This window comes from Leiobunum rupestre, chromosome 1 (genome assembly GCF_980474605.1).
Source record: "Leiobunum rupestre chromosome 1, qqLeiRupe1.1.hap1, whole genome shotgun sequence".
In the NCBI taxonomy this organism is placed as follows: Eukaryota; Metazoa; Arthropoda; class Arachnida; order Opiliones; family Sclerosomatidae; genus Leiobunum; species Leiobunum rupestre.
This window is the reverse complement of record NC_143384.1, coordinates 48,713,955-48,772,056: the sequence shown is the minus strand read 5'-3', so window position 1 is coordinate 48,772,056 and position 58,102 is coordinate 48,713,955. Positions and strand designations below refer to the sequence as shown.

Below are 58,102 nucleotides of genomic sequence, written 5' to 3'. Positions count from 1 at the left end.
ACGTCGCTTTAGAAACCAAAAGCTTGCCATTTGAACAAGCATCAATTAATTTAATCTAGTACTTGAAATTAAACCAATTGTTTTTGAAAAAATTATCAGTTTATATTTAACTATGTATGTATGTGCATTTTATCTCTGCATGGACCTTTTTCCTAGATAGGTAGAGCATTATGAGACGCTAATGTTTGGAAGCCAGAAACATTAAGGACTTATATTTATCAATTACGCATATTAGTGGGTTATAATGGATGAAATACACGCTATAAATTGTTAATATTAAATTTTCTTTATAATTTTACAATGTTTTGTATTTTTCTACATGGTAACACTGAGCAATTACAATGCCAGATTAAGTCATTATTCTCTAATTTGACAATGGCAGATACTAGATCATAGGCACTATCTCATAACTTTGGAAGAACAGCACCACTTAAGACTCATTTCAGTCACGAATAGGATAAATAGAGAAATAAGATCACAATGAGAAAATATTGCTCAGAGTAAACTATGAAAACTGTTTCAACTTCAAAGAATAATGACAGATAGTTTACACTTACTGTTCCTCTGTTGTTCTTTAACTCCCCTTGACAAAGAATAGTTTTTGCTTGGTAAAGAAATGGTTCCCTCTGAATAATAAATATATATGTATAAGGTGAAAAACATTTAGTATTGTTTCACAATTACTTAATTATCAAACGTGAAGTAAGCTAATTCATAACCTGGCTAATGATCATATTATAATACTATTAATGGATAAACTATGAATAAACAGCTTAAATAGATGTACTTTACGTTAACACTGAATGAATATTTAAAGTTTATGCTTAGTATTTACAAAATCTTACAAAAACAATGATTATAATTATGATATTTTACACGGTCTATGGTTCCCATTGACTTAGAAGTAAAAAAAAGAACCCTTTTGGGGAACAACACAGTACTATGAATTATAGGCCTTTCTAACAAATGTAAAAATTCACACCAGAAAAGCATTTTAGTCATGGTATTGCGTTTGTTACCCTAATAAATATTGATTTTTTTTAAACGTGTATTTTTTATACTTCATTGTGATTTTACATGGAATTTGATGTGCTTTAAGAAAAATGTTTTATTTGTGATTTGATCCAAAAAACAAATTTAGTTGACAACAGTGAAGAGATACTTTTGTAGCACATGACATTTCCTTACCTGCCTTTCTTCAGTAAACTGCAATTTTTGTAGCAAGTATTGGCAATTTGCTTCACCGGTTCTCTTATCCACAATTTTTATAACCTCCTCAATCTTAGATATCTGCCAGGAAAATAACAAGTACTATGCATAAAAACATGCGATAAAATAGTTTAATAATATAGTATTAGTGCAACAAAATGTGTAGCTATTTGATTGCTTGCCTAGCTGCATACAACACGGAGAGGAAACATATTCATTGATTCAACCACCAACGCAACGCCTACAATGCATCTTTAAAATTACCACCAACCCAGTCTGGGAATTCTAAAAATGCCCCTTCTGTAATACTGGGAAACATACGTTTAAGATTGGAATTGTCTAAGGAAGACGATAGCCTTGAAGATTTTCATAGAAACAGGCATAGTTTACAGCTTTAAGCTTGTGATGTGATAAGCTAGACTCGTCTCATATTATTATTATTATTGTTGTTGAATAGAGGGGAAGGCCGGCTAAGCCCAGCGAAGCACTTTGACCAGAAGTCCATTGTGCTACCCCTATCCTAAAACTCAAAAGTCCTATTTCAGAAGAGAACCAAAGTAAATGCTTAACCAAGACCTAAGAAACCTCATAGGTTTTTCGGTGATGCATACCAAGATGCTCAAACCTCTGAGCCGAGTAGTTGATACATCTACACCACACATGAGAGGCAGTTTCCTACGCGACACTACAGGCCGATAGTCGACAGTCTTATCTTGAATAGAAGTTCATTCATCTCCTTTGCTCTTTTTAACTATCTAAATGCGTGCTTTTATGAGGAGCTAGAAAAGTTTTTCTGAAGAAATTGACAAATTTCCAAGATCTTCAGTGAGAACTAAGTGTTCCTAAAATGTCACTTTTTTCGAATATAGGCCATGTCACTGGTAAATAGTGACAAATAATCGCAAATTTGACAAATAATGGCATATAGTGACAAATAATGGCATTTAATGACAAATAGGAAAAAAAAATTTACTCTTAGAACACTTTATTTGCTATAACTTTTAGCAATGAACAAAATAAAAGGTTTAATTTTTTTTAAATGTTTCAATCATCTCATTAATCATCTGCCAAACATTTTATATATTTATGCGAAAAATATACAAAATAGCCCAATTATTGGCAACCCCGCATACTATAATTACAAAAATAGCCTAAAAATGTTTTTATGGTATTTCATATGCAAATCTATTATTTGCCAGTATATGTCAATTTGTCACTAAAAATCATTATTTGCCATGACACATTTTGCCACAATAAATGTCAGGTGGTATTTACCACCCCGGAACACTGGAACTAATCATGGTTTTTTATATCAGTTTTTTGTTAAGTCTTATTTTCTTCATTTTGCCATTTTCTTCCCACACCACGGCTTCTTAGCGATGACATCTGGCTACATTCGATGTAGTTTAAGCTTCACCCATTTTGCAAGCTACTTTTGAAGCACAATTCCATTGGATACTTTGACACTCCAAGTATATAGTTTCCTAGTAATACTAAGATACAAGTCCAGAGTTGAACTAAGGCATTCATGCAGTGCTTTAAGTTAAAAAGCTGACCCCTTCAAGACGCTACTAGCAAGAATTTACTACTGCATAAATTTTAGAAGAAATTCATTTAAAAATTTGTGAATGGGAAAAAATATTTACCACTTGAGGTAGGAAGTCTTTGTCATCATGTCCTTCAGGAGTCTAGAAAAAAATTACTCTGAAGTTTTACAGAAATAAGAATTTTTAAGTATTCACTCACATGTTTTAGAATACTTTTTAAAAGTAACGGGTACTTCATTAATTTGGATCGAGGAACATCTGAATAATTAAATGAAGTTAATTTATTAATTAATATTGAAGTATTTAAACAATACAGGGTGACCACAGGCAAGCTCAAAAAACCTTAATAGGAGAAATAGTGTAATTATAGACATTGAAATTTGAAAATACAGGAAAAACTAAAATACAGAAGGTGTGGTCACCCTGAAATTACACAATTTTTGGTACTGAAAATAAAAAGTAGAACCACATTTTTAAGGATATATTTTCAGCAACTTTAAGAATTTTGAACAACCGCATAACTTAACTATACACTTTCCTAGTGTATATAAGAATTTTTAGTTTATTTATTTTAAATTTGACATGTACTAAAATACATACACCAAGGAGATAACTCTAAAAAATTCAGCTTTTCGTTGAAAAATCCATGTAAAAGTTTTTTCAAATTTTAAATGGTCTCATTTCTTTTAAAATATTTACCCTACTTTTGCTCTGTAAATATATTTTGTTGTGGAGCATATATCCACTTAAAATTGGGTATTTTTTGTGCAGATAGCCGTTCTACCCAATTATTTGGAAAACTTAATTGCCAAGGCTTTTAACACTTAATAATGGTAAAAAACTACCAGCTATTTCTCAAATCTAAATTAAATATATTACTACCTAAAAAGTTCCAAAGGTCCAGCCTCCTGCTAAATTCAGACTGTATGCAAAGATCGAGAAATTGTTCCAAGTTTTTGCAACTTGCTCTTTTGGAATCTAGCAGTTGTTTGGCTTGCGTTTGATTCGATAAGTAAGGAATGTAAACAGATTCCAACTGGCCAACCCAATTATTTAGAATTTCACCCACAGATGCCACAGTTTTTGTCTCAGAGTCCTTTGCTTCCTTCAATGAAAAAAAACATAATATATATATATTTAATTATTTATTTTAGTAATTTATCGTATGTAAACAAATTTTATTTCAATATTTCCCTTAATTTTAAAATTTCTTCTATATTTTATTCAAAATTTTGGTTTAAAGGGAAATAGAGAATATAAATAAGAACTTACATAGAAAATAATTAACAGCTTAGTTGTAACTTACCTTAATTTTACTTTTTAATTCTTTATGTAATGGTAATAAAGCATCAATGGGACCAAATATATTTTCAGCTTCAGAACTTTTCAATATTTTTAGACAGATGAGACTGTTTTTATAGGCTTGAACAACCATTTCAAGATCTTTTACCAAATACTTCTCTCCTTTATACAGTTCATAAATTGCCTACAGAGAAATTAAATGTTAACAATACAAATTCAAAAAAAAAGTGTAAAATAAGCCCAGTTGTTCACGTCAAATAATTCAGTGAATACCAATTCATAATTGCTATGTGGTTTTGTACAATTTACAAAAAATTTGTTTGGACATATCAATGAAAACTGGAAAAAATTGCAAACAAAAACTTTCCTGTATTGAGTTCTAAGCAAATCCATATTATTAGCATTATTTTAAAATAAAAAAAGCAAAGTATAGTAGTCCTTAAAGGCCTAGGATTTCTTCTGCCTGTTTGCCTTGAAATTTTCTTACCCTCAATGCTTCCCCTTGCATTTATGCTTACCACAAAACAACCGAGACATTTTCTAGCTGCCTGTTGGCGCCCCGCTGAGTTTAGAAGGAAGATGCTCGCCCACCTATTCTTTAGATCTCTCTTTCTTCCCCGGACAGTTGACGCATATACTACTACTACCTTCGTCTTTTTCACACTAACATTTGACTATAATGTAAATTCTATTTAGAATTGCATATAGAATTTGGATGTAGCAAACTTCATTTCATTATTAATTATACCAAAAACTGATTTTTGTACAAAATTGTAACTATTGGGTATCAATACACATCAGCTTTGATCATTTTGTAAACAGATGTAGTAAAAATACTTCAGGGGCTATTTCTCCAAATTTAATAAAAATAGGATACTTTAGGAAATCTATTTAGTATAGATTAGGGGCCTTGATGAAAAATACAGACTTTTCGGTATTAAACTACATTCAAGGGCTTCACTAGACAGAGAAATGAGTCATAATTGTGTAGTCCGAAGCAAGCTCCTTCATTGGTGGGAATTATCAGAGCAAATGACCAGATTGGCTGAGTGGGATGCATGTTTCTTTCCTGTGGTGGAACCCGTTAATCCATATAATAGACCAATGAGTTATAAATAAATATTTTGACAATATTTTTGCACTATCTCTTCTAAAAAATATAAGGGAACTTTATTATAAACTATCAAAAACCAGTTTTCAGCTATACATAAACTTAAAAAATAAGGGATCTTGATTGCAAACAATCATTAACCAGTTTTAGCCAAATATAAGAATTTTTTGTTATTATGATATTTTCTATAATGAGAAAAAAAAATTTAAATTCCCTACAGACATGTCAAAATCTTGGGGCTAAATATGCCACAAAATCTGACAGTACCGTATGAAATCTCTCCATGTAAAATATTAAGATAAATTACTTATGTTTATGCACACAGTACATTATAAACCTGTACCTAGCTAGCAATGTCAATGAACGTTTTCAATTAGTAAAAAGTAAGACGCGTAGGTCCAGTCTTGACTTTGTTAACAACCCATTCTCTTTTCCCGAGAAAAGTATTAAGAATAAAGGCATTTCATTGTTGAACAGCCTTCTTATTAGATTAAAGGAAATCGAATCAACGGTTTCAATTAGCAACAAATTAAAAATGCATTTTAATGATTAGATCTTGCTTTTAACTTACGTAATTTACTAATTAATTAATCTTATGGACTCTATTGAAAACCACTATTCACTGAATGGATGTTCCACTAAAAGCAATTTTTATTATTAAGTATGAATTACTAGTACCTCTTGTCGTTCACGTTCCCAATAGCTCATTTCAGCAGCGATAAATGGTCTTTTATCCTCACTAAATTTTTCAATCCACGGCCGACCTCTTTTAAAGCTTTCGTGAGATGTTTTCTTTCGTGAGCTTCCTGGACGATTTCTACTCAGCCGACTAGCATTACTTCCATCAGACAAGTCTTCTCTCATTCGCAGGGAATAATGATCATCGTCTTTTTGACGATAGCTACTTCTTAAGCTATTACTTCTTATAGTTGGTGAGGCAAAATCAACTGCATTAAAAGGAGACTCTGACAGATTTGCAGCACTTTTGGCTCTCTATAATTATATTAATAATTACTAAATTAATTGATAATTAGTGTACATTTGAAACAAATATAAATGAATGTAATTTAAATCCTAAATTGTAATTTAGTTTCTATGAATTGGCAGAGATTTGGTTAAGATAGCAATTTTTAAATAGCTAATTTCAAATCAAACACCACTGGTTCAATCCATATAGAGTAGTATCAGTTCTACATCACGCAACGTCACCCATGCTTTTTCCGATAGAGAAAAAAAAGCACATAAAATGGCGGCCATGGCCAAAGCTACGAGATGATACTACTCTATAATAGCGCGTTCCACTGGTAAGACCTCAGAGAGCTCTAAAATTGGTATCCGCGTGATAGATCTGCCTCCATTTCTGTTGGAGCGCCACTGATATATTTTTCTGTGGAACACGCATGGAAATTTTAATCAACCTTCCTCTGAAGTTAAAATGGCGGTAGTACAAAGACAAGGCTTAACTATTTCCCTTGTTATCATCATTATTCATAACCACATCATTTACATAATTAATAATTTTGTGTCTAGTTATGTTCGGTGCATAATATTATAATGCTATAGCTTCCCATTCTTCATCAGAGCTGTCAGAAGATGACTCCAATAACATGTAAGCTATCCGAAATCGAGAATTTGTCTCTAACAGCCAACATTTCATACATAAAAAATGCTCTCAATTTGTTAATCTGCCAAAATTTTCAGATGAACTAAGAGCGCTTGCTGCTAGATCACGATCGCCAGTGGAAAACACCAATGTCGGCAAGACCTGCTCTCAATTTCCCAGTGGAACTTAAAATCAGAAAATCGAGCAATCTCTGAATGCCCGATATCACCCAGTGGAACGCGTTATAAGTCTACAATATTTCATAGCTACATGAATTGGCTTTAAACAAAAATATTAATCAAATTATAGGAAGTTATAGAAGTTAATTGAAAATAGAAAAAATATAACACATAGGTGTGGTCTCACATACTGTTTCAATAAAATAACACATTAATTACTTACTGTAAGCATGATGTTACCAACTTTTCTCATTTGCTTTGCAGGTGACAAGAAAACAGAGAGAGAGTTCATACGACTCAAACGACGTTTCTTAACTGGCTTGCTGTCATTTTCTCCAGAAAAACTTAAGACACTCAATGTATCATCACAGACAGACTTCTTTCGCTATAAAATAAACGTGTGTTCTTACATTTATTTTAAAGAAAGACCAATTTAGAACAGCCCGTAATACTCTAGTAATGAGTTATCAATTTGTCATACATATAGAGAAAAAAATGTATTCTGAAAATGGTTTCCAGTAATTTCATTTACTTTCAATTGTCAAATACTAATTTTTACCTTATTTTAAAAGTATTGATTTAAAAATAAACCATTTGATTTAAATTAAATTTTACTACTCTGTTCTAACAGTACATGCCAATACACATTTTGTAGTACATTTAACCAGATAAATGACTCTTACGGATAGCGTTCCTTTCATGTGAGGCTCCACAAACTCAAAAGTATTTTTGTCTTTAAATCTGAAAATTTAAAACATGACAATGACATTTACAAGTACAAGTAATGCAGTAGAAATATAGCAAATTCAGTCGCACACATTTTTGTGAAAATAGATTTCTAGGAAAGATCAAAAGCATTGATTAAATTCGATTTTACCAAGTAAGTTTCATTAAAAAATGATGTTCCAAATTCTTTTCAGGAAAATAGTGCTCATGATAAGCTAGTTACGGCACAGTTTACATTAATTTTTATTGACACCCATATCTACAATGACCACCCAATTTTAGTGGACTTCGAACTTAAGTTACTTATGACCTAGGCATAGGATACGCACATGATCATTTGTTTTTAAATCGAGGCACACATACAGATATTCCTCCCTTTTATTCCTCCATGGGTATAAGTGTTACAATTGTCTGGTCTGCAGTGCCATTCACTGTTAGTGAGAAATATCACAAATATCCAAACCAGCTTATAGGAGACATGGGGTTTCATTTCTCACCCAAACCTCTTGACCTCAAAGGGACTTTAATATCATTCAGAAAAAATTTATGTACAAAAATTGCATTGTATACTGGCCAAATACAAGAGTGCTATTAATGCTACAGCTACGACTTCACAAACAACACATCAGTCCTCAATGAGCAACATTTAATAAAGTGATGAATTGATAAAGGCTTTAATTTACTTTAGAAGCTACAGCGTTGATCACTCATTTTGGAAAACCGTGGATACCTCTTAATCTCTGTAAATATGGTACCCCACGCAAAGGAACAAATTTCATGTGGGCATAGAGATTAAGAAAAGGGTCAGGTGCTCTTTAAATAACTCATCACTTCCATGCAACCCAATAATTGAATCATTGAGTTTAATGACACTTCTAAGCCATAAGCCTGATTTCACAGCATAAGCGCAAAATTACTGATTAGGGAGTCAAGACTGATATACCTTTTAGGGGTTTCTTTAGTTAAATCCGCATGCGAATGCCTATATCGTCTAGTAAGTTGAGGTGTAAAACTGATAGCATTCATCTTCTTATTAAAAGTTTGAAAATAGTCTTAAAAACATATGTTGAAAACTCCACTTGACTGCACAATAACTTAAATATCATATAACATGTAACAAATTATAATAGAATTTATCAATTAATAATTTAAAACTATAAACACGATTGATTACATTTGATGACCGAATTTTATGATAACGATCTTCTTCGCTCCCTTGTCTGATATTACCACCCTTAATTCGAAAAATTTCAAGAACTTACCATGAAATTTCATTGGTACATAAAAGGATTAAACTGTGACGCGACAATACCACTTAACCAATGAAAAAGAAGCAGAAAATCAAGTCTGTAACATAGACTAAAGAGGAATTTACCGAGGTTACCAGTTCGATTCCATTGTGGTTTAGCAGCAATGGTGCAGCAGTACCCATCATAGAAATCACAAATATATGAGATATATCTAAAGGTGGTTCTTTTCAACTGTTCTCGGACTAAAAGTGTACACTTTTTAAACTTAAAAGTTTAATTAGCCTGTTTTGGGGATGAGAATTACTCTGCCCCATAAACTATTATCTTGTACCGGAGTAATATGGTAATATGGCTACTCTTCTTACTCCTTCTAAAAAGCTAGGATGAAAGTGGACTTCTGGGGTGGAAATCGGGGTGCAGCATAAATGCCAACCTTAAAGTCTTGGACATAAGTTAAAAACTGACATCTAGCGTAGAAAATTTGCAACTTTTTAAAACTTTTCTGCTTCGCTTCTTTTCATAGAAATCGGATAACAAACTAGAACGATTTTTTAAATTTTTTCGCTTGGTCCGATTAAAACTTTTAAAAACCCTGCCTTTGGCCCATGCTTTTCGTTTGGCTGGCAACGAAAGTTACGCCATCGGTGCCACACTGGTGAACTAACACTCTATTTCGCCCAAAGATTAAATGGCCGACTCTAGCTCGACGCTAACGCGGTTTTTTTTTGACATCTTTAAAGCGACTTATGTTTAATTAAAGTTGAAGAATGGCTAAAATCTATATGGTTCTATTTGTTGCATCGCTAAAATGTAAAATTAAATCACTCGAAATTTAGGACTACCGACCACAAGGTTTAAATTGCCGCTTACGGGCTTATACTCTTTACAGACGAGGCTTATAAACCCGGGTTCAGATCCCGTTTTTGAAACCAGAGCTTATTTAGCTATACTGAAATGTGCTATAAAAATGTAACTTTGGTTTACTGAACCCAGTTTTATTAGCCTCGTCTGAATAGAGTATTAGGCAGTTTCCAACCTGTGACGTCGGCCTTAATTAAAACATGTGACCGCCATGTGACCGCTAGCGTTTTCCCGTTTTGGAGTGAATCGCGTCGTCTGCTTAAATATCCACTTTCAAATGCGAATTAAAATTATTTACGGTCACAAAATAATATGTGAACTGTTTTTAGGATATATTATACTGTAAGCTTCACGAAAAAATAGGTTTTTATTTTTATTAAATGTAACCTTTAAGAAAAAACGATATTAAGACTTTTTAATTTGACTGTAAGTAGCAGATGCTAGATCCAAGACGAAATCACGTTTAGCGTAGTGTTATATAGTCTTTGCTCACTGCCGGGCTGCCAGTAGCGGCGCTAAGGTTTTTTCACGGGTGGGCTAAATATTTTGTGGCCCTTACCATTTTAGTTACCCCTTATAATTGACGGATTTTGAAATGACGTTTTAGCGCGCGACACTACAGGTACATGTCTTGGGCACACAGCCTTCTTTGCGTGCTTTTTTGACCATAACATGTAGAGGTATTTTCACGCGCAAAATGAATTTTAAAAGCCGTCAATTTGGTGGCAGCTGTGGCTTGCCCTCCAATATGTCTCTTATAGCTTCTACATATTTAAAAATTTGAAAATTTAACTCAAAGTATAAATTGCACTCTTCTCTTTTTTTTACTAAACTCGTCAACAACCAACAAAGGATTGTCTCTTAACCTATTAGATAAATCTCTATTTATAGAGAGCAAGGCTAAATTTGTTAATCGATTTTCAGACATTGTTGTTCTTAAAAATGATTCGAGTCTATTAAGTGTACTAAAACTACGCTCTGAAATAGTATTAGCAACAGATATGCATAATACAATTTGGAAATATTTTACGAGATCTGGGAATGCCTGCTCGTATGCCAATAAATATTTATAGCAATCGGAAACATTTTGCAAATTTTGAGGTTTAAGATATTCATTGGTTTCAAGCTGCGTTTGCAAACTTTCTGTGTTTATGTTTTCACCGCCTTTGGTACTAAATAACATTTTAGCAACGTTGACCTGATTTTTCAGAGACTCAATTTCAAAATTAAATCTTTTGTAGTTTTGACAAAACGCAGTAATTTTTTCAACGTTCAAAAACTCGCTCGAATTTGGGTCTGATGCGCAAAGTTCTTCATAAATAGAACAATTTTCTAACAATCTTTTTTTCATTTCTAATACGAATCTATCTAAAATTTCAAAATAAGTTGCAAATATTCAGACAACACATTTGTTACGCCTAAAATCTCATCTAATGCTACGACTTTCAATTAAGTTTTCTAAAGCTAAAACTACAGCATTATATCTAGTTCTAAAAAAATGTATACATTTTTTTTACTGGACCATCTAGTGTCACAACTCTGGGGTAATTTTAATATTACATCGTATTCAAGCTCTTTTTGGGCCTCTTGAAAATACTCACTTCGAAGTGACGAATTACTTTGAAATGTATAAATTGCCTGTAACAAACCAAGTGTTTCACGAATTATTGGTACATTCTTACAGGTATCCACCAAAACTAAATTTAGGCGATGGGCGTAACAGTGCACATATGGACACATCCCACCCACAGCATCCTTAATCTTAATGTTCACTCCCGACTTACTTCCACTCATTACACTCGCTCCGTCATATGTTTGCGCTACACAGTTTGATATTTTTAACCCATTTGACAAAAGAATATTAATAATCGCGGAAGATAAAGATTCAGCGTCAAATTTATGTAAATCAACAAAAGACAAAAACCTTTCAAGAACCTCTCCCTTAGTGGTGGTAAATCGAACACAAACACTTAGTTGTTCTACACCGCCTTTGTCCCTAGTTTCGTCAGCAATTATTGCGTAAAAACCACCCGAATCATTAATATCCTGAATAATCATTCTTTGAACAAGTGCACCACTAGTGTTAATAAGCTCGTTTTGTATTGATCCGTGGGTATATTTTGCTACATTTGGCATGCTATCTACTTTTTTCTTTAAGTCAGGTGAAATGCGCTTTATCAATTCTAGGATTTCAATGAAATTTCCACGATTTTGCTGATCGTCGTTCTCTCGATGCCCTCTTAACGCGATATCCTGTTGAGCGCATGTTAAAACAATTTGCACATGGGCGGATAAAACTTCTCTGTTTCGAATAGTATCTAAACGGTGTTGCTTATTTATCTGTGAAGTTATAGCTCCTCGTTTCTTAGACTGTAAAAAATTTATGTACTTCGTTTCCGCTAATTGGTGGGTCGATTTCTCGGAAGTAAAATGTTCGTGAAATTTCTCATTCATATTTTTCCAATTTTTAAAACCAGTTGTGAAATATGTTTTTTTACCACTGCTTGGAAAATGACGGCAGCAAAAACAGTATACCATGTCATTTTCTACAGAATATTCCAAAAAGGGATATTTTACATAATAAATACTATTGAAACTTCGTTTTTGACCCCTAATAATCGTTTGGGGAAATGATAAGAGCCTTGGTTGAGCGAGTGGAGAATCCATGTCGATACTAATGTCAGGAATAATTTGAGTTGCATTTAAATCAGATAGAGCAGGAGTTAAATGGTGAACGATACTGCTATTCTCATGGAGTTCTCGGGAATTCCTGGAAGCGACAAATGAAAGTGCAATGTCATTTGAATTGTTTGATTCACTTTCACTAGGAGCTCCTATTAAGATATTATCAATAACTGATTCTTCAATGCCTTCTACAACTTTATCGAAAACATTTTGACTCGTTTGCAACATAGAATGTTTATTTATAACATCGTTCGATTTATTAGTTGAAAGATTACTTTCAACATGAACCCCTATAGCGTCCTTCAATAAGCTTATTTTATTGTCAGTACTATTTTGTTTTGGTTCGGATTCTAGCGATTTGTTTTCGTTGTGGGAAAGTTGATTTTTTAAAGATTCAGTAGTGGTTGGTAAGTCAAGTTTGTTCGCAATTGCATTTAATTGAGTTTGTTCTAAGACTGGAATTGATGTTTTGAAGTACTTATTTAGAGCCCCTTTTGAGAATTTAAAAATTCTTGACTGGCTTTTCGCGACTTTGGCTTCCGGACGGAAATTTTCTCCCACTCATTTCTACAATTTTTTTTTAATTTGTCAATACTTAAATAGTTAAATTTACCGGATATAATTATCTAAAATGTATCTCTAAAATCCTTCTAATTCTCGAGGAATATTTATCTTAGTAAATAATAAGACTAAGTTTCTAAGATATTAGAAAAATAACTAATAATAGTAATTTGCCTTGACAAAGGCGGTTTGGAAAATATATATCTACTAATAGTTAGCTAGCCCAGAAAAATGCTTTTTGGAAAAATTCACTATTAATAGTTAATTAGCCTTTAAAAGGCTGTTGAAATAATTTGAAATAAAATCAAACTATCAACTAGTCATTTAGCTAAGTGTTTATATTTTAAACAAGCGCATTAGGGCTTCTTTAAACCTCGAGGAGGTAGAAGTCCGCTCTTGCTAAAATATTAGAACAGAAAAGACTAAACTACTTATAATTCGAGAAAGACTTTCAAAATATATATCTACTAATAGTTAGCTAGCCTTGAAAAAGGCTGTTTGGAAAAATTAATTATTAATAGTTAATTAGCCTTTAAAAGGCTGTTGAAATAATTTGAAATAAAATTAAACTATCAACTAGTCATTTAGCTAAGTGTTTATATTTTAAACAAGCACATTAGGGCTTCTTTAAACCTCGAGGAGGTAGAAGTCCGCTCTTGCCAAAATAATAGAACAGAAAGACTAAAGACTTAAAATTTGAGGAAGACTTTCAAAATAGACCTGACTCGTTCTGGAGCTCAAGACGAAATGGAAAGAAATGTTTAAAAAAAAAGCAGCTTAGCGGTCGAGCAAAGACTATATATACGCTTCGCTTACTAGACAGGCGTGTTCTATGGCTCAACTTGCATACCGATTGTGGCTCCATCTCGACGCTGGTCAAAATTTTCCCCTAGCTTTAGCTGTGTTACTAGTGGCGCCTCTATCCGCGGGTCAAAATATTACCCCAGCTTTTACAGTGCTACAGAGGTGTTAACAGGTTATTCCTAGGAACACGCCTGTCTAGTGAGCGAATCGTCTTTGCGGTCGAGCCTGGCATTGACCATATTTCGCAAAAGTGGTGAAATCGAAAACCCGCAGAATTTTCCAGGAAGCGAGAAGAGCAAGGTCGTTTTCTTGTTGTGGCTATCGTCGCGTTTACTGGAACCCCTTCTGAGCTTGTATCCGAGCGTCGGATTCCGAGCATTGACGTGCATGCCCGCTGGGGTATTTCCCGAAATTCCCTCAAGCCCCTTTCTTTTCTTTCAATTGTTCATTAAACTTTCTCTCCATTTCCGCTCCCTTCGCCTCCCGAATCTATCTGTTTATGGTCTACTATCTTTTTGAGTAAACGAATTTATTTTTATTGATTTTTCCCCCCGAAAAACTTTACTTGGCAATAAAAACATAAAGAAATTTCAAATATGTGGCCTCTTAAATATAAATATGTGGCCCCTCCCAGAAATGCAGGGGGGCTAAAGCCCACTTCAGCCCACCCTTAGCGCCGCTACTGCGGGCTGCCCACTTAAAAAAAAACACACACTCCCGGGAAAAGTGTGAGTGGGACCATAGATTTAGAAATGAGACTGAGGGAGCTGGGGACTCGCAATAGGCGCTTAAATAAATCACCCTCCCAGGAAATCGCCAAGAACTTCTTTTCAAACATAATGATGATGGAAAACTAATAGCGTCTGCTTTACCCACCACCTATTTTGGTTTGAATGGCAATCCAAAGGGCGTAGCGATAGTTTTCGGTGGCGAATAGTAGCTTAACTTGTGGAGTTTCCAGTCCTTAGACACATTATGATTTATATTGTCATTATAAGCTTCTCGCTTTGACCGGTACGTGGCTCAAGGAAACTGATGAATTTACTCGATTTTTATGCATGAAAAGTAAAAATTTGGATAGATTAGTCTTAAATCGAAGAAAACTGGCATCCTTGTTAGGAATGCATTTTAAGAGAAGCATCCCTTCGAAAACTAAAATTTAAATTTGGTTAAAGCACGGCCAACTTATATCCACTTTTACTTGCAGTCTCGCACTAGAAGGCCCCCCAGCTTTATTTTCCTATGTTAACCAAGGTTGGTAAAATACTGCGTATAATGCATGTTAACGACCGTATGAGGAAAAGCCGATTTACGCGGGAAAATTCCGCTTGGTGCGCTGAAAGCCGGGACAACCCTTCTAATCATTAGAGTGGGAGGAAATTTTAGACATCAAATGTGGAAGCCCTGAAGCCCTGATCAAAGGCCTGATTGTTAGTTAAAGAATTTCAATGTTTTGAATGGTGAATATATAATTGTTTTCTTCCTAAGGTATGATATTTTTATCATTTATCATTTGTTATTTTTTAAGTACTAGAAATCTTAAAACATTCGGCGTATGGTTTGAAACGTTTGATCTAACAATTGGGATGATTAAAAAATGTATTGAAAGGTGATGAAATTTTGGCCGGAATACTAATAATGATAAAAATTGTCAGGCCTATAATAAAGCATTGAAGTGCTTCATGTCACTCTTACTATTACCTTTACCTCTTGCAAGATTTTATGGTAAGGGGAAACCCTTTAACCAGTGGAGAGCAAATTTGCAGACAAATGCAGGAGTTATATTAATTTTCACCCAGTTTAAAAAACTGGGATTGAAACCAGTTCCTCTAGCTGATAGTGCTAATCACTCACCACCCCACAATAAATATTGAACATTAGTTTTCTTTATCTTATTTCCATGTGTTAATGCCATGTAACTATAACTAGTCAAAGCCCCGTACTACTGTCAGAAACAATGAATTATAAAGAAATTAAATGAATAGAAATTCTAACTTTGGATACGTAAGGGATACACATTTCGATTAATGTTATGACATAAGCCTCATGTTTGAAATATTTTTTAAAACAAGTTCAGCAACACTCATTAAGAGTTGCTTGACAAAAATACTTCTCTTTATAGGCCAAGTTGAGTCTTGATCCTCTCGAACAACAATGCTTGAGCCTCAGAATCTTTTAATTGACCTTGAAAAAATCAGTATTTTAGAAACTGCGATTAACTGCACGCTTGAACCATTCGATGATCTGGAAATTGAAAAAATCACCGATCTCGAACACAACAAATTCATTATCATCATCACCAGAAAGAACCACATCTATTATCCTAGAAATCCAGAACGAGCTAGAGAAGATAATATCTCTAATAATGAATGGAGCGAGTTGAACTGCGTCTTGAAACCCATCAGAGTTGTTATTTCGGGCACTAATCTTAAAGCGAGTTTACAAGTGTTCGGCGTAGAAATTGACTACGTTAACCCAGTCTTGAAATTTGTTGAAACTGATATTAAAACTGAACCTGGTGAAGATCATAGCGCAGTTCTTACTGGAGTATGGCAGGTGTCAGCAGATTTGATAAATAATTTGCTGAAGAAATTAACGAAGTATGGTCAGTTTCGCATTTGTGATGGTTTCACGGAGGATGAACTGATGATAAATGAAAATAGCGTAGACTGCGAAAACATTTTGCCATCAGCTCTTGTTATAATCAGTTGCCCGTTTTTTCGTCTAGAATCCCCAAAATGCACGAAACTCATTCCCCATACAAAGTGTAAAAATACTAATATTTGTTTACACTGCAAGAACTTTTTAAAATCCCACCTTCACGTAAAGAAAAGAACTAAGAAAATGAGTGCTTTAAGTGATTTAGACTTGGATGATATTTCAGACAATGAAGAAAAGCCTAAACGCTTAAAGAAAAGTGTTACTCAAAATGATTCAGATAAGAATTCTAGCAAAAAACTAGCTAGTATGGTGAAATTAGAAAGGCTTATTGAAAATGCTTTGGCTGATGATGATTAACTTTATATATTGTACAAAAGCTCTGTGTGAGAGATTTTCTTAATTAATAAAAGTTATTGTTCATTTAACACCAGTAATGACAATAAGCTAAATTTTTCTATTAAATGAATAATCACTACCTGAGTTGCAAAACCAAGTAAATTGACTTCTGCTTCTTCCCTTTATCTGGAGTACACCGACTTCTGCATCTTCCCTTTATCTGGAGTAAATTGACTTGTGCATCTTCCCTTTATTTGGAGTAAATTGACTTGTGCATCTTCCCTTTATTTGGAGTAAATTTATTTCTGAATCTTCCCTTTATCTCGAGTTTTTTCGAAAAAGACCATCGCAACTTTCATTTATACCAAAAATATAATGCCAATATAGTTTAAAAGTTAGTTTTTTTTTCCCCAGTTATTGCTTAATAATAATAATAAAAATACTATTTTTTCAGCTGAAAGGGAGTTTAAATGTGTTTTGAAAATTGGGGGTGTATAGTAACTGTGGGGGCTAGGCACCAACAATAAAGTCCAGCTCTATTGGGTTCCTGGTCATCGGGTTTCTATGGTAATGAGAAGGCCGATGTCTTAGTCAAGAAGGGAGCAGAGGCTGGGTTCTTTGGTCCTGAACCTGCCGTTCCTATCCCCTCTAGCATAGTGGGTGGCCTTATCTCTAATTCTATGACTGACCGTCAATTCAAGCTTTGGCTTGAGATGGATGGCCAAAGGCAGGCTAAAAGAGTTTATCTCGGGTCCCTCTAGGCAGAGAGCTAAGGAATTGCTCCTGCTCTTCAAATCTAATATTAGGTTGGTTGTTGGCCTACTAACCGGTCACTGCCTTCTTAACAGACATCTTTACTTGATTGGAATCAATGATGATCCAATCTGTAGGGCTTGTCAGGTTGAGGAGGAAACCTCCTCTCATGTGCTTTGTAGGTGTGATTATTACGCGGCCCAAAGATTAGAGCCTCTTGGTATGCATCAGCTGGAAACCTCTGTTTTCCATAACATGCCGGCCAAGAGGATTCTCCGTTTTGTGTTGGATATCGGCCTTTTTGGGTCATAAGGTTTCGGGTTGCACAATGGACCACTGGTCGAAGTGCACGAATGGGCATGTCTTTAGCCCTTCTCCCCTTTCATTAATAATAATTACTGTGGGGGCATTTATTAAATTCCTATTTCACACTCACGTCGTCAGTCCAATCTGCAATAATATGAAATTATTTGATCCACCATTGAACATCCAATATTGTATTCCCTTTAAGTAATTTATTCCTGGATTTAAACTGAAGTAGGAAAATGTAAATCGCTAATAGTAGCTTCGTTTAACTTAACAGCAGAGATTAAATACAGAGTGCAACAATAATGAACTGATAAAAATCCAAATTGAATGGTCTAAAATTCAAAAAAAGATTTCTTTGAAAATCTTATGCGTCTGCTATTTCTGTTGTGTAATGTGAAACTATTTGCTTTGCAGATTCTGTTGTAAATTAAAGAATTTTAGTATGCCAGATGTGTTCTGCTATTTAAACTTGTTACGCATAGTTTAAGTATGTAGCTTAGTTAAATTATGAATGAGTAGACATTATGCCCCACTGCTCTGTATCGCCATTGTATTGTCTAAGATGAATCCATAATAGCTAGTTCATTACCAGATTTTGCACCTTCAATTGTGTATCTCCAGGAAATTTATGGTTTTTCAAGTGGTAATTCAGAATTTCACAATTTGTTTAAAGAAGATGTAATATCTGTCCTTAAAGTATATATAATTATTTAATTTGCTATAGCTTTCTAATTTAAGGAATATTGCAGGGTTCAAGTATGTGACAGTCCTTGTTTTAAAATTTAATTCCCTTAGTCAATCCTATCACTGTTGTCCAAGCTAGAACTGCAAGGCTATAATTATTTCTTTTAATGCAATTAGCGAGTTCCAATAATATAATCCTACTAAACTTTTGTGACTCCGGTTCTTAAAATAAAAGTAGAGGGTTTGAAAACCTTTAAAGTAATAACTAAAAAATTACTATTTGAGAAATAGAAAAAATCTAGCAATATTGATATAAATATTTAAAAAAATTAAAGTTGGAATATGAAATGAATGACGTTAGTGTTATTTAATATAAGCCTAATTTCTTGGCCAAGTGTCTTAACTTCACTTCATTTTAAACCAAGTTAATTTTATTTTCAGACAAAGTTAATTTGCTCCAACAAAGATGACTGAAATAAATCAAGCTCCTGCTTCAAAAAAGTTGGAAGTTTTAAATTCCAACGATGAGACTTGCATGACATATTGTATGAACGGAGAAGATCATACTTTAGGCAATGCGTTGCGTTATATGATAATGAAAAACCCTAAAGTGAAATTTTGTGGTTATGCAATTCCCCATCCATCTGAAAATAAAATTAACTTAAGGATTCAGACATCTAGAGAGCCAGCTCTCTGCGTTTTACAGGACGGACTAGAGACACTACATGACGCATGTTCACATATTTTAGATACTTTTAAAGTGGCAGTTATTAAATATAATAAAATGGATAAAACTAATGTTGATGAAGAAATGGATACCTAATGGTCTGTTTTGTGTACTTGTTTTCACAAATAAACTTTACTAAAGTCAGTCATTGTCTTAATAAAATTGAACCTCAGTAAATAATTTATTCAGTGGGACATTCTCACATTTGGGTAATAATTACTTGTTACTTGATTGACAGTTATAGTGACAGAGTAGACTATGGCTTACCTTGAAATTTGAGAAGTCCAAAACTCCCCCAAGAATTTATTTAAATGAGGAAAGCTCTCATTGCATCAACTTCTATGGAAAGAATGCTGTACATGCGTCCGTGGATGCTCATGAAGCGGGGGTCTTCAATTGAAGTAGTATGCGGGTGGGGACTCCAAGAAAGGAAGAGTGGGTACGGAGATGTAAGAGCCGAGCGTGAACAAAAAAGTATTGACAAAAAAATCTGTTAATAACTGTTCCCAAGGTTTGACAATAGAGAAAGCAGTTGCAGACATTGGGCCTAACGAATGACGTACGTTGCCGTTTCGCGCGTTAAAACTTTGGAGGAAATAAATTTAACCCGGGTTTTAATGTTGCGCGCCTTTTAAAAATAAAAAAAAGCGGGTTAGCTGCCAAAAAACAACAACTTGTGAAACTTAAATTCCTTTGGGACGCTACAACATAAACCAAGTTTCGTGTTAAAAGATTTACAACAAACGCAATACAAAAATAATTTCCATATCTATTGTATTCTTTATATTTTTTTACGTAATAAATAAGCCACGAATTATTTTCACCACTTTCATTCCTCTCATTGCATATGCCTCTAATTTACATAAACCAGTGCATTTGCCGCTCGCTCCGCTCAAGTTTTTGTTGAAAATACCGTTTTTGGTTTTTGCAACGTCCTAGTTATACTTAAGAAGAATGTTGAGGCCAGTTTTAGCTACCAATCTTCCTCGACCCCTAACAGTAAACTCCTTACCCCAATAAAACCCAACTTGGCCATGTATTTCATTATTTCCCTAAAACGTACATCTCCCAACTTGATTGAAGCACACAGGCAGGGAAAAGTTAGACCATGATGTCCTTGTGTGAAACCAACATAGTCATTTCCCTTAAGTATAAATAAATCCATTCTTAATACCACTAAGCAAATCAAAGAATTTAAAATTAGCAAATTCATTTGGTAGCAAAAATTTCTGAGACATGGCCTCAGGCAGCTTCAAAGATTCAAAGACTATTCGCGACCGAGACAAGTCTAGGTGGTGTATTGGCACTAGCTTTTCCGAGGTAGCCCCTATGATCTATCATCTGCTACAAACAAATTAAAAAATCATAACTTTTTCCTAAATGAACTAGCAAATAATGCAAAAATTATATTAAAATGCCAGTATCATTATTTATAAAGTCAAATTTACGAATAACGATGAGGAAAAACTATTAGCGTCTGCTTTAGCTGCTACCTATCTTGGTTTGAATGGCGATCCAAAGAGGGTGTAGCGATAGTTTTCGGTCGCGAATAGTAGCATAATTTGTGGAGTTGTCATTGTTTGAAAAATAATAAACAAAACTATAAATATTGGCTTTTGTTACTGTGTTGACAGCAAAAAAATTACCGTGGGAAATAATTTATTTGTGAGGGTAAGATATAAAAACAAACTGGATCTTAGAAAAGAAAAATCAGTCTATCAGCACTCGAAATACTGAATGACTCTTTTCTGTGCTCCACTATAATATTATTATAGTTTAAATACTTTGTTGATACCCCAATGTTTATTTTTAATAAGTTTATGTCTAAATGTGTATTTCTAACAGACCATGAATTCCCTGGAATCAGTTGAACAATTTCTTAACCTATCAATTCAAGATAATGAAAATGATATAGAGTACATCCTGACCATAATCACCAGTCTGTGTCATTTGGTATTTGAGAGATATAGAAGAATATTACAACTTCAACGAAGACTTTTGTGCAATTTAAGCTTGTATTTATACGAGAAAAGGAGAAATGAGAGAACTGCAGTACCTTTTTCACTACCGGTAACTAACTTTCATTTCTAATTTGTTGTTCACTGATAAGTGTTACTAGAAGTGTATAATTTACCTCTTACAAAGAGAAGTTTTCATTTACTTACCCTACTAATGTAATTTCCTCTCAACCCCTTCACCAGTGGGGAGAGAACTTGCAACCCCTACGCAGAAGGAGTAGTTCCGAGTTTTCACCCAGTGCCACAAGCTGGGATCGAACCCGGCTCCTCTTGCTGCGAGGCGAAAGTGCTACCACTCCGCCACCCCACCTTATCTTTATCCTCTCTCCTGTGCTCTCTTTTTACTTCGCCGCAAGCTCTCATTGAATAATATGGGGTTCTTGCACACTTTTGGGTCTTATGTTGCTTTAGATAATATCTAATTAATTTTGTTTATATTACATTTTTTGTGAATTCAGTTATTTTAGTTCCTTTAATTGGTATTTCATTCTGACTTTATTCTACTGTCCCGTTACACTCTTTGATATTAATTTTTCTGTTCATTGAACCAATTTAATATTATGGGCAGACATTTTTTCATTTTTACTTTGCACATTAAAATACCACCTCATTGGAACATGTGGTATTATTTTAATGTTTTAAATATAACTAAATTTTTTACCCTTTTATTATATTTATATTTCTAATTATCTAGATTCTACCAAATTCAAGGAAACTGTCTGTACTTACAAATATTTTAAATTCCGATGAAGAAGTACAAAAACATTTACGGATTTCCCGAAATGTTTTTGAAAAACTTCAGGTGCACTTAATTTGTGTTAATGCAAAATTAAATGAAGAAGAACTAATGGTATTCCTACTATGGTTATCTAAAGCTTGTAATGACCAAGAAACACTCATTGTATGCCAACTTGAGGAAAGTGTACTTGTTACCATTGTGGAAAAAGCTTTGAAATCTTTTTTAAGATTAGTGCCGAAAATAATAAAATTACCAGCTGATAAATTATATCTACAAGATATTGGAACCAACTTTGCTGCAGCAGCTGGACATACAGCATTTGCATCTGTAGTTGGTTCGATTGACTCTTGGTGCATAAATTTAAATAACGATTATCAAGTAATGAATGAATGTACTGTAACTCAAGCTGCAAATTCAGATGAAATTGTGTTACAGTTAGTGAGTAGCGATTTGTACCTTCAAGCTGTGTGCGATCATCAGGGTTTGTTTTTAGACATTTATGTCAGCCGCTCTCGAAACTCGAGAAGTCTTGATATATTCAGATCAAGCCCAATATATCGTAATCATTTGTATCCTCCTAAAGGCTATAGTCTTATTGCACCATCAAGTTTCCCTTGTTTATTGTACCCAATCACTTTATTAACACCTTACCCAGTTCCGATGAATTTTGCTTCAGAAGCTCAATATAACTGTTATCATTCACGTCTTCAAAATATTTCATCGAAAACATTTAATAGACTTTGTAAACGTTGGGTAGAAACATTTTCTAGACCTCTTAATCTATCGGAACTTATGGCATCAAATGTGGTAAAAGCATGTGCAGTTATACATAACTTATGTTTATTAGAAAATGATGGTGGTTTAGATAATGAAAATATACCTGCTCAATTAACATACGACAATGGTACGCCAGAGTATGAAGAAAATGAAGTGGACAGTGAAGATCTGAGAAACTCAATAGCTACACAATTGCCAGCTCCACTAATTGTTCCAATAACATTGTAATACTTATCATTTTCTGTATATTATGCATTCTATTTCCTGGGTTTAAAAATGTAATTTGAAAAATCAAGTTTTGAGAAAATAGGAATTAAATGTTAAACATTTTTCATACATTTTTATCTTTTGTATTTTTGATGAAATACATTACAAAATGTTAATAAGAGTTGCAATAATATTATAGTCATAATTTTTTAATTCAGATAACAATAAACACTCAATTTTATTAATTAATTGTAGACGATAAAGACTAGTCTCCTTTCCACACAATCATTAGTAATTACTGGCAGCATCAACAGTGCTTTTAAAGCAATGTGTATGTTGGGGTTTATTGGAATTAAATGGTTTTTAAGTATATATTTTAAAACACGTTTGGGTCGTCTGCTGGTGAAAGTAAATTGCTTATAAATACCAACTCTTCAGACAGCTGTATACCATCATCATGATCTTCAAAATATTTCAAAACGTCTTCTTTCTTCCAAGTTTTTAGTTTGAATATTGAAATTCAAAATTTTTCGTTATAGTTTGATAACTGATCAAAAAAAATTATAGATTTTTTATAGCAATATCCAACAAAGAACAATAAACATCTACTTAAGTTTTTAATTTTCCATCTTCAACAGTTGTCATTTCCTTCATACTGGAAATGTGGCTCATGTTTTCTAATTCTTTCTTCTTCAAATTTTAGCTCTAAACTAATTCACAAGCGATAATAAAAAGGTAATTGTTATATTCTTTTTAACTTCTGAGTTTTTTCAATTGAATGAGCATAGACTTAATTGTTACTGCTGCTATAGTTTTGGAAATTTTCAGACTTTGCATATTAAGAGACTAATGCAGAAAAGAAATATACATTGCCTGAACTGTACAAAAAAATTAATCATATCTATAATTTATAACTAGATTTAATGAATGGCAAGAACAGGAAACGAAAATAGCCTTCGCGTTTATGTTCAAAATTTGCTTCTGAAGTCCATTATCTTTGCCTTTATATTGGCACCATTCTCGTACACCCGGCCTATACAGCTCTTGAAGTCTGTTCCTAATTTGTATATTTCTTCCAAATATTTTTTGCCAAGCCCAGATCCAGTTGAAGAATTTCAATAAATGTTCTTCTACCAGATGGGCATTTTGTGAATCGTTGTTTACAAATCTAAAAACTAATATCAGCTGCTTGAGGGTGGTATCCATTATAATCGAAAATAATTCTGCTTTTTGGCAATATTGATTATTTTGTTTGTGTTTTTTTAAAGCTATTAAAAGAACACCTTTGTTGGATAAAATCCAAGGAAATCAATATATTAACTAATAAAAGTTAATATATTGATTTCCTTGGATTTTATCCAACAAAGGTGTTCTTATATAACAGTCATATAAGCTTAACATTTGGCAAATTTCAAGAAAACTCCAATGTTCCTTTGTTATAAAACACTTGGAAATTCTTCTTGAATTAATTTTTCAAGAATGTCATGCCAATATTTTTATTTTTTTTTGAAAGGCATTCATAATCTACATCAGTGGTTTGATTGTTTTGTTTCTATTCCAAACCTTTTACAACATAAGATGAGACATTTTTCTCGTGAGTATTGATAGTCTGCCTTGTATTTTTCTAATCATGATATCCTCTCACAAACTTTCTATTTAACGTAGAATATAATTTACAACAAAAACGAAATAATTTATCACTTGAAATAGAGTAGAAAAACAATATCCTTTTGAAATGTTCTCCGTTTGATAATATTAATTCAACATATATTTGATTGAAAATTGTCTGTCAACGCTAGTGTTGTCTACAGGAAATAAAAAGTCATTTGGAATTTCTATTGGCCCTTTTTCAATAATAAGTTGCTTTATTTTATCAGTCGAAACATTTCGCCATTTCGCTGGATAAAAATCTATTCACAAAACGTCTAATTTGATGCCAGTCTAAGTTTCATATGTTGAATTTTGAGATATGTTATTACCATTAATAGTGCCAACCTCAGTTTGACATTTGACTTCATCAGTTTGGTAAAGTTCGTCATAAGAATTTTAGTGGTTTCTTATTTTTACTTCTTTTAGGTATCAAAAATGTTGATAGTGAATTTTTAAAGAATTTGTTTTTATTCTCTTATTTTTTATATTGCGCTCCAGATCTAGTTTTTTACCTAGACAGTCACTCATATTGGTACAAAATGATTTATTCAAAACATAAGTTTTTTTTGGACTGACCTTTATTCAAAGTCTTAAAGAAACTAACCCTTGTCTACGTGTTCCTTGCATTACCATATAGAGATTTCTCAAGGTATCTATATGATTTCTAAGTGCCTCAATAGACAAATATATTACTATTCTAATGTATAAAAGATGATAAGGCGCCCTAGTAATAATCAGGAATGTAAATGAATGAAATTAAAATAAAAATTTGTAAAAAAAAATAATCATCATTTTGTGTACTCAAAATTCCGGTCTAAAAATATTTTTAAAAAGCAGATCTTAGATATAAATCTGTCAGAATAATTTCATTTACTGTAATAGGTATCCAAAAAGTGTAGATGCATTTTTTAAAGAAGGGTATACTATATTCAATTCAAAACTTAAGACTAGATTAAATCTACCCATGAGCATCATGAATTTATTAATTTTAACCACAAATGTAGAACTTTAGGTTATCTGACTGGCATGATCCTGGTACTACAAGAGGCTGAACTTACTAAAATGTGATGTTACTGCTTAAGAAACCACCATTGGTAAATGCCATCATTGATTTCACATCTTCTCATGTAACAAAAGGTGTCATAATTTGACTAGTTGGTAACTTTAACCTTAAAGAGATAGTGCCAACTCAGATTAATTTAAAATTTTGTTCTTTGGCTTACACGTTATGATAGATTTTTAAGTCCTGAATCAGAATATATATACAAATTAGCACTTTCAATTAGTAATTAGTTTTATATTTTAATGTAAAATAATGGTATTTCAATAGCCGCACAAAACTTCACAGATTGTTGACGTCATGAGGTTGGCCGATTTCGGCGCGCTCGAGCGGCGGGGAATTTAAAGTAGTCTTTTTCTACTATCGCGTAGAGGATTTGTAAGCGCGATTTTTTACTTTCTTCTCGCGGACCACGCAGTTCGAGATTCTCGAATCACGACTTCACGAGCTGGCTACGTGTAAAAATATTATTTTCAAAGTAGAAATTGAAGAAAAAATCGATAACAAGTTATTGTTTATAAATTATACCATTATTTCTTATACGTAGTCATTATAACAATATTTATATTCTACGGAAAGATGCCACCGAAAGCACCGAAGACCGTGGGCGCCTCAGTGTATTGTGCAGTTCCTTCCTGCAGTAATAATAACAACAAAAGTGGCTTATCTTTCCATTACTTTCCATCGAATGAGGGTCTTAAAGCGTGCGAAAGCGGGAAACTCGGATCAAAAGAAAGCGATGGGAGTAAAATTTCCTCCTGTAATCCCCTAAAAATTCTATTTCCAGCTCGCTCTAGTAGCAACCAATAAACATCAACCTATCTATGACGTAGACAATATGTGATAAAAAAAGTTACGCTATCTTTCTATTTTAAAATTTGGAATTAATCGTGAATATTTATATTTATACCAAATGTTTTATAGCTATATTTTTCTTTACTATATTTTTAAATAATTGATGAAAAAACTTCATATACGTAGAAAATTCTGACACTATCTCTTTAAAATAATTAACTATATTGAGACGACTTTTAGCAGTGCTCCCAATTCCTCACATGCCAAAGAGTAAGCCCCTTCCCTTCTCATTGGTTCCTTAAAACTGGTGACATGTTTGCTTCCCCCTATCGTGCAAAGTGAAAATTCAATCATGTTGCCTGCAGATAGTTTCAACATAGTCATCTTACGAACTATAAATAAATACATTCTTGATGAAATAATTCAAATTCCCACCAATTTTTTCATTTTATCAGTAATTGGCTTTTTTGAAAGACTCAAGTCGGGATTCTTGGCTCCACGGGCTCGGAGCCTCACAAATATAAAATAAACCATTATTCTACATATGTTACTACCAAAATTACCAGTGACTGTATGTACATTGACCAGGATCAAACATTAAAATACTTAAGCTATTTTTTTCTTATGGTCGAACTATCAAGAGTACTTAAAATATTAAATGGACCGAAGGTTTAGATCGAAATATAAGTTCTGACGGTTTACATGTTCAAGCCCTCCCTTGCACATTGATTTGCCTGTACTAAGTTTTCACCCATCCTCAATGATCCCCGAGCTTTACATAGTCTGACCCCTGTTGATGAGTTTCTGGCTGTACAAAGTGGTGTAGCAAGCTGGGGTGGTTGCGGCATGGGTGAAACTATACATTTCTGTACTGTGAGGGATGGGATAAATGTATTTATAAAGGAGTCCCCCATGTGATCAATATTATTATTTATTTTAATATTTATTTATTTATTTCACAACTTTGATATTAAAAACTATAAAAAATTTATTAACAATATTTACATTATTCTTATTTTTTACATCGTATCTTTTTCACATTTATCACTCGATTGTAGATGAATTATTCCTGAACTTGAAAGTGTAGCTACATGGTTTTGTTCCATTACAGCTTTATTTTCCACAACAGTAACTAACCGATCTAAGATGGACAGAACATTGTTACTAAACTGAACAAATGTATCTTCATGTTGTTGCAAAGCTTCAGTTTGCTGTTTGATTAAAGCTAGTAAAGGGTCAGTCATTTCCGCTTTTCTTTTCTTTGTAGGGATAATAATATCATCTTCGTCATCTTCAGGTAAAGGTGATGATGATGCACTAGCTTGTTGGGTAAGTGAAGGGTTTAAGTTTGAAGAGTTAACAATATTGTCCGGTTGAATCACACAGGCATCCAACATCTCAAAATACGGCCAATCAATTGTAACTTCTTTATTATTCTCCAAAGACTGAACTCGTTTGCATTCCTTAAATAAAACTTTTTTTTTAGTTATAGTTGACAAAAATTTAAATCCTAGTAACTCAAATTATGAGATACTCGTTGTACCGAGGGTCTAACATAAAATCTTTCCCCGACTTACACCATCAAGCATGTTTGCCAGAATTTTATCAACAGCTCCCAGCAATGTAAATTAAAACTACTTGCATAACACAAAATATATTTGACTTTGACAGTGATTTTATGGAAGCAATTATTCCGACATATTTTGAAAATGATAAAGTGATTTTGTTCAATTTGAGATTTTCAGAACCTTGTGCTATTTTTCATTTATTAAAAACCTGGTAAAAATCCATGTCTTTTCAATCTAGAGGTAGCCAATATGATTGATGAGAAGTGATGATAGCAGGAGAAAATACGGGAAGTAGCTATTTGTAACTTTGGCGCAGGAGGATGAAATCACCAAAGAAACCAGACTTTCATAGCGTTTTCCATTGGGAACCTCCGAGTGTGATCCGGATTTGTTGAATGACGTCACTGCTCTCTGTAGGAGGCGCTCAGAGGATTCGCCCTGGTAGCTCTAAATGCAATACGAAACGTTTTCAGAGCACTCTTTTGTTTCCCTCCGACTCTTGAGTTGGGGCAGCTGGAGCACTCCGGGAGGGGGTACCTTGGTCAATGGAAGACGATCCTCCCTCTCGGAGTTGCCCCTTTTTTCCTAATGGAATACGATTTTGATTTTGGAGCACTCCGGGAGTGCTCGGAGGTTCCCAATGGAAAACGCTATCAGTTAAGACAATATTATGCAACTTTGAAATAGATCGATTATCAGAAAAAGGCCAACAGTTGGTTACTGAGGTAACTGAAATGTATCAGGAAATATTAGTTATAAAGTATACCTTGTATTTTTGTAACAAGTTATTCCATTTTTTTCTTGCTTGATCTGTTGTAATCTCTACAGTCAATCCCAACTCCTCAATAATTTCTCTGTAAATTATCATATAATGAACTATTTAGTGTATGGCAGGGAGATGAAGAAAAGCTTAAAGCTGCTGAATTTTGTTAAATCTCTCCAGGAGCCACCAAATGTAAGGAACTTCTCACCATGCCATAATGCTCAAAATGGCCAAACAAATATGCTCATGGGTTCAATCCCCATACGTTCCACAAAATTTAATGAAACTTTTACTATGTATATTGGTCGATACCAAAAGTGACATAATTCCCAAAAATGTATCAATCGGACCTATTTCTTAATGAATGTTACTAGCGAAATACAAGCTGGGAGGGGAGAAGGGAAAGTATGCCTTGGGGAGAGAAGGAAGTTAAAACCAATAAATACCACCTCGTAGTGAGGAACTAAGTAGCACTGGTCAAAGTTAGTGTATTTTTTTATTTTTTCGTCGTTCTGTGGAGATGCTATCGCAATCTACCTACGATATAATACCATAGACTAAAAAATGATACAGAAAAGCGACAATAAATAATAATAATAAGCTTTATTTCAGGATATTCCTATCAGTTAGATACTGGTTTACATAGGAGTCCATGTTATTAATTTAAATTAAATCTAAAATCCAAAACCAAAGAATGGATAAATAAAATACTACAATTTTGTCACCAATTTTCAATTATATATTTTTTGAGGTCTTTTATAAAAATATTAAAAAAGTTCTGACTTTTTAGCACTGCTTCTAGTGAGTTCCATAACCTTATACCATTTACTCTTATGCTAAAATGGTCCTTTATGTGGTCGATCTCGAGTCGAGCATTCATTAAACCTTTAGTATACGAAAGTACAGGGATTGTCACACTTTTGGTAATTATGTCACTTTTGCCGATACTGTATTAGAAAAATATTTTCAGAAAAACATTTAAAAATAAGAAAATTCTCGCTTAACTAACTAATGATATTTTATTTAATTTGCCGCGCCACCTACGCCAGATTTCAGAAGCTAGATCATACCTTTTTTTAGACTGGGGGTTACGAGTGTAAACAAATAAAAAACTAACGATATTCGATTTGTTATCGAAAATATGTATCAAGAAAAATGAAAAGAAGCATTCGCATATGCTCTTGCAATCTCTTTTTCATGAAAAATTAGGATTAAGTGGTATAACAGTGTGCTGAACCATCTTTTACAATAATTTTATCATATACACTACTGTTATGATAGATAACTTTGTTAATATCGGTGCATCCCTAAATATAGCTAAATAATCTTGAACTACTTGTTAGTGATTCATTACATTGTGGAGCATTGCTCTGCCTGCGACCAACTAACATTTACTCTTAAATGACCACATTAACCACCTTGTTTCAGGGGGCCATGTTGGAATCTCAGCCTATTTCACAAGAAACAGCTCACTAGAAAAACCTATATTTCTTGCTACTGTAGCGTGCGCTCGTAGAGTTGTAAAAGTAAGAGACAGTGACGCAAAAGCCACATTTAAAAGAACTTGTCAAAACAGATCAAGGAGTCTCAGGTTCTAATTATCACAAAATTTCAACCACATTGGCCTCTATCGTAGGAATGATCCGATACTTCTGATAAAAAAAACTACGCCACTAAAAACTTACTGATATGCTTTTTTGCTGGAACATCGCTTTGACATTCCGAATCTGTGACTTTTTGCACATCTAAGGGCGATGAATCGTTTGGTTAGATCTTCAGACCCTACACCAATGGAAACAAAACATTTTAGTGACAGCGCTTTAGTCATGTTTCTAGAATCTTACGCTAGATAACACAACATCTCAGTTAGGGTAGCACCTAGATAGAGGTTGGGTGTACAAGCTTATTTAGTGTAGGGAGCTGTTGGCTCAAGTGGCATTAATAGCCTCCTCTATATTTGTAACCTGGCCTCAGTGGTGTGGCTAATGTCTTCCCCTGCTCTTGAGGGAAATATTACGAAGTTTGGTGTCGAGTTCTTCTACATAGCAATTAAGCAGACTACCTCTGGTTTTATGATGATTAATTGTATTTGGTTTGTGAAAGAGTTCAGAAATATAGTCTGGAACCAAATTATTAAATATTAAGTACATAAAGACCGTAAGATGTAGATATCGCTGGTGATCGAGAGAAAGAATTGATAATTGGTTACGGGCCGTAGTAGCGGAAGATCGTTGAGACTGACCCCCTCGGGTGAGGAATTTAACACAATGTTTTTTTCTACCAGAGGTGTATTGAAAACCTAACCACTGACGACCGCAACAACCACCTCAAGCTTGATCCGCCCCTTCCCCAACATGCCATGAACGATCTTGTCCAAGTTTGGAACATTTGGTCAGGCAAATTGGCCATCAACCCCTTGACCCTATTTCAGTTTGACTCTCTACGCCATACCCAGGGTCATTATGCAAAAATAACCAAACCCCGCATCATAATGAAACTTGGACAGTGCCACTTTTAATTCAACTTCATCTCTAACTGGAATTATCTCCCTAGAAAAACATTAGTGTACTACGCGCTAGACGTTTCTGCAACCTCTATTATCAACCCTTTATCAATTCTAAATTTTTTATTCTATGTATTAATTTTTCCTGCATTTTATTACCATTTTTCAACATTTTTTCTATCCTGTATGACTGCCTACAAGTTTATTTAGCTTAGCAGTCCTTCCATGTAATTAAATAAATGACATACTTCTCTCAAAAGAAATCTTTTATACGTTTCTGATAAGACCAAGCAAGTCAAATGGCAAGTATTGAAGTACTGTTATTAGCATCACCCTAGCCAGCTACAATTGTATTATTTTAATTAGGGATTACAATTTGGAAAGACATTGGTTTAAAAAACTGGATTAGATTATTTGAAGTGCACAACCATTGAAATTCTCACATTTAAATTCCATGCTGAATTCCATATCCAAGTTTCCAATTTTAAATTAATTCTGTCGACTTACTAGGCGTCTAAGAATCGTCTTGCGTAGTTGCCTTCAAAAACCACGGCCAACTTCGATCACGCGCTATAGCGGCCGGCCCAATGGTTTCAAATCCCATCAAGAATGTATTGAAGTTACTAAGAATATTGGACTACAGGATTTAGATTCCCATCCTCGCAGCCTTTGTAGCTTAAATTCGTCTGCTTTCCAATTCAAGTTTGCTATATGGTATAACCTTGAATGCGCCTTAAATGCAGACGAACTTTCTCCACAAAAGCTGTGAGGATGGTACCAGGGGTTAATGCTATGCTCAAATATTCTTAGTAACTTCAATACATTCTTGATCCCATGTAAATTCTCCTGCAAAGACAACAGAGTGTATTCAAAGATAATTTAAACTCGTACCCTAGATTTGAATACTGAGAGCTTTCCCATTGACGGTTTTGTTACGAAGTGTTTACCCTTTTCCGGCACGTGACCTCAGAAAAATTGGGCTCCATCGGTTGCGGTAAGCCCATAGAAATCAGATAACAAACTAGAACGATTTTTGAAATTTTGTCGCGGGTTCCGATTAGAACTTTTAAAAAACCCTGCCTTTGGTCCATGCTTTTCGTTTGGCTGGCAACGAAAGTTACGCCATCGGTGCCAAACTGGTGAACTAACACTAAACACTCTATTTCGTCTAAAATTAAATGGCCGACTATAGCTCGACGCTAACGCGGTTTTTTTTTACATCTTTAAAGTAACTTATGTTTAATTAAAGTTGAAGAATGGCTCAAAACTGCGTAATCAAATCGTGTAAGAGTACATACTCAAAAGAAAACATCTTTTCACAGGTTAGTGTTAGAAATAGTTTTCTTTTTACCATAATTTCCAATCGCTAAGAACGCACTAGAAAACGCGTTTCTTTCAAATCATAGAAAGATTGATTTTTAAATAAAAAATGAAGAATTGTTCAAAATTCCGTAATTAAATATTTAAGGAGTAATTACTCAAACAAAAACATATCTTTTCACAGGTTACTGTTAGAAATAGTTGTTTTACGAGCAATGGTTATGGGGAAAACCGGTGCACAGAAATGGTTTATCGCGAATATCTACGTTAGTATTGTATGTACGGCTATAAACCCAAGTATGAACATTAGGGTCCGGCTACTTCCTACAAAAAATGTTCTATGAAAATTTTACATACGAGCAATCGTTGTGTCGTAATCACGGTTTTAACTTAGTACCTGAAACGCGTCTTACAATTTTGCGCCTTCGTTGACTTAAAACGCATCCGCCGCTCTTCATGTAACCGCGTTTAAAATTTACCACCCAGCTAACTCTTGTTATTTTTGCAATAAATCGCTTGAAAATGAAGCTATTGTGAAGGATGTGTGAGACAAAATGATGAGAAAGTCGGAATAATGGGTCACTTCAATTTAAGTTCATATTGACTGCCGTAAGGAATAAATCCAAAAGACCAGTATCAACAAATGTTTGAAAAGAAAACACGACACCGATGAGACTGTTCGACATGTAGAACGCGAGCGAATCAACCTACCAAATGATATAAGAAATATTCAACATACAAATTTTCCCGTTTATATGAACTTAAATGTAATATAAAATCGTCTTGAAAAACCGTTTATTGCTTTATAACATTCAAAAATAATATTAAAATTATTAACATTAATAATATAATAAGTTTGCGTTGTCAACGCGCGTATTTTGAAACGGAAAAACCCGATTACTATTGTTAAATCTTAGATTAATAATATGATATTTTTAATACGAAACAAATAACGAAATACGTGTAATTTTTGGCGTTAAATAAGCTTAAAACGTATTTCGTTATTTGTTTCTTATTACAAGGAGCGTTCGCCATCATTTAACTAAGATTTAACGATAGTAATCGCGTTTTTCCGTTTCAAAATACGCAGTAGCTTAAACCGAGGCTTAAGACTGGGCAAGATTCCGCGCCTTAAAATTTTCGTCTACTTTAAAGATACATTCTGAACGAACCAATGGATGAAAAGTTATGAAACTAGCTTTTAAATAAACCTTGAAACTTATTTCAAGTCATATTTATAATTCACCGATGACAAAATTCGTGAAAAGTATTAATATCGTTCCGTATTACAACCTACTTTCTAAAATCTCATTTTTCTTTCTAATATGCGCGTTGACAACACAAACTTTACCTAGACGAGCAGATGCTCGGTTATTTACATGGTGCGGGAAAAATATTATTTTTGAATGTTATAAAGCGATAAACGATTTTTCAAGGCGATTTTATATTACATTTAAGTTCATATAAACGGGAAAAATTGTCAGTGGAATATTTCTTATATCATTTGGTAGGTTAATTAACGTTTAATTATCGCCAACTTTACATTAATTTCAATGGGGGGGGGAACTTTTAACTAAGTTACGCGCGAGCGGGCCTCTTTAGGCAGCGCAGATGGCGTTACTGTCGTTTTAGCCAAGAATCTAATAGGTACCTTGTCAGCCATTCGATTAAGCGTTCTAGTTTGTTATCCGATTTCTATGGAATAGCCGCAAGCCATGGAGCGATTTTTTTCTGAGTTCCAGCGGGAAGTGGGTAAACGCTATCGCCAACGCGCGAGAGAGTGATTTCGAATCTAGGGTACGAGATCTTTGGTGTATTAAAACAGAAGTCTCGTAGCCTTCTTCAATGCAACGCTGCTCCCAGCAATAAGCTGCATAGAACTAATCATGAGTAAGTGGTCAATTTTTGGCTCTTGGAATAGCTCCGTAAAGAGAAAGCAGCTAAATTTCGTCTCCCGTTCTACTACTCCCTGATATAATGTCAAGTGCTGTTAATGCAATTAATTTGCAAATTAATGAAGTTCTCGGAGACTTAGGTTCTAAAATAAATTTACGTTGTCAAATAAAAGAAGCAGGTTTATTAGAAAAACTAGTGGAAATTCAGGTTGAGCTTTTCTGGGCATCTACAAGGCTGGAGTCTTTGCAGATTCTTTGGAGCTTAGGCCTAACTCTTCTAGGCTGGATATGGGTTTTAATAACGCTGGTGAAATATCCCACTTGGACGACTTATTCAGTGGCGGACTGGGTCTAACATTTTGGGCTGCCAGGAGACAATAGGCTCCAGTCTTAACAAATGAATATGGATCAGCTATAGTGCTGTAGGCATCCTCGTCAAAAGGAGGTTGGTCTATAAACTTCGCGCCATTCGTGGCTCCGCCCCTTCTGTAACGCGTCGTCTGCTATCGCGTCTGAACGAAAATTCCTAGCCTCGGCCAGCCTTGGAAATAAGCTATTTTTTTAACTGGTCCTGATGACCAGTCACCCCTTAGATTATTGATAATTAAACTGGTCCTTGTGACCAGTGACCCCCTAGCTTATGAATTATTGAACTGGTCTATTATAAAATGTTCTAATGTCATTTTATAAGCCTAAAAAACCTATACTACATGTTTAGAAGTTAGATTATGTTGGTAACATTAATTTTACACGTATTAAAAATAGTTAACTTATTTTATGAGTATCACAACAATAGTACAATATAGTACTATCTCACCTAAGACTACTGCCATAGCCTAGTAGACCCTCGTAATTTACCGTATTATCTCTTTCTACTCTAGGCCCACTAGCTCCAGAGTCCCCGGTCCGTTACCGCGTAGCCTACCGTACTCGGGGGAAAGGGAACTAGAGGATTGAAGGTTTGAGGGCAGAGGGGGTTTGACAGTTTCGAGGGACTCTGCATAAAGCCTCGACGTGCGGCCGCTGCGGTACTACGCGGAGTCGCGGTACATAGAAATGCGGTTTATAGAGAAATCAAAATTAATAGATACCTTGAATTAATAAACTGGTCATGTCCTATTATTTTATATTATTTCTAATTAATAAACTGGTCTGGGCAATTAATAAACTGGTCTTTGACCACTTGACCACCGTTATAAGGAAGGACTTTTTCTTAAAAATCCTCGACTTCAACTCGTAGAATATTTTGGTTCAAGTTCCTTGACAGAAAATGAATGTTTGACCACCTGCACCACCCATTCATCTTCAAAATGTGATATTAATCATTATTCAAATATTTTGAATGAACATAAAATAATATTTGAAACTGAGTTCCTAGCTGTTGGTAATGATAGCAAAACTATACAACTTGATAAATACATGCAACTTGAAGCAAATTGGTATGCTTGTCTAGGAAGATTTCCTTCTGGGTTTTTGAAATGTGATTCAATCTGTGCCCTTACCAAAAAATAAGTGGTCTAGGAAATACTTTAAGTTGGTATTTGGAACAAATACCCCAAATACCAACTTTAAACCAACTTACAAATAATATGTAATTTTCTGACCACTAAAAACCAACTTAAAGAAAAAAGTATTTTCCCATCAACTTAATAACAACTTATTACCCTTTAACTAGTTTATTGAAATATTCTGACCACTTAAGCCTACTTAAAACCAACTTAACGTCAACTAAAATGGGTATACCAACTAATAATCAGTGTAAAAATATCCAGCTAGTTCCTGATTGCCATATGAGTAAGATTATAGAAGAACTCTTCTTTGCGAATTTGTCCAGGTAGAACCGTAGAGCAGGGAAAAATACTGTAGAATCTTCTCTATTTATTTCAAATGATGATAAGCCTAGGCCAGAATGTTTACTTAACCGAATTAGTTTTAGGTTGTTGTGAGTATCACAAGCGGTGGAAAGAATAAGTTTCAAAGGATCCACCTTTGAACATTACATATTAGAAGAACTTATTTAAATAACAAATTAAACCGCCCTGACTATAAACAAACCCGCAAAGAAAGGACGATGGTGAAAGCATTGAAGCAGACTATATTTTAAGGGCACGCTCTTCGAATTCCGAAAATAAAATCGTAACCTCCGATTGGTTTATTTAAAACGTTGAATGACGTATATCGAAAGTTAGTCCAACCTCCTTTTGACGGATTCATGGGTAAATTAGGCCTAATAAATTCATGATATAAGACTATCATCATATGTAACATAATTACTCATAAGTATGCCACTAGCTCTATTTCTTCACTAACGGTTTGTTTCACAGATATTGCGTCATCCGTATCCTACGTAATATTTGATGTCATATTTGACGCCATCGAATCTCAAATGCGGATAATGCCGTCGTATAATTAGCTCTACGTCTGATAAACCGACGGCCATTATTTTAGTAAAAAACCGGTTTGAACAACCAAGGCTTAGGAGCTAAAATGAACTACAATATAGTGTCAAGTACTGTTACTGTAATTAATTGGCTTTATTAATATCTTTGTCACAGTCAATTTCATCATAAAGATCTTCTAAAGCCGCATTCACACTATCCAACTTTAGTCACCTGACTATAGGCCTTTTCACACGAGCCAGCTTTTTGATCCAACTAGATGAGTCAACTTTGAGTTGAGTAAACTAGTTGGTTCGTGTGAATAAAAGTTCGATGAGTTGATCCACCAAAAAAGTACGCCAGAAAAAAATGGATCACTGATCCATTTTTGCTGACTCAGCATTTTGATTTGAAAAGTTGGCTCGTGTGAAAAGACCTTAAGTCTGTCTGACTAGTCAGCCCGACTAGTCAGGTCAGTTTTCGCGTGCATACTATCCAACTCGTCAGCTTGGTGTTAGATGCGTTTTGTCGGGTAGTTTAGTTCGAACGTTAGACGCATGAGGTCGTTTATATATCATTAACCAATCAGAGAATGGAAATTTAGGTAGAAGCTGTCTGGTTGTTTTTCTGATTTGGGAATGTTGGCTTTGGCACAATATTGTGGCTGGTTAAATTTATTGTTTTGAGTGAGAGTAAATATGGAGTCTGATGAAAAAAAGAAAATTGCTTTACTAGGTATTGTTTTGATCGTAAAGAAACCAAGGGTGAAAAAAGAACGAACAATTAGATTAATTCTGTTATAATTAAAAGGGGAAAGAAATAGTTATAAAACTTACGGTTTCTTTTACTTTCAAACTTTCTCCACACAAGGATCAATACGTCGAAAAGTTTATAAACAAAAACCTAAATTGAACGTCGTCCGCTCACTGCGATTTCACACGTGATCGCACTGAAGTCACTTTTTCTCGGTTTCTATTGGCTGCTGCCACCTGACTAGCCAGTCTGCCTGATTTGAATCGCCTCTCTTCCCGATTCAAAGTCGAAGGCTTCCCCAACAAAAATCTTATCAGGTGAAGCATTCACATTACCGGACTTGTCGGTCAGACAAAAATCGGGCAGCTTGTCAGCTGACTAAAGTTGGATAGTGTGAATGAGCCTTAAGTAGAAGTACTCTTGAATTGGCATGGCACGTCCGGCAAGTTTGTGGTTTTTGCTGTTCCAAGCAACCTTTGCAGCGACCTTCACCTCGTCAAAAACCAAAATACCGTCACCATTTGGTTTAACATATCCACGTTTCTCTTGTTCTTTTACAAAGAGATCATAACACTGTTTCTCCTCCCGTATTTTATCGCAATTCACACCTGGATCATCAAAATTCTTTTGAGGTTTCCTTTGAATGGAACGCCAAGATGGTAACTGCAATATTTTAAAGTTTCTTAGCGCTAAAAAAAAGAAATATATTTAAACTTAAAAAATATACCCTTTAACTATTGTAATTAAATTACCTATCCTGTAAGTTATGACACTCCATCGATTTTTGCGGCTTCCAGTAGCTATTGAAAAAGAAAATTCATCATTCCCAAAAAAAAACCTTTTTCAGTTTTGCAAAAAAGGTTTTTACTATTATTGGCTTGGTCTTTCACAAAATCTTTGGACTCATTCACCAAATACGTAGCACAGTCAGCCTCCCAAATGTCTTGCAGACGTTTCCGTTTCTCTTTCGAAGTTTCGTCTGGGTCAGGGTTCGATACATTCAAAACAGTGTCTATGTGGTTGGCAAATCTGTCTTGAATTATTGATGTCACATTCTTCATTTCTTCGTGTTGGTTCTTCGTCAAACTCATTTTTAGTGATTCCAATTTCTCTTTAAGTTTGTCAACTTTCTTTTTTATATTTTGATATCTGTATTGAATCAAACGTTTCTTTCTCATAACACTATAAGGAGACAAATATTGTGTGGGAACAGTTGAAGTTGGGTCTGATTTTCTCTTTCTAACAGGCGATGATATTGCTAATTTTCGGCGTTTCGAACAAACACGCAAATACCTCATTAACAGCTTGCAGTTTTTACAAATATGGCTCTTTTCGGCAGTTACATTGATGGATTTTTTAAAAAATCTTTCACATTTTATGGACATTACGTGATCTACCGGATACTTGTGAATAACCATTTGTTTCGGTACACTAGCAAGTTCAGCTAAAATGTTATTAGCACTACTATCGAGACCCTGACAAAAAACAAACTTCTCATTCGCAAAATCTTCCATAAGCACTGTCGCTAGATCAATTTGGAATTTGCCATCTTTAAGGACGTTTTTTTCCCTCACAATGCCTTTAAAGACTGTGTACAATTTCAGTACTCCAGAGTTTGACAATACGTATTTACATGAATCAGAATTATACCACTGTACAAACATCCCTTTACGAGTAATTTCCAGATCTGACTAAAAATCAGAAAGTAATTAGTGAAGTACTACTCCAAAAATTATCAAGACCAGTTTGCTAACCTGATTACCAGATGAAAACTTCTCCACACAAGACAGTGATTTAAATTGCCTTAATATTTTGCAGATGGCTTGGCCAAAAGACAACTTCATCCTCATCCGTCTGAGTAACGTTATTTACACTTTTTACAGAGATAGTTTCTATTGTTTGAACTAGCAAATTAACTTTACTAATATTCTCTACATTTAACTGTTCTGTCTGCACAGAGGACTCGCTAAACCTAGGTCTAAAGCTTGAAGGGACATCATATTTTGAAGTTCTTTCCTTTAACGTTTGAGAAGCGAAATTACTTTTTTTTCTGTTTATCAGTTTGTGTGTACCGACTTTATTACGTGAACACGTCGTTCACGAAGAAATTAGTATTTTTATTTAAATTAGCCATGATAATAATTAATCACGATTCACGAACAGCTACACTCGCGAAACAACCGCTATCAGGCGATGAAAAATCGTCTGTTGAAGAAGGGCACTACTTTCTTTCATGTCGATGCCTATTGGTATATTTTGATTTTATACCAGCCAATTGAAATATTAGCGAAATTTCGTGCCAAACACACAGACCAAAGAAGTTGCTAATACGTTACAATATGAAGTCTGTCGTGAGACAAGCTCTCATTTGAAATTTTAGTAGGCGCGAAGGTACGATTGACACACTTTTGGGTCTTCTTCTACTTTTGGTTTTAACATGGTTTTAATAACGCTGGTATAATATCCCACTTCGACGACTTATTCCATGATTTCCATCTTCGGAAAGCGAAAACTTATTGGTCATTTCCCCAAACCTTTTCTTTTCCTCACTATTTAACTTCATCCGCTCAAACCGAGAGAGTTTATAAATTTCAATAAAGCTACAATTGGCGGACTAAAATTCCGATACCGAAAGTTCCCTTCTCAATTTAGAGGTTTTCCATTGGCTTAAATACATATGTTAGTAGCCAATAGTTTGACTCCCAAAATTACTAGCATGAATAAAAAGGTTAAAATCTAGCGTAGTCCACCTTTTGACTGATTCGTTGTGAAACAAGCCGTTAGTGAATATTTTTGAATGGAATAAAGGTACTGTGGTATACTTACGAGTAATTATATTACATATGCTCAGACCGATAACCCCTAAGGGACGTAACGCTTGATATCAAACAGCCAAAGGCAGAGACCATCTGTTCTCCAGCATTTCTACTGTTGCTGGAAAAGGGTTGTTGACGTAAAGATATGGGAAGGAAAATTTAAAGTTTTGAATATTCAAATGTTTATTCACAAGCATACAATATGGTACTTAGACGCCCTATTACCATTCCAACACCTCTACATTTTTAAAAATAAATACATGGAAAATAAAGTTGTAAACTTAATAAAAACTTTGCTATCGTTACATCAAGGAAACATATCTATAGCAAATTTAAAGTTGGTTCATAAAGGACCACCTCCGATTCATCCGCTGTATTTGGCTCCTCGGCACCCGAATCTAAAACGGTAAAATCGTCCAATGGTTCACTGGATTCCTCCATTGCAATGTCCGGAACCGGGTTTAGCTCTGGAGCTGGAACATCCTGGTTTTCGACCGCTACGGGTACGACCACTGGTTTGTTGACTGTGAAATCCTTTTCCTCCGCGATCACGTTTGGTTGGTTAATGGTACTGATCGTGCGCTGTACGGCTGCTAGAATTCCTGTCGCAGATCCCACCGATTTCACTTTCTCCGCCTTCCCTTGCGAAAAGGTTTTCTTCACGGAACTTAGAGCGGCACTCATACTTCCTTTAACAGACGTGCCTGCGTGATAGAACAAATATTCGGGTCAGAACTACTCACTCAAAATGCACCGTTTTGTTACGCTTATTTGTCAAAAAAAATTAGCAACGCTTAAGCTGAAAACAACTAACTTTTATTAACCGCACTGCCAGACTACAGGTAGACCAAAACAAAGTTAATATTTTGGCTGACCTAAGTGTACTGCTAGCATAGCCATTACCTGAGATCAAAAATCGAGCCAGTCTGAGAAAACCCTTATTATAAACCACCTTGGGTTTACTCTTTCAATCTTAAGCTATGAAGGAGGTTGAAATACTTAGTTACGAGTCAGCCTAACGTAGAAAAACTATGGATTCTTCATTAAAATTTATTTCAAAAGCGACGTATCTCAACTTGCTTGACTCTTGCTCCCAGGTAGCAAAGTATCGTAATTAGGTGCTGCCACCACAATGACTAAATAGAAAAAACCATTATACATACTGATCGCTGCACGGTACTGTCCTATGAGAAGACCTTTTGTTTTGGCAATGTCTCGCATGTGTTCACGAATTAAATCCGAGCGGCGGGACACCAAGTCGTGGCTGTCACTTCTCTTAACTCCCATTAAATCTTGACGGGCAGCCGATCCCATTCGCAGTCCAGCTTGGGCCGTAGCTCTAAGCCCCGCTAATGAATTACTTCCAATTTCAGCTGCAGAGACCAAGGCACCTCTGGTTATTTTGACTTTAGCAGCTATGACGGAGTTGGTTTGCTTAGCGACGGCTATCCCTACTCCGGTTTGACTGACTGCTTTACCCGACGTCTTGGCTTTAGCAGCGATATTTCCCGCCATTCCAATTGCGGCTTTGCCGAGAGCGACTGTTCCACTGGTGACTTTCCCTCCAATTAGGATGGGTACTTTAACAGCTATGGTTCCGGCTTTAATAACTGCTTGGCCGATGGATTTAGATTTCGTCTTTAGCATTTTCGCTATGGATCCTTTGGCAGCAGCTACGCTTCCTCCGATTGCCATTAAGACTTGTCCCTTGGCAACAATTACTGCACCAGTTCCGACGACGAGACCCTTTTTGAGGAGGACAGGTTTGACAACGGCCGCTCCAATAACACCTGAACGTTAACGATTTTTAGTTCTAATACAATTTAATCGCTAGAAAAGGTTTAGTTACCTTTCTTGATTAGCAAAGGACCAACTCCGACACCAAGTCCTAAGCCGACCGCAGGTGTTGCTTGTAAGTTTTGTAGTAGAAGACAGCTACAAACCACCAAAATTAAAGTAATTTTGTTGACGTCCATGGCTGAAATTTAAGAAACCGAGATCCAATTAATTAACACATTCGATAATTTAAGCATAATATAGAAACAAATTTCTTCTGAAGACATTAATCTATTTACGCCTTCGTATTTCTTACTACTTGTCAAAATCTGTGAGTCGAGATTAAATAGTAAACCACGTACTGGGTTGATGGTAGTTCAAAAACTGATATGATTGATGTCGTTTCCCTTACTTTTATACCTCAGATTTTCTACCTAAAAAACAAAATACACTTTTTATAACATTTGTGATGATGTAAATTAAAGTTTCATTATGAATATTAATATATTTTGGGTGCATTTCGTATTGTCTATTTTAGGAATTTGGAATTTGAATTTTTCCACTTTCGCGCGTGAGCTCTGGATTAAAATTCCAATTTTTGCGCTGGCTGAAACGCATCTTTGGGACTCGTAGTATTCGGAACTCAACTACGACTATCAATGCTTTTTTATCAACAGACAATTTGGTCAAAAAAGTGCGACGGCTTAGGATTCATTGTAAATAATTGGAAATAAATTTTTAAATTGTAACGAACATGGCTGGATCAAAATCAGCATCGGAGCTCGTAACCTCTGGATTGCAACTGTATATTTTGCAACTGAGAGAAGGGAAAACTGGGGGAAAGAAAGAATAGTTGAAATTGGAAAGGGGAGCCAAATTGTTTTAGAAGGGGCGCAAAAAGCCTTCCGATGAGGGGGCGCCAAATTTAGCATCCAAGCTGTACCCCCTTTAATCCAAAACTTTCCTACGGGCCTGCATGAAAGTATATACATTTGCGATTTACATATTAAGATATTATAAATTATTTATATGTTTTAAGTTATTCACCACGTCTTCAGGGTCTTCCAAAAACTATCTCGAGAACCGTAAGTGTTAGAAAGTTGGTTCCAATTAGAAAAGTGTTCTCCGTCACTGTTTAGACCTAAATAACCTGGACCCGATCGGAGTCGACCAATAGGAAGTCGAGAAAAGTCTTACCAAAATCACAAAGGTCGTAAAAGGGAAATTTGCATAAACTCCAAATCAAGTCGTGCTACATTATCGAAACTTGCTAGACAATCTCATCATGGTGGGAGATTTGGAAAATTGTATGACTTTGAACCATGTCTTCAAGGTCATACTAAAATTTTCTTGTGAACCATTGGGTTTAGAGCAAAAATTCTCTTTGATGGTATTTGTACAGAGTGTTCTTGTACATGGCTCGAAGTTGGTCTACGAAGAAAAGCGAGATTCTGAGATCTAGAAGAGTCGCGAATAGTCGTGGTCTATTTGCTTCCTTTCTTGACTGGATCGTCAGTTTAACTTCTTGGTCAACGTTTATTTTGGAGTTCTATTGGTTTATTTACCTCGGGTGAAAGGAAATTTGACTTAAAAAACTTTGGCGGTCATTTTTCTAATTGGAACCATTCTCCTAATCCTAATGGTTCTCGAGATAAATTTTGAATGACCTTAAACTAATTTTTCAAAATCAACCTAAGTTTAGAGTGTCACGACAATTTTGATCCATTAGATCTGGTAGTTTTCGATTTATAAGCACTTAAATGTCGTGTCTTGATTAGAATACCACATGACCTTATGGTTTTTGGTCTAACATTTCTCGGCTTCCCATTGGTCACATTAGATCGGGTCAAAGCTGTTTAGACTTAAAATTAAACGTAGAACACATTTCTAATTGGAACCATTCTTCTAATCCTAATGGTTCTCGAGATAATTTTGAATGACCTTGAACTAATGTTTCAATGTCATCATAAGTTACAAATTTCGAACTACCCCACTCGGTTTAGAGTTTCACAACAATTTTGATCCATTAGATCTGGTAGTTTTCGATTTATAAGCCGTTAAATGTCGTGTCTTGATTAGAATACCACACATGACCTTATGGTTTTTGGTCTAACATTTCTCGGCTTCCCATTGGTCAAATTAGATCGGGTCAAAGCTGTTTAGACTTAAAATTAAACGTAGAACACATTTCTAATTGGAACCATTCTTCTAATCCTAGGGTACGTTCAGAAACAGTCAACGAAAAAAAACCGGTGGATTTATATTTTCCACCGATGAGCTTTTTCGTCATAATGACGTCGTAAGTTGCTGAACGCTTTTATTCAGTCATCGGTGTTTTTTAAAATAGCGTAGCATTAATAGTAGTTTTACGTCAGTAATGACGTCAGTCATCGGAAAAACCGACTATTATTTCGGTGACTTCAGTGTCTCACCGATGACTATCGTGACGTCAAAACCCGAAATTAAAATGCCGTTCAGTAAAACACCGGTGACTCAGCGGACTCACCGGTGAGCGTTTCTGAACGCAGCCCTAATGAACGACTCGATGACGTCACGAATCGCTGCCAAAATGGTCAACGAAGCGGTTCAGCCGAAGCGATCTGAAACGTTGGGACGCGCAACGGGAACTGTTCACACGACGGGATACAAACGTTGCGGGAGCACTCGCAACGTTGCAGACGGTATGTGTGAACGAGACTTATGAGTCCCTAAGATGCGTTTCGGCCAGCAAAATAATGGGAATTTAAATCCAGACCTCACGCGGGAAAGTAGAAAAATTCAAAATTCCAATTTCCTAAAATAGACAATACGAAATGCACCCAAAATATATTAATATTCATAATGAAACTTCAATTTACATTATCACAAATGTTATAAAAAGTATATTTTGTTTTTTTAGGTAGAAAATCTGAGGTATAAAAGTAAGGGAAACGACATCAGTCATATCAGTTTTCGAACTACCATCAACCCAGGAAGTAGTTTACTGTTTAATCTCGACAAGTAGTAAGAAATACGAAGGCGTAAATAGATTAATGTCTTCAGAAGAAATTTGTTTCTATATTATGTTCAAATTATCGAATGTGTTAATTAATTGGATCTCGGTTTCTTAAATTTCAGCCATGGACGTCAACAAAATTACTTTAATTTTGGTGGTTTGTAGCTGTCTTCTACTACAAATCATACAAGCAACACCTGCGGTCGGCTTTGGACTTGGTGTCGGAGTTGGTCCTTTGCTAATCAAGAAAGGTAACTAAACCTTTTCTAGCGATTAAATTGTATTAGAACTAAAAATCGTTAACGTTCAGGTGTTATTGGAGCGGCCGTTGTCAAACCTGTCCTCCTCAAAAAGGGTCTCGTCGTCGGAACTGGTGCAGTAATTGTTGCCAAGGGACAAGTCTTAATGGCAATCGGAGGAAACGTAGCTGCTGCCAAAGGATCCATAGCGAAAATGCTAAAGACGAAATCTAAATCCATCGGCCAAGCAGTTATTAAAGCCGGAACCATAGCTGTTAAAGTACCCATCCTAATTGGAGGGAAAGTCACCAGTGGAACAGTCGCTCTCGGCAAAGCCGCAATTGGAATGGCGGGAAATATCGCTGCTAAAGCCAAGACGTCGGGTAAAGCAGTCAGTCAAACCGGAGTAGGGATAGCCGTCGCTAAGCAAACCAACTCCGTCATAGCTGCTAAAGTCAAAATAACCAGAGGTGCCTTGGTCTCTGCAGCTGAAATTGGAAGTAATTCATTAGCGGGGCTTAGAGCTACGGCCCAAGCTGGACTGCGAATGGGATCGGCTGCCCGTCAAGATTTAATGGGAGTTAAGAGAAGTGACAGCCACGACTTGGTGTCCCGCCGCTCGGATTTAATTCGTGAACACATGCGAGACATTGCCAAAACAAAAGGTCTTCTCATAGGACAGTACCGTGCAGCGATCAGTATGTATAATGGTTTTTTCTATTTAGTCATTGTGGTGGCAGCACCTAATTACGATACTTTGCTACCTGGGAGCAAGAGTCAAGCAAGTTGAGATACGTCGCTTTTGAAATAAATTTTAATGAAGAATCCATAGTTTTTCTACGTTAGGCTGACTCGTAACTAAGTATTTCAACCTCCTTCATAGCTTAAGATTGAAAGAGTAAACCCAAGGTGGTTTATAATAAGGGTTTTCTCAGACTGGCTCGATTTTTGATCTCAGGTAATGGCTATGCTAGCAGTACACTTAGGTCAGCCAAAATATTAACTTTGTTTTGGTCTACCTGTAGTCTGGCAGTGCGGTTAATAAAAGTTAGTTGTTTTCAGCTTAAGCGTTGCTAATTTTTTTTGACAAATAAGCGTAACAAAACGGTGCATTTTGAGTGAGTAGTTCTGACCCGAATATTTGTTCTATCACGCAGGCACGTCTGTTAAAGGAAGTATGAGTGCCGCTCTAAGTTCCGTGAAGAAAACCTTTTCGCAAGGGAAGGCGGAGAAAGTGAAATCGGTGGGATCTGCGACAGGAATTCTAGCAGCCGTACAGCGCACGATCAGTACCATTAACCAACCAAACGTGATCGCGGAGGAAAAGGATTTCACAGTCAACAAACCAGTGGTCGTACCCGTAGCGGTCGAAAACCAGGATGTTCCAGCTCCAGAGCTAAACCCGGTTCCGGACATTGCAATGGAGGAATCCAGTGAACCATTGGACGATTTTACCGTTTTAGATTCGGGTGCCGAGGAGCCAAATACAGCGGATGAATCGGAGGTGGTCCTTTATGAACCAACTTTAAATTTGCTATAGATATGTTTCCTTGATGTAACGATAGCAAAGTTTTTATTAAGTTTACAACTTTATTTTCCATGTATTTATTTTTAAAAATGTAGAGGTGTTGGAATGGTAATAGGGCGTCTAAGTACCATATTGTATGCTTGTGAATAAACATTTGAATATTCAAAACTTTAAATTTTCCTTCCCATATCTTTACGTCAACAACCCTTTTCCAGCAACAGTAGAAATGCTGGAGAACAGATGGTCTCTGCCTTTGGCTGTTTGATATCAAGCGTTACGTCCCTTAGGGGTTATCGGTCTGAGCATATGTAATATAATTACTCGTAAGTATACCACCGTACCTTTATTCCATTCAAAAATATTCACTAACGGCTTGTTTCACAACGAACCAGTCAAAAGGTGGACTACGCTAGATTTTAACCTTTTTATTCATGCTAGTAATTTTGGGAGTCAAACTATTGGCTACTAACATATGTATTTAAGCCAATGGAAAACCTCTAAATTGAGAAGGGAACTTTTGGTATCGGAATTTTAGTCCGCCAATTGTAGCTTTATTGAAATTTATAAACTCGCTCGGTTTGAGCGGATGAAGTTAAATAGTGAGGAAAAGAAAAGGTTTGGGAAAATGACCAATAAGTTTTCGCTTTCCGAAGATTAAAATCATGGAATAACTTCGCAGTGGCGTAATTATGATTAAACTCGGTGCTATTTAAAAGGGCTCCGAGTCGTTTTTCGCGGGGGGGCCCCGGAGTTCCTAGTTACGCCACTGGGAACAAGTCGTCGAAGTGGGATATTCCACCAGCGTTATTTAAACCCATACCAAGCCTAGAAGAGCTAGGCAAAGTCGCAAAAGAATCTGCGAAGACTCCAACCTTGTAGATTTTCCAAAAAAGCTCAACCTGTATTTCCACTTTTTTTTCTAATAAACCTGCTTCTTTTATTTGACAATGCAAATTTATTTTAGAACCCGAGTCTCCGAGAACTTCATTAATTTGCAATAATAGCACTTGACACTAGGGTCATTCCATGACAAAACGCCTAGTTTTTTTTAATTTTAACACCTAACCCCTTTCGATTTCGACCGAAATTTGCATATAGGGCTTTTTGGGCCTAAGAAAACGATTGTGAAAGTTTCATAAAGTTCGGTAGAGCCGTCTACGAGATACAGCATACACGTTTTTTCAAAAGTACACCTTGACCCCCTAAATGTTTTCTCCTATATCTTATTAAGTAATTATCGCAAAATCACATATAATACCTCATTTTAAAGAGAATGCGCAGCTTAATATGAATATGTAATCAAGGTTGTTATGTGACGTAATTTCCATTAAAATCTGGGCCTTTAAATAATTTGACCTTTGACCCCGCCCAGACACCTCAATCGTAGATCAACGATTTTAGCATTTTCAAAATCTGCGCTATTAAATACATATTAATAACTCAAAATCACAAAGTAATATTTGTAGTTTTCGAGATATTAATTTTTGAAATTCACCCCACCACACACAAAATTAAATACAAAAACCATTTATTCTTATAGTTTACACACGAATCAATTTTTAGCTCGATTTCTAGGTTACACGATAAAGCTGGCACTTCTTTATACTTTGAAAAGGCTTTGGTAATTTTATTTTTATTGTCTCTTTTTAATTGATAACCTTTTGAATTTGGTAAACCTACAAGAATTTCAATTGCACAAAAAAACATTTTAACTTGATACCCAACAGCTATCGATCCTTCTGGCCCATGTGTATTTGTCAGAAATACCGGGGGGGGGGGGGCAAAAGGTTTATAATAGTGCGCCGCATGTCTCCGGTTTTGCCCAATTCGGTTCCAGCTCCAAGATATTTCGGAGCCGGATCTGGAGCTACGGCTACGGCTTCGGCTTCAAGGTGTATAAACCGGCTTCAGGAGCCGGCTCCAACGCATTTTTTAAAAGATATTGGTTTCTAAATGAGACTGGCAATTTCGTTTATAAAGAATAAACTAACTATTTAAAGGGAACATAACCAAACTTCGACCATTTCCCGCTCCCTCCTATGACTTTAGATATTTTTGGCGCTGTTTAGTGACTTCCCGCCAAAATTGCTTACACAAAAAAACATAAAAAACATAAAAACGACTTGAGGTTATATTCCTTTTAAGATACTGAGTTACTCTTTGAAATCGAAAAATGTTGCATTGTGAAATTATTCAATTGAATCAGTATAATGAAGAACCCATAGACATACTAAGAACAAAGGAATGGAGATTTCCTTAAATCGACTCCTAATCTATAATTTTTAGGAGGCGAAGCTATAGTCTAGCTTCTACCACTTGTATTGCTATTAAAAACTGATTACGAAGTTAGTTCTGTAAGAAGGCTCATGCTTTGTTCCTGAATTAGCGGTCTTTTATTTTTGCCAGAACTTTTAATATTCTGGCAAAGTAGATGGCGCGGAAGAAGTTACGAAAGGAGACAAAGAAAAAGGCGGAGCTTATTTTGAAATATAGATTAGGAGGCTCCACGACGGCCTAAAGCTACAATTGCGTGTTTTAGTACATCTATGGGTTCTTGGTACAACGTGACATATCCTTAAATTTGTTGTGATACACATACTTTAATTTAACACCTCATTATAAATGTCTTTTTTATTTTATTTTTTCAAGTTCCTTTTTAGATAGTTATGTTTCAGAGTAGATGGCGCAATTAGCGGTAGTAAATAAAGACCGTGTATCCGTTCAAACATTTGAGTGGTCAGACATTTACGTGAAATGGAGTCTGCAATGGAATGAGTTGAAATCGAACAGACGTTTCACTCAAAAAAATTATATTATGAAATGTAATCGCAGCCAGCTCCTGATATTCGAAAATTAACAGACGAGTTTTAAAAAAATTCTAGATAAAATGGGTCGCTAAGCACTTATGTCCACGATTCTGGCTGGCGTTCTGTTGCCGTAGATAGAGAGGGGAGCCCGTAATGGGGGAATACCCGTTTTTATTCCAGGGTATCGAGTTTTCTTGTTCATAGCTACTCTGTCGGGTTTCCTTGTGATTTCTAGTAGACTTGGAAATAGCTAGTTCTGGGGCCCTTAAAGTAAATCATTCGAATGATGGTTGCGGGCCACCAGGGCCGCCAAAATTAATTAATAAATCTTTTTGAAACATTTTACGGAAATTTGTGTAAAATAATAACGGTCGTTTCCTACCTTAGACGAGAGCTAAATCTAGCGTTACTGTGTAATTTCCCCCCTATTTTACCTCCCCTCTGCCTGGGCCAGTGGCTCTCAATAAAAAAAGAGTTTTCAAAGTCTGATATCTTGCACAATTTAGGGTGCAGTAATATATGCTAAAATAATATTGAACGCCCAGACTATACTATCCTGGACAAGAAATATAGTTGCATCTTCTGTAGATAACATGAAAAACCAAAATAAATATATAAATACCTAATCGCAATGTAAGAAGTAGGGTTTTTGATATTCTAAACTGTAAATTACTAGAATCATAATAATATTAATTTTTTAGTAGGTCAACTAGTTTAAAGTATAAAAAATTTTCGTTAATTGGTGGGGTAAATTTAAAAAATTAATATCTCGAAAACTACAAACAATACTTTGGGATTTTGAGTGATTAATATGTATTCGATAGCGCAGATTTTGAAAATTCTAAAATCTTTGATTTACGATTGGGGTGTCTGGGCGGGGTCAAAGGTCAAATTATTTAAAGGCCCAGATTTTAATGAAAATTACGTCACATAACAACCTTGATTACATATTCATATTAAGGTGCGCATTCTCTTTAAACTGAGATATTATATGTGATTATGCGATAATTACTTCATAAGATATAGGATAACACATTTAGGGGGTCAAGGTGTACTTTTGAAAAAACACGTAAGCTGTTTCTCGTAAACGGCTCTACCGATCTTTATAAAACTTTCACAATCGTTTTCTTATGCCCAAAATACCATATGTGCAAATTTTGGGCGAGATCGAAAGGGGTCGGGTGTTCAGCGTCAGGCGTTTTGTCGTGGAATGACCCACTATAGAGTAGTTTCAGATCGTAGCTTTGGCTATGGCCGCCATTTGTGCGGGATATTTTCTCTATGGGAAAAAGCATAGGTGACGTCGTGTCACGTGATACTGAAATCACTGTATATTGTAGTTCATTTTATATCCTAAGCCTTGGTTGTTCAAACCGGTTTGTTTACTAAAATAATAGACGTAGAGTTAATTGTCCGACGGCATTATCGGCATTTGAGATTCGATGACGTAGGGTACGGATGACGCAATATCTGTGAAACAAACCGTTAGTGAAGAAATAGAGCTAGTGGTATACTTATGATTAATTATGTTACATATAGTCTGAGTATACAGGGTGTCTCAATTTGCTCGATCAGGCCATTTTTCTCAAAATGTATTTATGCTAGGGTTCCGAAATTTTCAGGGTTTATTTGTTAGGTATGGAAGGCTTTGGTTACTAAATTTCAGAAAAATCGAGCGATTTTGTGCCGTTTTGGAAAATTAATTTTTTCACCGGTAGGTGTCACGCAAAATGTTTCAATAGAAAAGTTGTAGGGCATAGTCGAAAGTGTAAAAATAATTTTGGTTCGGTTGAAAAAGACCTATTTTTCACTGAGTTTGGAGGTCGGGGGAAAAACAAGTTGTACTAGCAGGCAATAGCCTTTAACGAATTGTAGGTAACATGCATTTCAGTTATAAGATTTCGAAAAATAAACAAATAATAATTAGCCCAAGTGACAAATGTTTTTTAATGACTTCTACAAAATGTTTTCAAAAATTCCACCTTCTGATGCAATGCACAAATATGCACGATGTTGCATATTGCGAAATGCTCCCCGAACCATTTCTGGTGTCACCCGGTGACATGCTTCGATGATTCTTTGTCGTAAATCTTCAACGCTCGTCACAGGTGTTTGGTATACGTAGTCCTTTACGAATCCCCAAAGAAAAAAGTCGAGTGGTGTTAGATCAGGGGATCTTGCAGGACAACGAACAGGACCAGTTCTTCCGATCCATCTTCCAGGAAACTCGTCGTTTAGATATGCAACCACGTCACGATATTGTTGAGGTGGCGCCCCATCTTGCTGGAACCAGATGCGTCTGTACTCGGCCAGAGGAATGTCGTCCAACACGTTGGATATTTCATTTTGAAGGAACTCCAAGTAGTTTTGACCGTTCAGACGATTTGGCAGGAAGAACGGGCCAATAATTCTGTCACCTAACAGACCAGCCCACACATTTAAGCGAAACTGCACTTGGTGGCGGTGAGGAAATCCCGTGTCTGGATTCTCGTAGTCCCACATATTTTGGTTTTGGCGGTTGAAAGGCCCATCTCTTCCGAATGAACATTCGTCGGACATCAGTAGTTGATCGTGAAAATCCTGGTGTGCGTCAGCCATGAGGCAAAACCAATTGCAGAAGTCGAGTCGGCGCTGTCTATCACCGTCATGCAGTCCTTGGTGAAGTGTCGCTCGATAAGGATGAAAATGGTGTCTTTTGAGTGTTCTCCAAACGGAGTTTTGATCCAACCCTAAGTCAAAGCTGGCAGTCCTGACGCTCGCTCGACGATAGGCGACGAAGTAGGCAAGTATGGTGTTTTCCATGTCGATGTCCTGGAGACCACGACCACGAAACCTCGGATTGATATTACCCCAGTTGTCGAAGTCGCGGACCACTCTAAGAACCGTCGTATGACTTGGTCTGCAATTGGGAAATCTTCGTCTAAATAACTGACTTACTAGAGTAGTATTACGACGACCTTCTCCGTAAAATAATTCTAGCATATGAGCGCGCTGATCTCGAGTGTAAAGTGGCATACTGGATAACAATCGGCCAAGCTGAGATAATGTTTTAACATTGAAATGTAAACGCTTTAAATACTACTCGGACAATTGATATTTCACGTTAAAAAACAACAAAAGAAAAATAAGCGTAATTTTTGGTCTACAAATCTTTGTTTGGTGATCTTACTCGTAACCACGTCGAAATGGAAGACGCGGTCTTTGTCTACTTTGTCTAATTAGGTGTTGAACGTAATAATTTTCTTTAACAATAACTTTTTGCAGATCTGATTATTAACTACATAGCTGAAAGCATAAGTTCCCTAAAATAAATGTACATGTGTATTGTGATTATGTACGATTGTTTACGTTAAAGGCTATTGCCTGCTAGTACAACTTGTTTTCCCCCGACCTCCAAACTCAGTGAAAAATAGGTCTTTTTCACCCGAACCAAAATTATTTTTACACTTTCGACTATGCCCTACAACTTTTCTATTGAAACATTTTGCGTGACACCTACCGGTGAAAAAATATATTTTCCAAAACGGCACAAAATCGTTCGATTTTTCTGAAATTTAGTACCCGAAGCCTTCCATACCTAACAAATAAACCCTGAAAATTTCAGAACCCTAGCATAAATACATTTTGAGAAAAATGGCCTGATCGAGCAAATTGAGACACCCTGTATTTATTCGATTGGCTATTCCGACAAGTATTTAATCGATTGGCTGTTCCGACAAGTATTTATTCGATTGGCTGTTCTGACAAGTATTTATTTGTGTTTCTGTTCTGACAAGTATTTAATCGATTGGCTGTTCTGACAAGTATTTATTCGATTGTCTGTTCTGACAAGTATTTATTTGATTGGCTGGTCTGACAAGTATTTATTTGATTGGCTGGTCTGACAAGTATTTATTTGATTGGCTGGTCTGACAAGTAGTTATTCCTTTGGTAGATTTACGCTCTGTAAAACAGGGTTGCCGTACATTCTTTGGTGTTAAATAAATAAAATAGACCAAAAGTGCATGGAAACCCTGTTACAATATCGTCTGCTTCCCCAACTCTATTCATCATCTTTCAAAAACCGCCACTTGAAGGAAAAAGGAATAACGTCCATTACACACATTTTTATTGAACCTAAGACTAACAATTGTAAGTTATTAGGCCGAATGCTGTCTCGTCGCCATAGTGAGCGTGTGCAAGATGCTGTTCCGGGGCGAAAATTTATCGCTAGAGTCTCTAATGTTTCAGGGCCGGATTAACACTATTGGGGGTTCTGTGCAAAGTAGAATATGGGACCTCTAAAACCTTACTTTTTGACTCTTATTATAAAATGGAAATAAACATTTATTTCGAAGACGGGCCCCCCGAAGTTGGCACATGCCTTAATACGCCCCTGATAAGTATATAAAACCTACCTTCGGTGATGTATTTTTTTGTAAATTTCATTAAAAAAACGAAGATGATGTGCTCAGTGCTCTACTCTTAGATAATTTTTTTTATAAGAAGTTGACATTCAATAGAGTAATGGCCCTGTGACGTCCTAGTACGTCACCCATGCTCTTTCCTATAGATAAAAAATTTGCGACCAAAATGGCGGCCATGGCCAAAGCTACGGAGTGCTACTACTCTATTCTTCTTTTTCCTATGGAATCCAGTGGCGCCACCAAAGGCATTTTTTCGAAAGCAGATACTCAGTTTTGTAGGTAACGGCTGAAAAAGAAATACACTCTTTCCTTTTTCTGACAGTATTACCCAAGCGGAGGAAATACTATGGGTATTTTCATTACTAGAAAAACCCCTAGGTGGCGACAGTACAGGTTTAGATTCGAGCGCCTCGAAAGAAAAATATATCCAGTACTATAAATATATCCGTTGCTAGCGTTATTACAAAGTCCCGTGCACGGGAAATTAGATCGATTTACAATATTTAACGGGAAAAGCAGGCCCGTAGCCAGCGAGGGGGCCTGAGGGGGCCTGGCCCCCTCAAAAATAATTTGTGCCCACTCAAACAAAATCTGAGAGTGCCCCGTGGTGCCCCCTTAAAAATATTATTGTGCCCCTAGAAAAATTTCAAAGTAAACAAAATCAATAAAATATGTCCTATTTACATATTATATTTAGTTCAGTCCAACTGTACAAAATATATTATTACCTCGCTTTACTATATTAGTTCCCTTCCACGTGCGCCAAGTTGAAAGTTTAAGCTGTAGCAGAAACAATAATATGGGACGTAATCGGGTCAAATATTGATTTGACTATACTAACTAAGGTTAATTTCCCGTAGCACTGTAGTCTAACTGCTAATGGTCGTCGTCGTCGTGTATTCAGTTGTATCCAAGTTATCCAACTATTAATGGCGGTGTATTTCACTTTATTCCTTCCGCGTAGTTCTCAGTTTACAACGGCTTTAAAAAAACACTGTCGAAGAACGGACTTATCTTTATTCGATCTCGTTGGCAATTTATCAGAATATAATATTAAATTATCGGTAAAACAGAATCAACCATAGAAATAGAAATTAGACTAGGGCCTTTCCGCCAATCCCAAGGGAAACAGGCAGGCGAGCTAGAAGGCTGACATTAGGGTGGAATCGCGATGTACGCGCCATCTGACAAACGCAATAAACATTGTCGCCATGGCTACGACGCGAATTTCGAAGAGGGGAAAAAAGGCGATCCACTGCGCATCACGTCGTGCGCAGCGGTGGTCTTTTCGTGTTTAAACTTTTGCGTCTAAAAGCATATCCGCAAAAATGGTTAAAAACTGCGCTTTTTCACATTGTAAAGAGAGATCTGGGAAAGAAATAAAATTATCATTTCATAAGTATGTAATATTATAGTAAATATTTTATAATAATCTCGGAATAAGAGATTTTTTTACACTAAGATTTCCTCTGAGAAATGCTGAATTACTAGGAAAATGGGTTTTAGCGGTAAATCTTGAAAATTGGACTCTTACTTCATATGACTTTGCGTGTAGTAAACATTTTCTGCCGGATGAAATTTACTTTCAAAATGGAAGGCACCATTTGAAAGCAAATGCTGTACCTACACCAGTAAAAATTACCCTATACATTCTGAAATAAAAAACTAACTGAAATATGAATAATAGGGAGCTAACAGCGCGACATGTTGTGACGTCATCCATGCTTTTCCCTATTGAAAAAAAATTCCAACCAAGATGGCCGCCATGGCTAATGCTAGGACTGCCCACCGGGACTGTTATCTCCCTATTCTTTATTAAAACAAAAATATCTATTCCAGAACAAAGCACATTTACATCTTCTAGAATCTAGAGTATGCCAATTTATTGATTTTGGTAATTGTAATTTAGTTTCCCTATTTATCCGAGGTAATTTCAGAAAACTTACGGAAAAAGTGAACTACCGGAAACCACTTAATTTGACTTGACTAATACTGATGATAGTTAAAAAGACACTGAAACCAAGATTTTGGAATCTCATGTAGGCATATTTTAAACCACACTGAAATAATAAAAATTTAGTTATTAACTGTGATGATTTGTGGTATTTCAGACTTACAATGATTGCGCAAAGTTAACGTGTGACTTTAAGGGTGACACGGTAGATATAGTAGATTCTTGAGATTTTTATGATTTTCCTAAAGCTGTTTAAATAACTTAATATAATGTCAGATAAATAAAAAAGTTTTTAATACGTTGCCTACTATCTGTTTTATGTTATTCCACGTGACCATGTTTACTTATTTAGTTTAAATTGTTTCTATGAGATGGCGCGACTATCGCGATTCCACTCTGATGGCAGCCTTCTAGCTGGTACGTCCCCGCCCAATCCAATCGGGCTTCTAGTCTAATTTCTACTTCTATGGAATCAACGACGTAAGAAGTACGGAAAACAAGATGTCACGGACATTTAACTACACACAATCCCCCCGATGTATTAACTATATTTCAAATATTAAATTTATATATGAACAAATTTCCGAGGGGCTACTAACTCGCGAATCTGGTGTACATCTCTAGATGAATTCAATGAGAATTCCCTACAGATAATACTTGAATTCTGTAAATTAATTCATGCATTCCAGGAATTCAAGTGAAATCTTAAAGTTTTTTAAATTTCTTATAATTCACATGAATTCCTTACAAATTACGCGAATTCTTTAAAATATATAAGAATTCCCCTCGGTATTTCCTGAAGCATTGTATGAATTCCGTAGAAATATAAATGAATTCCTTCAACTCCTAGTGGAATTCAATAAAATTTGTGAAATCCCAATGAATTCGAAAAAACGATTGTAATTTCACGTGACTTCCAAAATTTTATTTCATTTCGTTAAAAACTCCCGCGAATTCCTTAAAATATGGCGTGAATTCACTGAATTCTGTGTTGAAATCTTGGAAATTGTGTTATATTTTTCCTATTATTGCGAGAAGCATTTTTAAAGAACCTTGGCTAAAACCGTCCCCTAGATAGCAAAGTCCGTGTTGTTATGTTTACCAGGCACCTGACTAAAGAGAAAGAGCGAATGGATCACGTGTCGAAACTATGCATAGCCCGTTTTTTTTCATAAAAACCCCGTTTTACACCATTCATTAGTACACTCAAGCTTCAAAATGGGCCAGGGTAGTCTACAGGTTTTTTTTTACTTGTTGAGCAAAATAGGTGAAAATGAACCAAAATGGCTAAAATCGGGAAAATGTGAGAGAAAATTTAAAAAAGTACAAACATTGAAAAAGTATTTCGAAATTATTTGAAATAAATTATTTTTTAAAAAACGATTATAGTTTATGGGAATTGATTGAAATAGATTATTTGTGAAATATCGGTATGATACATAGATAAATTGGTTTATTAGGTCAACAATGATCAAATGCTAAATTTTAAAAAAGACTAAAATTTACAAAAAATTTCAAAAGTTTGAAATAAAATATCTTTTTTAAAAATTTATGAAATTGAAGAAATGCGTAGCAATTTGATCAAAAGCAGAAGTTTTGATCAAAATTTAAAGGAATTAATTGAAATTTAGTAGTTCTGTAAAATTGGATTAATAAAGAAATTTATTTTGGTCTATTTGGTCAAACTTGACCAAAATTGTTAAAAATAAATCAAATTTAGCTAAATTTTAAAATTTAAAAAAAATATTTTATTTTAAACTAATTTAGAAAAATGTATAAATTTTTTAATTAAAATTTTGCCCATTGTGATCAATTTATTCGAATTTTAATCATTGTTGACCAAATAG

General features: G+C 35.4%; 6 protein-coding genes across 10 annotated transcripts in view; 3 read left to right on the top strand and 3 right to left on the bottom strand.

Moving 5' to 3' along the window:
* The window catches only part of LOC149963147 (rho guanine nucleotide exchange factor 3-like), a 10,758-nt gene extending 1,714 nt beyond the window's left edge, over window positions 1-9,044 (bottom strand). Inside the window, exons 1-10 of one of the 2 annotated variants that reach the window (XM_090180399.1) lie at window positions 8,940-9,044; window positions 7,635-7,692; window positions 7,175-7,336; window positions 5,848-6,162; window positions 4,063-4,242; window positions 3,639-3,861; window positions 2,956-3,014; window positions 2,856-2,897; window positions 1,189-1,290; window positions 558-626 (exon numbers count right to left, since the gene is read on the bottom strand). In XM_090180399.1, the coding sequence (XP_090036525.1) occupies window positions 558-626; window positions 1,189-1,290; window positions 2,856-2,897; window positions 2,956-3,014; window positions 3,639-3,861; window positions 4,063-4,242; window positions 5,848-6,162; window positions 7,175-7,336; window positions 7,635-7,652 (1,170 nt within the window). In that variant the 5' untranslated portion in view covers window positions 7,653-7,692; window positions 8,940-9,044. Of the gene's footprint in view, window positions 1-557; window positions 627-1,188; window positions 1,291-2,855; window positions 2,898-2,955; window positions 3,015-3,638; window positions 3,862-4,062; window positions 4,243-5,847; window positions 6,163-7,174; window positions 7,337-7,634; window positions 7,693-8,620; window positions 8,909-8,939 lie in introns of those variants that run through there. The other variant, XM_090180398.1, reaches the window with a different exon arrangement.
* Window positions 9,045-15,219: 6,175 nt separating this feature from the next.
* On the top strand, window positions 15,220-19,452 carry Polr1D (RNA polymerases I and III subunit AC2 l(2)37Cg). Of its 2 annotated transcripts, none has more exons than XM_090170489.1 (2): window positions 15,220-15,326; window positions 19,023-19,452. In XM_090170489.1, the coding sequence occupies exon 2, from the start codon at window positions 19,048-19,050 to the stop codon at window positions 19,402-19,404; it is 357 nt and encodes a 118-aa protein (XP_090026615.1). In that variant the 5' UTR covers window positions 15,220-15,326; window positions 19,023-19,047; the 3' UTR covers window positions 19,405-19,452. The 2 variants fall into 2 exon arrangements, with proteins under 2 accessions (XP_090026615.1, XP_090026614.1); XM_090170488.1 differs by lacking the exon at window positions 19,023-19,452 and adding an exon at window positions 15,961-16,955 and having other exon boundaries at window positions 15,221-15,326.
* Window positions 19,453-19,619: 167 nt separating this feature from the next.
* On the top strand, window positions 19,620-23,312 carry LOC149963145 (uncharacterized). The gene is made up of 3 exons (XM_090164748.1): window positions 19,620-19,757; window positions 21,154-21,378; window positions 22,021-23,312. Exons 1-3 carry the CDS (start codon window positions 19,620-19,622, stop codon window positions 23,068-23,070), a joined length of 1,413 nt encoding a protein of 470 aa, XP_090020874.1. The 3' UTR covers window positions 23,071-23,312.
* Window positions 23,313-27,558: 4,246 nt separating this feature from the next.
* Window positions 27,559-31,978, bottom strand: LOC149963144 (uncharacterized). Of its 3 annotated transcripts, none has more exons than XM_090170487.1 (4): window positions 31,896-31,978; window positions 30,571-30,667; window positions 28,889-28,976; window positions 27,559-28,017 (listed from the first exon to the last, which is right to left on the bottom strand). In XM_090170487.1, the coding sequence occupies exons 2-4, from the start codon at window positions 30,603-30,605 to the stop codon at window positions 27,574-27,576; spliced, it is 567 nt and encodes a 188-aa protein (XP_090026613.1). In that variant the 5' UTR covers window positions 30,606-30,667; window positions 31,896-31,978; the 3' UTR covers window positions 27,559-27,573. The 3 variants fall into 3 exon arrangements, with proteins under 3 accessions (XP_090026613.1, XP_090026611.1, XP_090026612.1); XM_090170485.1 differs by having other exon boundaries at window positions 31,832-31,960; XM_090170486.1 differs by lacking the exon at window positions 31,896-31,978 and adding an exon at window positions 31,548-31,630.
* An 8,737-nt stretch (window positions 31,979-40,715) lies between these two features.
* LOC149963143 (uncharacterized) lies at window positions 40,716-42,528 on the bottom strand. Its single transcript, XM_090180397.1, has 3 exons — window positions 42,400-42,528; window positions 41,714-42,340; window positions 40,716-41,254 (listed from the first exon to the last, which is right to left on the bottom strand). The coding sequence occupies exons 1-3, from the start codon at window positions 42,524-42,526 to the stop codon at window positions 40,872-40,874; spliced, it is 1,137 nt and encodes a 378-aa protein (XP_090036523.1). The 5' UTR covers window positions 42,527-42,528; the 3' UTR covers window positions 40,716-40,871.
* Window positions 42,529-44,895: 2,367 nt separating this feature from the next.
* Window positions 44,896-47,256, top strand: LOC149963142 (uncharacterized). Its single transcript, XM_090164737.1, has 4 exons — window positions 44,896-45,007; window positions 45,444-45,572; window positions 45,632-46,258; window positions 46,718-47,256. The coding sequence occupies exons 1-4, from the start codon at window positions 44,896-44,898 to the stop codon at window positions 47,098-47,100; spliced, it is 1,251 nt and encodes a 416-aa protein (XP_090020863.1). The 3' UTR covers window positions 47,101-47,256.
* Window positions 47,257-58,102: the final 10,846 nt, after the last annotated feature.

Bases quoted from the DNA above. Each gene is read 5' to 3' on its own strand.
- LOC149963144 (XM_090170485.1), bottom strand. From the start codon at position 31,856: ATGGAATTCAGCATGGAATTTAAAT. The intron at 30,668-31,831 runs GTGAGAATTTCA...CCATTGGTGTAG, and splicing joins ATTCAGCATGGAATTTAAAT to GGTCTGAAGATCTAACCAAA. The intron at 28,977-30,570 runs GTAAGTTTTTAG...GATAATTTACAG, and splicing joins TCCAGCAAAAAAGCATATCA to AGAAATTATTGAGGAGTTGG.
- LOC149963143 (XM_090180397.1), bottom strand. From the start codon at position 42,526: ATGGACGTCAACAAAATTACTTTAATTTTGGTGGTTTGTAGCTGTCTT. The intron at 42,341-42,399 runs GTAACTAAACCT...GTTAACGTTCAG, and splicing joins TCCTTTGCTAATCAAGAAAG to GTGTTATTGGAGCGGCCGTT. The intron at 41,255-41,713 runs GTATGTATAATG...TCTATCACGCAG, and splicing joins ACAGTACCGTGCAGCGATCA to GCACGTCTGTTAAAGGAAGT.
- LOC149963142 (XM_090164737.1), top strand. From the start codon at position 44,896: ATGGTCAACGAAGCGGTTCAGCCGAAGCGATCTGAAACGTTGGGACGC. The intron at 45,573-45,631 runs GTAACTAAACCT...GTTAACGTTCAG, and splicing joins TCCTTTGCTAATCAAGAAAG to GTGTTATTGGAGCGGCCGTT. The intron at 46,259-46,717 runs GTATGTATAATG...TCTATCACGCAG, and splicing joins ACAGTACCGTGCAGCGATCA to GCACGTCTGTTAAAGGAAGT.
- LOC149963145 (XM_090164748.1), top strand. From the start codon at position 19,620: ATGAGGAAAGCTCTCATTGCATCAACTTCTATGGAAAGAATGCTGTAC. The intron at 19,758-21,153 runs GTAAGAGCCGAG...TATTTCTAACAG, and splicing joins GGAAGAGTGGGTACGGAGAT to ACCATGAATTCCCTGGAATC. The intron at 21,379-22,020 runs GTAACTAACTTT...CTAATTATCTAG, and splicing joins CAGTACCTTTTTCACTACCG to ATTCTACCAAATTCAAGGAA.
- Polr1D (XM_090170488.1), top strand. From the start codon at position 15,993: ATGCTTGAGCCTCAGAATCTTTTAATTGACCTTGAAAAAATCAGTATT.